Raw genomic sequence first — 53,373 nt, forward strand, 5'->3', positions numbered from 1 at the left:
ACAATTTTCACGGGGTGTCCTGCTGAAGGTGGGCACTTCAATGATCAAAGTGAAGCTGCCTGGCCATGAACTCAACACCATCGTCTCCCCCTTTGCCTCTTTGGCATTCATCCCACCTGCTGGCCGAGTCACCGAGTTACAGTCCTTCCATCCCCCTACTGGATAGAGCCCCTCTGACCCAGGGATTATAAATACATTTGAAACAGTGACATCCTCAGTGTTACCTGTGAAAATGACACCGCCCCCTTGACACCATGCTTCTTTACATCACACCAATTAAAATTAGTCCTTTTTACAAGGTATTTGGATTTATTTCTACTATCTAGACTATTTCCAAGTTTAGATTTTTATTTCTGACTTTTCCTCCTCCTTTTCTCTATATCTCCTGTTAACCTCAAAAATAGAAGAGGCAGTTATTTTACCAGCAAAATGGGTTTATTCAGGAATGGCAGAGAATTTCAACTTGGGACAGGCAAGCTGTGGTGAATCGCAGGTAAGCTGGGAGAGCGCAGAGGGACGTGCTTTCACCAGGTTTAGGAGGAGCTTGGGGACATGTGTTCTGAACAGGACACAGGGGAAGAACAGGGGTCCAAGGTTGTGAGGCTTCTCATTGGCTGCCAGGGGTGGTCAGAGTGGGACCACCACTGGGCAGGGAGGGATTTTCCTTCCCTTTTTTTTTAAGCAGGAGATAAACTGCCTATGTGAAAAATGCCCTCCCTTGTACCAGAGGGAAAAAAGCAACATCTTATCTTCCCTCTTCCTGCTGGTGATGCAGGCACGGGCGTGAAAGGCCCCCCTTCTGGCCTCCCCACTCCATGTAAGATGAGGTTCCTTGATTTCTTCTCACCTCCCCCGCCCACACACACTCATCTCAGCTCCAGGAATTTAAAATACTCCCAAGGTTGGAGGGGAAGGCCCACGGTCAACTCTAGTTTTCAAGCCATCTGAAGAATCCTGACAAGTCTGCATCCTTTTCTTCTCGGCACCCCTTCCCCATGCTCCCCCATCATGTAGCAACAAAATGACATGTAACTGAAGTGACAAACACGGTGAGCCTGGGCAGGGGAGGGGCAAAGGAAGAGGGAGAGTCTTTGTGGGAACAAGATTATCCTCTTGGTGAACAATCAAGGTACCAGGGAGACACCAGGGCCATGCCCAGGCTCATCATTCTTGAGCCAGTGACAAGGCTGTGCAGGTGGTTCCTGCTTTCAAACGACTGAATTGCTTACAAAAGTGGGCTCTGTATAGGACCATTAGTTACTTTCTTTTAAAAACTTTTTTATTATGAAAACATAACGTGTTCAGAAAAGCGCATAAAAGACGTACAGCTTAATTTATGACATAACCACTATGCAGATATTTAAAAACTAGAACGTTACCAACCTTGCAGAAGCCCTCCTGACCCTGCCCTTCCAGATCACGACCCCCACCTTTGTCATAAATCAAGTATCCATAGGCATGGTGCTGTTTCTGGGAGATTTTGTTTTACCCTTGTGACAAACTGTGGTGTCTCTCCAAAGGAGAAACTCTCCCATCTGGTTGTCTCTCCAAAGGAGAAACTCTCCCGTCTGGTTGTCTCTCCAAAGGAGAAACTCTCCCGTCTGGTTGTCTCTCCAAAGGAGAAACTTTCCCGTCTGGTTGTCTCTCCAAAGGAGAAACTCTCCCGTCTGGTTGTCTCTCCAAAGGAGAAACTCTCGCATCTGCTTTTTCTCCTTGACCGTCTTGGCTAGTCTTAGTCCTCTGCACTTACATATAACTTTTATTTTATATTATTACTTTATTTTTAAAAATATTTATCTATTTATTTGGCTGTGCCAGGTCTTAGTTGCAGCACTCGGGATCTCCATTGCTGAGTGCGGGATCTTTAGTTGTGGCATGCATGTGGGATCTATTTCCCTGACCCGGGATCAAACCTGGGTCCCCTGCATTGGGAGCTCGAGGTCTTAGCCACTGGATCATCAGGGAAGTCCCCTTACATATAACTTTTAGAATCAGTTTGTTGAATTTCACACACACAAAACCTGTTGGGTTTTTGATTGGGATTTTATTAAATTTATATACATCAGTTTGGGGAAAAGTCAACATCTTTACAATTAGTCATGAGTTGGCAAAATTTTTCTTTAAGGACCAGATAAATATTTTAGGCTTTGTGGGCTAAGAGGCAAAACTGAGAATTTTATGTAGGCCAAAACCATCCTTAATTCACAGGCTCCTGAATCTCAATAAATCAGATGTCAGCTTGAATGGATCTGGGCTGTGGTTTTCTGGCCCTGTGAATTTGCTTGCTTTCCTTCAACTTCTCTGGGTAACGCCGTATGAGGTCTTGCGTTGTGGGCTTGCAAATCTACTGGCAGCTCCCAGTTTCCTAGTTCTCTCTCCAGCTGTGTCTCTTCTATTAAAACCTTCCAGTGAATTCTCACTTTTGGTTTTGGATTTTTTTAGATTCTAGAATTCACTTTTTTTTTTTTTCTCACATGTCTGGTATCTCCTTTGCAGAGTAAGCAGTTACTTTACCGTCTACCTCTGAAAGCTCCTGTTTCCCCAGCCTCAGTGGGCCCGTTCCCATGGCCTTTTGTTTTACTGGTTTTATCATCTTGTCTCATATGCTTGGTTACATTTTATTATATTCAGTATATTGTATTAGCAAAATTGTTTGCAGAAAGAATTTGAAGTTTAGGATGGTGACATCTTCCTCTAGAGAGGGTTTTTGTTTGCTCATGCCAAAGGCCTGGGGCAACGACCACTTGGGATCACCTTAATCCAATTTCAAGGGCTGAGATTTTGAAGCTGAGCTGCAATCCATCTTAGAAACTTTCTACTCCCCACCCTGCCTCGCCCTGCTTCCGGGGGGGTAAAGGACCGAGGGCACCAACCCGAAGTGAGGGCAGGCCGCCTGGTCCACACCCCGTGACAGGCCCTGTCCCTGCCTTCTGCAAGGCCGTCAGGACCACCCATCACCCTCCGAACTGCCTCCTCTAAGCTGGGAAACACCCCCAGGAGGAGAGCGTCCATCACACTAAGCCCACTGCCCGGGGCCTCCATCTTCTCCGTGGTCCAGATCCAGTAATTCTCCAAACTTGTGTTAGCGCCCCGATGCCTCCGGACTTTTAAAGTACGTATCCAGCCTTTCGAGCTGCCCTCACTGGGATGGTCAGTCCACCAGTACTGGGAGCAGAGGTCCTCATAGCCACATGGCGGAGTTCTGAGGAGCCTCATACAGTGCGCTAACAGCAGTAAAGTGTCAGTACACCGCCGTCCACCTTTAATTCTGTGTCAAAACAGGAAGGCCCTGGAAAAATCAACTGCTCCCCCACTGCAGCTGCAGCGTCGAGACTCACAGCCGCGGTCGTGGGCTCCCCCTTGTGCCCCGGCGCACACAGCGACCTGACTCACAAGGCTTTCCCCAGAGCCCACCATGTGTGGGGGGCAGGGAGACGACTTTCATTCCACGACAGACACCGAAGGGCTGATTCCTCAGCCGACAGACCCCAGGGTAAATCCTAAGGCGCAGGTCTCAGCCCTCATCTTTTTTCCAATTATACATTCTTCCCAAGGACGCGCAAGAATCTAATCGCCACTGCTTAAATGCCTTTATTTCTTTCAAATCAAGCTGAAAAGGCAGAATAACAACTTGATTTTTTGGCTACTGGAGGAACAAAGTTTGGGGATTCTCAAGAAACGAAACGCAAGTGACCAGTAAATATATAAAAATTTCATGAGAAATAAAATAAATGCAAATTAAAGCAATGAGACGCTATTTTTCCTACTAATAAAGTATCAACATATTCATTTAAGATAATAAATACCCAGTGTTAGGAACTGCTGGGGAGGAGGGTAAAGCTGCACAGCCGTTCCGAGCTTTGCGCGTCGGTCAGCAGAGCCGCGCAGACGCACACACCCTGCAAGCCCGCTGCTGCTGACGCAGCCGGGGAAACAGTAGAAAAGCCTGGACAGATTCAGCCACAAGGTTGCACCTTATATCACATGGTTTAGGAGAGGCTGGAGACAATCTAACAGTGGACTGTGAAATAAATTACAGTACAGAAATACAACGGCGGAGATGGACGTCACCTACGCGGCAAGTCAGTATTTTGTTAAATGGAAAAAGCAAGTTATGAGAGTACCACGTGATCTCATATTTGTTTTACAAACCCTACGTTTATTTATACAGTATATACTGAAAAACACTGAGTAGAACATAACACCACACTACCGTCGGCAATCTCTGCATGGTGAAAATATGAATGATTAGAAACATTTTTATACCCACTTTTTTTTTTAACATCTTTGTTGGGGTATAATTGCTTTACAATGGTGTGTTAGTTTCTGCCCTACAACAAAGTGAATCAGCTATACGTATACACATATCCCCGTGTACCTACTTTTGTATTTACCTGCTATTTCTGTGATTAAAAAAGGAAAGAAAAGTCAAAGTCTAATTTAAAAAACGCCTTGCCCAGGTTTTGGCTCATGACATGAGGGGCCACATGTCCCCAGAGGCATCTACGTGGTTTTGTTCCTTCTGACCTGAGTGGATATTCTCACAGTTTTTCTGCAAATGCCATAATCATGGACATCTGACCATCCAGCTAGAAAACAGTTCTCTCATTTTCTACCAGAGCTTGTGAGGCTACGGCCGGGGACGGAAACCACCTTTCTAGGGGAGGAGGTTGGTGGCAAAACTGTGCCCAAGGCCCACACTTTAGTTGGGGGGCCCTTAGACCAAGTTCTGGGGAGAAGGAGGGAGGAAGCAACTGGAAAACAGGTCCGAAGGAATGCCTGTAAGGTCTCCACTTAGCCCTCATTTGCATTCTAGGTCTCCTGAGCCTTAGAGGCATGGAAGATGGGAGGATACCTGGAACCTGGTTTCACAGATTCCTTCTGAGATGGTGAGTCGTTTCAGAAGAGAAATGACAGAACTGAGAATCGTACTGAACATCAAACTGTCAGAGCAACCCCACAGCTACAAAGAGAGGCATGTGGATGCAAAGTCTGTATTCTGGGTTAGTCTAGAGATTCCAACTGAATCAGAAATCTGTGAGGACCACGCCCAGCGCATAGAGTAATGATGCCACCATCCACTTAAGAAGTCTGTCCTAGGAGCAAAGAGAGAGTTATATGAGAGTTATATGAGTCTGCGTAAGACAAACCAATGAAGTCATGTATGATGTGGCAAAGGCCCGCCCCCTACGTCCTGCCCTCTCCGCTGACTCCAGGAGATCTTGGGAACACAGCCAGGGCTGAGTTTTCCTCAGGGTAGCTGACAGATGGGGTTGGAAATCTGACTTTCAGCTTACAGGCTATATATAGCAGTGCGGAGCTAATACAAAGAAAAACTACATCAAGATTTGAAGGGAAGAGTGGCTACACCCACCTTGACAATAAAGTCGCTGTCAGCCTAGAGGAGAGGCCCCTAAATGTGGTCTTAGAGGCATGTCCAAAGGAATGTATTTCTGATTAGTGGTTTAAATACTGCAGTTGGGAAATGTTTTTACTTTTAGAAAGAATAAATTACTGTAAATAAAGTTAGCCACACAACAGACGTCCATGCACTTTCCTGAATGAGAAAAAGGCGGGTTTCAACCGTCAGCACCTCATGAGCACCATCCGTCACGTGTCATCACGGCTAAAAGGTTGCATAACTGCTCGGAGGGTGAGAGCCCCAGAGTACAGGACAGCAGGAGGCCGGGAGGGGAGCAGATCTGTGGAAGCGCCCCGTGTCCTAAACCCGGGGGGAAAGGGGGCTGAGCAAAGGCGGTAACGCCTGTGAACTAAGCAGGAGGCCGGCGCTGAGGCCGTGAGGAAGCACGTGGACGCGTGCTGGACGGGGCGGGCTGACGCCCATGACTGACGTTAGTGCAGAGAAGGCGACACGGCCGTCCTTGTGGGGAGTAGCTTTTATAGTGGGGGTGGAGCTGAGTCCCCTCCCCTCAGTCACTCATGGGAAACCCGTTCCAAGGCCACATAGAAACTGTTCTTGTCGTCCAGGCAGTGCCAGCCGATGGGGCCGATCTCGCAGTCTGCGCAGACCAGGAACTTGATGTTGCCCACGTCCTTGGTGAAGCCCACGTTCTCGAAAGTGAACATGTCCTCCACCAGCCAGTGGTCCTGCAGAAGGTCGCCCTCAGGGCTGCCGCCGTCGGCCAGCGCCGGCTTCTTCCTCATGGGCGGGAGGCAGAGCTGCGTGGACAGAACACAGCAGAGCCCTGCTCACTCCGCACGGCCGGCCCCCGAAGCTCCCCCAGCCCAGGAGCCCAGCAGTAAGCCCCAGGCTGCCCCGGTCCTCGCCCGCCTTTCAGGAGAAGGGGGAGAGGCGCTGCCCGGTTGCCGTGGTAACCGGGACGCCTGGGTCCTCAGGACCAGCCGGTTCCTCCCCGCCCCCGCCCCCGGACCCTCCAGGGCCAGCTCCTCCCGGACACTCGTCTCCCACGTGGCCCCCTCAGGGTTTCCCCCAACCGGACAACCTGCACGAGCTTCCCATGCTGCCCACTGCATGTGTATTCTTTAAAGTGGCTCGGCTGAGGCATAACTGACGCACACGGCACAGATCCAAAGTGGACAGTCTGACACATTCTGGCACACGTATACCGCACACCAACAAAACTTTACCACGATCAAGAGAACGAGCATATTCGTCACCCCCAAATTTCCTCATGCTGCTCCATTTCCTACTTGTCGTTTCTCAAATCATCTTATCAGTTTACTGGCTCAGTTACTTACCAGGGGGCTCCCTCCACCATCTCACTTTTCCTGTTCATTACCACATCCCCACTGCCTGGAACAGCAAGAGACACAGAGCAGAACGCAAATATCTGGGACAAGGGTAAACACAGGATGTCTGGCTTCACGCTATTCCACCACTGTTGTTACGAAGATACTGGGTTCATCTTATAAAAGGAATATTAAAAAGGAAAATCTAGTTCGAGAATTTGGAATATTATCTCTAGGACCCTTGCATCTCCCATTCACGAGGAGAAAGCATGCGCACACACGCACGCAATCCCTTTGACTTCTTCCACGTGGTTAGCGGACGCCTCAGCTGCCCCGCCCACTGCAGGACACGTCAGCCAAGCTCCTTCCCTGCTCCTCACTATGGCTGCCGCCAATGCGCGGAGTATTTCCCACCCCATGTTTCACTTCCAACGCACCCCCAAACTCTAATAAAATAGGACGGCCTTAATGTGCTAGCCTGGCATTGGCAATGAGGACAAAAGCAAACAATTTAAAAAGTTTTTTAAAAATTTGACTGACATCGATGCTCTGGTGGGGATGAGAACGTCAGGAAGGCCACAAGAGCCGCCAGTGTGTGAAACACCCTGGAGCCCGCACTTCTGAACTCCAGGCCTGCAGACGCTGGTAGGGTATCCCTGGCAGGGAGGAGGGAGCTCTGATCCAGAACGTTCCCCCGCCCTGTCCTCCGAGCACTCGGCTTGTTAAAACACATCTGTGCATTTCCCTTTGCTGTGTCACCTGAGGCTTCATCTGAGGACATCATAAAATACGATAGTCCCTCTTCCTGTTATATTGTCATTCCAGCCACTCTTTTTGCCTCATCTGATGGTTAAATGAGTCCCTAATGCTTTGTTTTACCCTGAGTGAAAATGGGAACAGGCAGAGGCAAAGAGAGGTAGGAATCAAAATCCAGGAACCAGAAAACCTGAATTCCAGTCCTATGAGTAATTTTCTGTGGGCCTAAACGTCCCTAGGTACATTTCCAGCCTACCTCCTATACTGTCGGTGTGAAATCACATCTTAACTAAATGCAAGAGGAGTGAAATGTGAGGGGAGAAAATCGAAGACTATATAAGCGTTAGCCCTCAGGACATGTCTAGCAAAGGAGCACAAAGCCCCCACATTGTCCCCGTTCGCAGTGCATAAGGCCACCTCTGCTGTCTCCCATTTGATTAGTGACTAAAGGGCAGTACTATTACTAGCCATTCATTCAAGGGGTGAGTCACACTGGGTCCTGTTCCCGCTCTTCCTCAACATGCCCATTTTTACTGAAATCCTGTTAAGTCAGACCCATGTATTCGCACTTGTCTGTGTATCTGTGCCTGGATCTCAACAAAGTAGAGGACAACGCTAGGGTCACGCTGTGGGATGTATCACGTGGGACACAATGATGCTTTCTGGACAGACTACTGGGGTGGAAATCTAGAAATTAATACCTAATTTGAGGTGGCCAACTCGGCTGTCTGGGGGCCAAAGTCGCCAGACCCCTGACGAGGTGGGTTAGCTGTGCGGCCAGTGCCCCGGCCAGCACCCGATCCCGGCCAGCTCTCTGAGACGCATCGAACACCACGACGCTGAGATTCTGCTGATGTCTCACTGAAACTTCTTTTGCTTTCTTCAAGAACTATTAACAGTACCCGTTAAAAAATAAAATACTTTCTTTCTCTTTGTAAAAATACATTCTCATTATAGAGAACTTGGCAAGCATGCTGTACTATAGATGAGAATAAAAACTGTCACAGTACAAAGTAAGCTTCTGTTAACCTTTTTTGTAATTTTACCCCCTTCAGTGAGTACATGTGGTGGTTTTATTATTTTTTATTATTATTTTCTAAAGATACTGACATGGGGAAAGAACCCGTCATATATATATATATATATATATATATATATATATATATATATATATATATATTTATTTATTTATCGCTGCATTGGGTCTTCGCTGCCGTGCGTGGTTTTCTCTAGTTGCAGTGAGTGGGGGCTACTCTTCGTTGGGGTGCGCGGGCTTCTCATTGCAGTGGCTTCTCTTGTTGTGGAGCACGGGCTCTACGTGCACGGGCTTTGGTAGTTGCAGTGTGCGGGCTCAGTACTTGTGGCTCACGGGCTCTAGAGAGCAAGCTCAGTAGTTGAGGTGCACGGGCTTAGTTGCTCCACGGCATGTGGGATCTTCCAGGACCAGGGCTCAAACCCGTGTCTCCTGCACTGACAGGCGGATTCTTAACCACTGCGCCACTAGGGGAGTCCTTTGTAGTGGTTTTAAAACCACACAAATGTCCACAAATTCTCTGACAACCTTTCCAAGATGTGGAGACTGTGCCTCTCCCCTTGAGCCTGGGCAGGCCAAGGTGGGTGGGACAGGCTAGGTTAGGGAAGGCTGGGCCACTTTTGCAGGTTGCTCTTGGAACAGTTGCCCTGGGAGCCCTGGTGACCCTGGAAGAACCATGGCTACCCTGAGGCCTCCTGGCGGATACCGGGAGGGGCGGCCCATCACAGCCTGTCCCAGGTGCCCGAATCCTCTCAGTCCACAGGCAGACACGGGAGTGGGCAAGCTTCTGAGATGACCCCTCTAACCGCTGCCCCGTGAAACACCATGAATGAGAGAACTGCCGAGCTGGGCCCTGCCAACCCCCTAATTTGTGAGCAAAATAAACGTTAATGTTTTAAGTCACTGTCTGGGGTGATTTTTTTACGCAGCAATAACTAGAACAACACTGCCCAACACACCTGAGGCATGTTCCATTTTAATTCCTGATTTTTCACTGTGATAAACTACACATAACATAAACTGTACCATTTAAATAATTTTTAAGCGGGCAGTTTGGTGCCATTAAGTACGTTCACATTATTGTGCAACCATCGCCACCATCCGTCTACCCTTTTATAACCACACTTGCCAACACCCCTGACCCGCCCCCGCTTCCTAAACCCTGGCAATCACTAATCTGTCGACCATTTCTAAAACTCAAAAATGTCATATAAATGGAATGATACAATAGTAATCTTTCGGGACCAGCTTTCTTCACTCAGCATAATTCCCTGGAGATTCATCCTCATCCAAGTTGTGGTGCCCGTGGTGTGGCATCATTCACCAGCAGAATGCCTGCTGGGCTGTTTCTGGTTTTCGGCTCTTAGGAATAAAGGTGCAGTGAACATTTGTGCACAGGTTTTGTGTGAACATGTTTTCATCCCGCCAGGGATAAAGGCCCGGAGAACACTTGCTGGGTCCTATGTTAGGTGCACGCTTAGTTTGAGAATAATGTCTCGGTTTGCTCTCATTCTCACCCAAACAGTGCTCTATCCTTTCTCTCCCACAATCTCATCTTCCACCCCCCTCTCCTGCCCCAACTGCCCTCTCCCTCAAAAGGTAAGAAAGCAACTATTCCCTTCTCTAACTCATCACCCTTTCCCTACATTATCAAGCTCTTTGGTGTTTCTTTCCTCTGTGACTGTAATTTTCTCTGCCCCAGACTGCACGTGAGACTTCACAAAGGACCGAGTCGGGGGTCTGAACATTTTCTAAAGAAACCGTTCACAGGACTTAAAAAAAAGGACACGTCGGGTGATCGATGGCGCCTGCGACACACGGATTCGCTCCGCCTGCTCTAACCTTTAGTCTCACGGACTGAGAACTTCACTCCCTCATTTACTTAAATCCGAAAGTCTGTGTCCTCCCTCACGCGCGCGCAGTCTCGGGGTGGCGGGCGCGGGACACGGCATCTGTGCAGCGGTGTGAACGACACTCCTAGTGATTCACGACGTCGGCGGGGATCACAGACCCGGGAGCGAGCGAGCGGTCTGAGGGTTCGGGCCTCGCCCCCAGAACGGCCCCCGCGTCCCGTCCCTCCCGCCCCCCCGTGCCCACCCGCCCAGTCCCTGCGAACCGCCCCCCAGTTTCCCCGCCCACTCCCCCCCCCCCGGGACCCCGCGCCCACTCCCGGGGCGGGGCGTGGCGGCGCAGTGGGAAGGAGGCTGCGGAACGCGACAGCTGGATGAAGGGCACCGACACCTGAGCCTGAGGAAGTAACGCTCAGGCTCCCTAGACGGTCGGTCTGCAGCGCCCCGGCGTCAGGACCCCGCGGTCGGCAGGCGCGGCCCCGGGGCGCCAGTGTCCGGTCGTGTGTCCGGGTCCAAGCCGAACTGGACCCGGTGTCGCCGCCCCACCCCCCACCCCCGCGTCCCCTCACCTGCCGGCGGGAGAAGAGCGCCGTGCCCGGCTGCAGCACGCGGGAGCCGCAGCGCTGGCACAGCACCGCCTTCCGGTTCCGGCCCTCCGCCGACACCAGGTCGCTCGGCGGCGCCGCGGGCTCCATGGCCTCTACCCGGGCCCTCGGCGGCGACGCGCAGGCGCGGTCTCAGGGCGACTTCTTCGCACCGCGCAGGCGCGGTCGCGGCGGCTCTCCTTCAGCGCAGGCGCCGCTTCCCGGGTCCCCCCCCCGGACGCCAGTGCGCAGGCGCGGCCGTTCGCCGCCGCCCAGGCGGCCGGGTGTCGGCGTGGTTTTGTGACAGATGCCTCCTGGGATGTGACAGAGCTTCTGCCCAGGCTCACCTGGGCGTTGGACTTCCCTTACACTGAGTGAAACCTGAGCCAGTCCAGGTGTGCGTTTAGTCCCGTGAACGACGGCGACGTCCTGGGGTCAGACCCCCATCAGCAAATCTCAGCCGCAGTGGCTCACACGGGACGCGACCTACAGGGACACCTGCCTTGTGGGCGGAGGCAGGCGCCTGGAAGCTTCAGTTGCTGCTCTCTGTTCTCATCATACTGACCACTAACTACGTGGCAAGACCTGGTGTTGACGCGCTTCCAGAAACGTCTCGAGTCCCAGTTTCCCTATGGGTCGGTCGTAGCGCAGTGAAGCGGCAGAAGTCGGAAAGGCTGCCTTCCAGGGCCCACGGGTGCAGGCACAGCCGTAGAGCCACTGCTGGGTCGTTACACTGCGTCTCACTCTCTCCGGTTCGTCTTCAGATGTCTAGCTTACTAGTTGTAGTACGGCAGGCGTGGCCTTCCTGAGATGGCAGGGGAGGCAGATAGAAGGGGAGCCAAGCCGCCTGAGAAACGTCTCATCTACCCACCACCCCCTGTCGGCGGCACGTTTTTCTTCTTCCTCTTTGTCCTTCATTAATTCAACATTTGCTGAGCAATTACAGAATATGCTACACCCTGAGGATACTACGACGATAGGCACTTTGTACTGGAGAACACAGTTTAAACAGGAAGACAGACCCAAACCCAAGGACATGTGATAAAGACAATCCAGGGAACAAAGTAAATGGAAGCACAGATCAGGGGTAATTCCATATGGGGAGTCAGAAAAGGCTTTACCTAGGTGACACGTGAATTGGGCATTAAAAGGTGACTAGGATTTTGCCGGGACAGCAAGATTATTTCATATAGAAGGAACGGTGTAATATATCCACAAGGGTGAGAACAGATTTAGGAATGGTTAAGACCACTGTGGATGAAGCACGTGATACCTGGGGGAAGTGAGGGTGGTAGAGGAGGCAAGTTCAGAAAGGTGCCGCGAGTCCAGATCACCTTGGGTCTAATGTCATGCTAAGGAATTCAAACCTTATAACATGGACAACGGGAATCTATGGACTTTTAGGCCAGAAATATCTGTTTGATATTTACTGAAAATGTGCTGTATGTTCGGTATTGTAATGGCCCTGTCCGTGCTTTAGAAAGATAACTGATGACAAAATGGAGGGGCTAGACTGGAAAGCAAGAGAAGAGTAGAGGTAAGGGTATCAGGAGACGATGCTCCATGAGTCTGGGCAAAAGATAGGGGAAAAAAATACAGGAATGGATTTGGAACAATTAAACTCATGTACAACCTAAAAACGAATCGGATGTCTGTATTGTGGTGGAGGTGACAGGTGACACAAGATGAAGGTGGCTTTAGCTTTCAGAGGTTGCATAACTTAGTGGCTGCCTGCCAGTTAACGGGAGCTAGAAAAACAGGAGGAACCACCAAATAAGGGGTAGCTGTGTGTAGGTCCATGAGCGGGGGAAAGCCCAGAAGATTGGGGAAAGAGTGGAAAGGGATGGAGGGGGCTATTCAGCTGTGGCTGCCATCGAAGAACTATTTGGGAATTTGGTCTGAAACTCAGAAGTCAGCCGTGAAGACAGCCCAGAGCCCAGAGCCATGGGTTCTTCACCCCCTCCCCTCCTCTGCCTCCCCTGGGCTCTTCCTGAGAGAACAAGTCACATGTCTCACAGTTCGATTTAATCGGCAGGCACAATCCCTCTGCTAGAGAAAGGCCGGCCGGCCTCTTTGCTGAACCTCTCTGGCTCCCCCTTGCCTTTGCTCTGGGAGTGTCAAGATTTTTGCATTTCTGCAAGCCTTCCGCATAGCTGTTTGCATCACAAACAGCTGTTTGTGGCACAAATCGAGGCAAACGGAAAAAGGACTGGGGTGACTAAAACCCTAAAATTCAAGTGGTTACAAAACGAGCCCAAGATTGCCTCTTCTTTATCCCCTGTGGTTTCTAAGTAAAGTCCAACTGTGAGAGTCCGTGAATATGCAAAATTCAGATAACCTTGTATTGATGGGAGTCTCCGGAGATCTCTTACCTGTCTAACAGAGACACAGCAGAGCTAGTTGGCAAACACACAGGTGAACGGGCTGAAGAGACAGGACCTGCAGCTGATCCCTATGCCTGGTCCCCCCAAATGTCTGCAAGACAGGCACTGGAGACCACTGATTTTCAATATTTTCTTAAAAAAAAATACAAACAAATGAACTTGAGGTCAGTACAACTCAGGGAAAGAGGAAAAAAAGGAATTTCAGAGCAAAGGGAAAATGCATCCTTCCTTAGGTGATCACGTCCCCACACTCCCAATACCCACAGAGCAAGAATGTCACTGCACAGCACAGGGGAGCCTTGGAGGGACAGCGGGTACCGAAACTAACAAAAGGATTTTAGTTGTCGTTGATTATTCTGTCCTGGGATGAATAAAATCCACTTTAAAGACAGGGAAGGGGGGTTCTAATAGCAAAGAACTACACGTACAAAACACAGCAGTAAAAACCACACCTTAGCAGAAGTATGTCCTTAAAAGAATGAGGGAGTAATGAGGCAGCTGAACTTCGAGGCAGCTGCCCCCCCCCCCCGCCCCCGCCCCCTCTAAACAGTATGGATGCATAACAGTGGAGTGAGTAGCATTTGCTTCAACAGAGGAAGACCTTCCCTGTATAGATGAGTCACGGAAGGGAGGACTACTGTGAAATCACAAGAACTTCGGGTTTATCCCTGGCCCACTGAGGGCCCATTCTCCTCCACCTCTGCTCACCTAACATGTGCTGGCTCTGTCACTCTCTCAGTCCCCAGGGCCCACAAATACCAGGGGGCCATGGAAAGACCCTCAAATAACACTCCCTCCTCAGCCTTCCGGCTGTCGCAGGTTCACTCACATCCCACCACGTCCAGCTCCCTTCCCACACTCTCCACCCAGCTCTGATGCCAACCCTGGCCCCCTGTCCCCAGGCCCCCAAAGTTTTGACAGGGCTCTTCCCTCTGTTTCCCTCCAGATCGGAACTGTGTTGCCCCTGCTACCTGTAGACTAGGAAAGATATTTATTGTTGTGAAACAAGAGTTGGTACCCTTCCAATGATCGAGGCTGGATACCGCCCACACCCCGGCGCTGCGCTCATACCTTAATTCCCTGCAACACGCGAGGCACAACTTAAATGTATGTTCTCCCAAGCGCACGCTGAGTCAGAAACGAGGAGAGAGTGCCCCCGCGGCCGGGAGGAGAGGTGGTCTGGCCTCCCACACCCACTCAGTGTGCAGCCTCCTCCTCTGAGGGTCTGCCGCCCACCCTCCTCGGGGAAAACCACCAGTGCCAGTGCGAGGGGCGTCAAATAAGCACAATCATCGCGGCACCGGTGCCTGTAATCACCCTGTGCACACAGTGAGAAGCAGACATTCTGGAAAGGATCCTCGGTTCCCTGCAAACTGTGTCGGACTGGTCACTTCTCGCGGAGAACACACACGCCAGCGTCGCAGCGCTGGGTTCCCATGGAGGTCACGACCTCCCAGCTGTCGATGATGGGGTCGTAGCACTCGATGCTGCTCAGCAGGGAATTCCCGTCGTAGCTGAGGGGGAAGAGGCGGGACTGAGCTCTGCAGCCGCACGGCCCCCTCCCGCACAAGGCGTCTCCCTCCCGAACCAAACCCCATCTCCACCCCAGACGCGGCTGGGATCACACCGCTCTGGATGCCTGGTTTAACCCTCACCCTGCAATTGCATAAAGTCTCCCCCGAAGCACCGTGGCCCCGACATAGCATCGCGGGGTGGTCATGCTCGTGACCGTTGTCCAGGAATCGGTGCGAATGTTGTACGCTTCGACAGAAGAAAGGTGGGCTGTACCATCGAATCCCCCAACCACATAAATACGGTCATTCAGCAGGGCTACTCCCGCACCTGGGGAAGAAAAGGTACAGCAAACGAATACCGCTAAGCTCAGGATCTGAATTCTAGAAACAAAACACTGTCACTGACGGCTGGCTGAATTCCAGAGTGGCCGAGGGACGGGGACGGGGCCAGACAGGCCTGGAAGAATCTAGTCCTCACAGGTTACCCGCCTGTAAACCCTCTTGAACTGGCTGTCATCTTCACCTTCGTTAATTCACAGCCCAACCCTTATCCGCAGAAAAGAAGGAAATGGAAAAAAGAAGGCAATAAAGGGAGGAGAGGGGTTGTGACTGGCTCTGGAGCACGTCTTGCCCAGAGGAGGGGTGCTCTCCTTACCTTACCCCAGCCTGGGGGCTCAGGAAGCCCCTTCGCTGCACACGCACATCCCTCAGGCAGTGTGCACCACGTGCACAGAGCTGGACTGGCTGCTAGGATGCAGGGAGGGGCCCAGACGCAAAAAACCAGTAAGACAGGAAGCCTTCACCCTCAAACTGTACCCTAGTCAAAGTTTCGACTGCCTTTAGTCTCACTGTATTTAGAGACAACAGGCTGGAGGAGAATGGACCTGACTCGTGTTCCCCTCTGTCTCCAGTGAAGACGGGGCTGCAGCCCTGGTCCGATGCCTGGCCTGTGGCTGCACCCTCACTGCACATACAAGGTTTGGACAGCTCCGTCTGTTGCCCGCCCCCCGCCCCCAGATCTGACTGGTCTTACCAGAGCGCTTGGTGGCCATCGGTGTGACATTAGTCCAGTGTCCTGTATGGGGATCATACTTCTCAACTGAATTTAAGATATTCAAGCCATCGTATCCTCCTGAAAGACAAAGCAGAGACCACTCCAGAAAGAATGGTAAGTCCCGATGCCCATTCCCATTCTGCCTTTCTCGAGTGTTTCAACTAAGTCTTTTAGTTCCAGTTCTCCCTCAAGGGTTCCAATAATCCAAAAATAAATCTGGCAGTACCCTGTTTTCTGCTTCCATGAAAAGGAGAATCCCGGTTAATGAAAAATATACTGCGACAGACCGGGGTTCTAGTGGAAGGAAGTCTACGAACTTCATTCTGGTAAAAAGGATCCCACCCCGAGGCTGCCGCCCATCAGTTCTCCCCGCGTCCCAGCCCGCACACCTAGGCAGTAGATGACCCCGCTGGCCACCACGAGGCCTGCGCCTTCCCGGGCCGTCTGCATGTCTCCCAGCATGCTCCACTGGTCGATGTTTGGGTCATACCGCTCCATACTGGTGTGACGCCTGCTTCCGTCAAAGCCCCCAGAGACATAGATCATATCTGCTCAGAATGAACAAGTCACGGCTATTAGAGAACGAGAGCCTTCTAGTAACTCTTTTCTCTACAAATCTCCCACAACTCTTTCCAATGTTTGGGGGCAAAAACAAGTGTTTTTTTAAGGGATAAGTCAAGTAAGTCCTTTTTAAAGAGGACAGCACAATCGAGACATGTAAAAAGAATGGGGTAAGACGGAATCTTCAGAAACATTCCAAGACTAGATGGGAATTTGCAAAAATACAACTAGTGCCAATTCCCCACTCAGCACACTGGAACTTGATTTACCAACTCTGTTGTCAGCGTTGAAACACCCATGAGTATTTCTGAAAGCGGAAAGGCGTATCTGATCTTACCAGTAGCCTCCACGTTTCATAGAGAGGTATGAACCCCGATCCAGCCACCCCAAAATGCAAACACTGCCCTGTGCACCAGCCTACCTCCTAAGGTGGTGGCTCCAGCCAGGCCTCGTCGGACATTCATAGGGGCCACAGAATACCAGACCCCATCTTCGTCTGCTGTGTAGTCTAGACACTCCACTGAGCTGAGGCGGGAACGGCCATCATAGCCGCCAATCACGTAGATCCGGTCGTGGAGGGACACTGAGGCTACGTAGCGTCTCTTCCGAGTGATGCTCTAGGATTCAGGAGGGAAGAGGTGCCTCTTGTCATTTCAGTCATGCCAGTCTTAGGCCTCACCTTTTGCTGTCCTTCCTGTTTATCTGTGCACCTCTGCTTCTTCACCTGTCACTGTGAAGCCTCCTGAGCAGAGGTTCATCTGCTGTCTGGATGAAAACCTCTCGCTCGTTGTGGCGCTCTTACAGCTTAAAGCCTTCGGTACACTTGCCTCCTTCCAAGGCTTCCAAAGGACCTAATGTCCTTCTGTTATCCAGTATCCGATTCCTCTCTGTTCCATAAGGCACTGGGCTAAAGACCGGTATCCTTCCATAAAGTAGAAAGCGATTACCACAGTGCTATCTAAGGGCCAGGACCCGAAGACCCGAAAAGTTACGAGAAATGATCAAAAGATTTCCAAGTTTTCTCAGAATTACTATTGTTCATCCAGCACGGAAACAGAGACACACCAAAGGAGAGAGATACAAACTTCCAAGTTCCACTGGATGCCAGTTCAGCTTAGCACAGTTTAACACAGTGTTCAGGTTAACAGGGCGCGAGGGGAGCACCCTGCGAGTTGCACAGGCAGCTTGGGAAGGCGCGGGAATGGTGGCGGCCAGCTGAGTGTAACTTGGCACAGGGTCATTAATATTTATGTCTAATTAGTCAATAACTAACTACTGAAACTAACTGCTGTAAGGAACACGATGCTGCTACTAGGCTTTTCTACTCTAAGGGCTGGATTAGTTATGATCTGGAGCCAGGGACTGCATTTAAGCTCTTTCCCCAGGCTTGGTTCCACCACTACTTACTGGCAAAAAGCTCCACTCCTGAGTCTTGGGGTCGTACTTCTCTACCACGTCGATGGGAGACTGCTGGCTTCCGAAGCCCCCAACCACCAGAAGCACTTCGTTGGCTCCTGAGGACAAGGGAGAAGGAGAGAGGTCACTTCCCCATCGCTGCTGGGTAACTCCTCCAGGGAAGGAGGAGGAGAAACAGGGCTAGGATACCTTGTTCTCTGCAGCCCAGAGAAGCCATCTGAAATAGGAGATTCATCGTAAGGCTGCCTAATAGGAAACTATTTCTTCCTGAGAACCTGAATCTCTGAAATTTAAATTTCTGGACAACATTAAAACTCCGGAAGGCAAGCGTGAACACACCCTACACCATTTCAACCCATCTAGACAACTCTGGCTGATTTCACAACAGGCTCCAAGTGCAGGCTGGAGGCTGGAGGAGCTCTCTCTGCCCTTCTCACCCCGTAAAACTCAAAAGGGGAGTTTTTCTTTTTTTTTTTTTTTTTTTTTTTTTCGGTACGCGGGCCTCTCACTGTTGTGGCCTCTCCCGCTGCGGAGCACAGGCTCCGGACGCACAGGCTCAGCGGCCATGGCTCACGGGTCCAGCCGCTCCGCGGCATGTGGGATCTTCCCGGACCGGGGCACGAACCTGTGTCCCCTGCATCGGCAGGCGGACTCTCAACCACTGCGCCACCAGGGAAGCCCAAAAGGGGAGTTTTTTTGCCATGGCAAAGAATGCTCTCCTAACCTTGTCCCCAAAAAGTTGAGAGTTGTGGCTTAGGAACCAAATGATAGATTAAAAAAATCTTTTCCATGACTTTTATTTTTCCAAATTAGCCGACTATACGACCATATTCCCTGCTAATTCGTCAAAACTGCCAGGTAATCATAAGACTAGGCTTTTAAAGGGAGTCTTTTTCTCTACTATCTTCCCAAACAAGACATTTTGATAGCTTTTGTATCGTCCCCTTTCCCCTAAGGACTTAATTTGGATAATCTTATTCTGATAATATTTCTTTTGAGGAAATCCCCCGTGTATTGTGCTACTGGAGAGAACACTTAGCTGGAGCATTTAGGGAAATTCAGTCCCCAGGAGGGCATTTTGTTGACCTGGACTTGAAAGAGCAAATGCAGTACCTTTAAACTGACAAGGAATACAGACAAGCCCCTAATGAAGTCACGGCTCTGACAGTCATCCACAGCTGCTATGACCATCAGGGGAAAGCTCACATACCGCTTCAGAACACTCAGCAGGAAGCACGCCACCATCACTTACGAAGTATTCTCACCAAAAAGTTGAGGCTGAATCTTGAATCTTATCAAGCGTCTAGTCTAACCACCAGTTTACAGGAAATATAGGGGACAGAAGAATGTGTTAAATGAGACTACCTGGATGCAGTCAACAAAATCTAGACTGTGGGAAATTCTACAGGTTTCTTTAACAGATAAATTGCAAAGGGAAACCAAAGCAGGAGGGAAAAAACTATGGATTAAAAGAGACTAAAGAGGACTTCCCTGGTGGCGCAGTGGTTAAGAATCTGCCTACCAATGCAGGGGACACAGGTTCAAACCCTGGCCCAGGAAGATCCCACATGCCACGGAGCAACTAAGCCCGTGCGCCACAACTACTGAGCCTGTGCTCTACAGCCTGCGAGCCACAACTACTGAGCCCACGTGCCACAACTACTGAAGCCTGTGCACCTAGAGCACGGGCTCCGCAACGAGAGAAGCCATTGCAATGAGAAGCCCACGCACTGCAACAAGAAGCCCACGCACCACAACGAAGACTAGCCCCAGCTCGCTGCAACCAGAGAAAGCTCACGCGCAGCAACGAAGACTCAACGCAGCCAAAAATAAATAAATGAAGCCCAACAAAAAATATGTGGAAAAAAATAGTTTCAAAATAAAATAAAAGAGACGAAAGAGTGCTATGAACTCAGTGCAATGTGTGGGCCTTGTCTGGATCCTGATTGGAGCAACTGAAGTATAAAAAACTAAGAAAAATCAATTACAGGAAAACTGAGGAAGTGTGTATGTGTACTTGATATCTGATGAAGATAAATACTTGGCTGTGTGTTTCTTATCTTTTAGAGATACATACAAAAGCATAATATATATGGATGGAAGTTTATCCTGTCTGGGATTTGCTTCAAAATACGTAGGCTACGAGTTGATAATTGTTGAAACTGGACAATAGGTATGGGGGAAATCCTTATATTATTCTGTTTTTATACATGTTTGAAATTTTTCTTAAACCCACACATAAAGCACGGACTTTAACCTCCCCCTCTGAGAGGGCACCTGTCTGTGAACTTGCCAAATAAAGTACGTGGCCCCTTCTCCAACGTGAGCAGCCATCTTCTTTTAGAAAACAAAGCATTTGAACAAAGGGCCCTTTTGTATGATGCAGATTTTATTTCTGAAATCCCTCCAAGCTGGGGCAGGCCAGGGCCTGCGTTGGCAGCACTTCCCCGCCATCTGCCCCTTTCTCCCCCTCTGACTTGAGCAGAGGAGGTGAGACAGTGATGAGTCCCGAAAGCACCCACAACAACCGAGGGGATTTTCTATGCTTCGCACATTAAAAAAAATACCATTGATTTTCAGCTTTAATTTCAAACTCTGGAGGACCAATAGCACTCCCGTTGGCTCCAGGCTTCTCAGTAAACGTCCTGGTAACCTGCATCCACAGAGGAACGTGGGCAGGGTGTCAGCGTGAGTCGCTCAGCGACTTATGGCTCTGAACCCTGGGGCTCCTAGACCACTAGAGGCTGGGGTGTCTGAACCTCTCTGCAAGGAAGGCCTATTTTCATTACTTTCCCTGAAAGATCCTGTGTTTTGAAAGACTGCCTGCCACGTGAGTTTAAGTGGTTAACTTCCCTACTGCGGCCGGAGTTCATGTCAGTGCCAACAGAGCTTTTGATAAGGACGAGAGGGCCAGTGTTTTAACACTGAAAACGTGTAATTTTAGTCAATTCTGATGTCTGTTTAGCCTGTGTAGCTTTTTCTAGCACAAAAATGATTTTCTTTTAAAAAGTTTAAAAAATAACTCAAGGGCTAGTATGACTGTCATCCTCACTCACATGTTACCCACCCTTTGGTTAAAAAGATTTAAGAATATTATGTCTTGTGATTATAAAACATATAATATATAAAATACATTTTCACTGTTAAAAAGCTTAAAAAGAAAGTGTTATGAAAAAATTTATAATTCCACAATACAAAGACACAGCAAAACATAAGATTATTTCCTTCCAGCTTTGTTTCTAAATGTTTATAAAACATAAATGGGACCATATTGTAGTGCATCCTGTTTTTATTTCATTTTCAAAAAATATTAACAAAATCCTTTAATATATGATTTTAATATCCTTAGGCATTTCAGGAGTTCATGATTTGGGGTTACAAATAATCACATATAATCCTATGATAAACATCCTTGAATATGAAACTTTTCCCATTTTCTTAACACAGTAATGGGAGGGCTGTCTAGTGAAGAACATGAACCTTAAAGAAGTCTTTGGATCTATATTATAAGATACTGAGGTTGAAACAAATTCCATTCCCACCAACACTCTAAAGGCGCCAATCCATTCTACTCTCTGTAGCACCGGTATTGTCTTTTTATTCTTTGATACTTTGGTAGGCAAAAAATTGTATTTATTGTTTTAACTCTTGTCTTAGCACTGCTAAGACTTTATAACTACTTCGGCTGAATCTTGCCCCTTTTATTTAGCAGGACTCCGCTTCTATGAGCCGTACACTCAAGTCTCTAGTGTTTCTTTCTTGCGTGCACTTTTATGAGCTGTTTGCATGCAAACGACTTTAACCTTTTGCTGTGGCTGCAGCAGATTTATTTTCCTGATTTGTCTTACAATGTCGTACATGATTTTTATTTAGTCAAGTACACTAGCCTTTTCTTTTGCAACTTCTTCTATTGCTTTGTGCCTAGAAAGTCTTCCTCCCTCAGAGGAACTCCTAGGGTTTCACTGTCTTTAGACCCTCAGCTGGGACCACTACTCCAGCAGACTTACTAATGTGAGAAAGAGCCAGGGGAAGGGCTGACCAGAAGGAAGCCTGTTTGTTCTCTGCCAAGGAATGGGGCACTTGCCAAGTTAGATTTTTATCTTTACAATGAGGAAAATGTGTCTAAAACACCTGGTAAGAGCAGTGTGAAAAGGCACATTACTCACACGGAGGCCTCCCGACAGTGCCAGTCACTGTTTTTTTTGGGGGGAGGGGAGGAGAACGTGTGTGCGCTGGGGTGTTTTGTTGGAGGAAAGTGCAGACAGCCTGCAGGACTGCTAAGAACAGGTTCAGGGACCGACATTTCCACGTGCTCAGAAAAGAAGCCAGTGACAAAGTAGGAACTACAATTTCTATTACATCTTTTATGAGAGAGTAATGGGTAAGATTAACAATTAAAACAAAATCCCCACACATTATTTGGCATGCTATTTTTCCTCAGCTGTATATTTAATTTCCTTATGCTGTATGCAAAGAGCCATCATCCTGGTAACTGACTTAGCAACCTCTAAGAATAGAGACAGGCGGAGGACAGGATGGCTGGAACAATTTACTTCTAAGGTACTAACGTGGAGATGCTACATTAAGCATCTCGTAGGGAACAGTTTCATTATTTCCTTCCTAGAACTTTTGAAAAAATGACCTCAAAACTATGAGGGCATGTAGAATCATATTCTAATCCCTCAAGGTCAGGACAATAAGCAAGTTCTCTGAGCAAGTAGGCGCTTTCTGCTGCCTGTTCAAAGAAAAGCGGGAAATGCACTCTAAAGAACCTTCTGGGTTTGGTGGTTCACACAAATTTTTATTGGACTTAGTTTGATTTAACAAGCAATTATGTACTGGTTGGGACACTTCTGGCTCTACAAGAAAGAAACACATCTTCTGTATTGGAAAGAACTCTAGTGGCTGAATTTAACTCCTTTCATATGCCGAAGAAGAAATGGTAATCCAGAGAAGCTGAAGGACTTGTCCAAGTTCAAACGGCAAGTTCGCAGACTAACAGAACCGGGAGGAAAACATCAAAGTAAGCGAAATGTCTTACCTCCTAGTGCCAGATTCTTTCCTCTACATCACCGGCTCACCTGCTACTTACAGAATATATATTTGTTATCTTCTCTGTCAGCTTATGGTAATAACACGGAGGTATAGAAACAAAACACTAGTAGTTAATATTCCCCCGCGATCTCACTTTATTAAAGGTTTAGTGTTTATCCTGTATACATATCGTTTGTTTATGCTCAGGCAAACACACATATGTAGGAGGTTTTGCTTCCTTCTTTTCCCCCACTCAGCGTACACAATTAATCTTACGTGTATCTGACTCAATGCTTTTAACAGTTTCGTGACATTCCATGGTACAGCTGTGCTATAATTCAGTCAACCATTAATCCCCCTTTACTTGGCATTCAGGTTGTATTCATTTTTTTCTGGATATTAGCAATTTATAGTAAACGTTCTTAGGCATATGTCTTTCCTCATATGTGCTTATTTCTGTACTGACACGCTGTTTCTACAGTACAGATTCCCGGAGGTGGGACACACAGGGTGTGCCCGTTTTAAACTCCAGTGACTACCTTGTTCTAATCTGTGGTTCCAGACCTCCTAGTGGAGCATCTTTTAAGCACACGGTGTTCCCTCACGCGTCCTCCTCTGTGTGCTACCTGTGCGCCTCCCGTGCCGCCTTCTGTGGGGTCACTGCTCTTTTTCTTGTTGATACATATGGGTTCTTTTTACAGCAGAAATGTTAATCTTTTGTCATACATATTGAGTATATTTTCTCCCAGTCCCCGTCTTTTGACTTTATGTCTTTTGCCATCAATTAAAAAAAAAAAAACTGATGCAGTCAAGTAACCTTGAAGAGTTCTAGGTTTCTCTGTTTTAGTTAAAAAAGGGGAGTAGAGAGAAGGGAGGTTGCTCTCTCATGGATACAGAATCTCAGTTTTGTAAGATGAGAAGAGTTTTGGATACGGGTTGTACAACCGTGTGAATGTATTTAACACCGCTGATCTGTACACTTAAAATGGAGAAGATGGTAAATTTTATGTTATGTATATTTTACCACAATTAAAAATAGAAAAAAAAGGCTCCCACCCAGAAGTTAATCAAATAATTTTCGTATAATTTCTTCTAATATTTTCATGATTTTTCACTTAGCCCTTCAATCTTTTAAAAAAAATTTCCTTTTGTATTTTTTCCATTTATCTTGTGTTGATTACATATCTCTGTATATAACAAGCGATACAGATCACATTTTGTCATCTCCCAGGAATTAACAAAACAGTATCCCTTTAAAAACAACAATAACAAAAAGTAGTATCTCTGGGTGGTGGAATTATGGATGACTCATTTGTTTATTTTTTGCTTCTCTGTATTTCCAAAACTTCTACAGATATGTACTACTTATGCGATTAAAAAATGAGATAAATCATCATTCTACTTAAATCTATCAATGAAAGGCTTAATTATCAATTAACACCTTAGCACACATGAGTCCACAGTCAGATAAGAGCAAAAATAGGAAGATACCACCCCATATACACAGAGTAATTTATAACCTATGAAATGCTATTACATACAGTTATCTAGGATCCTGGGACAGTGAAATGGAAGTGACGTAACATTTGAGCACAGATTACATGCCAGCTGCAATGTCAGGCATCTTACATGCGTGATGTCATTGGGCCTCCACAACAACCAGTGTGATAAGACATTAGCGTCCTCATTTCAGAGGCGGAAGCATTGGCTCAGACAAGTGGATACCCTGCCCAGGCTCACAACCAGCCAGTCACTGGCTGGGCTGGGATCTGAACCCAGGTCTGTCTGCTGACACGACAGCCTCCGCGCACAGCACTCACGTGTGCCGAGAACCGTTCTCAGCCTTTCACTTGCTCTTCACGACAACCTTCAAGGGAGGAGCTATGATGGCCCCCATTTTACAGATGAGGCAACTGACACAGAGAGGCTGAGTTTCCTGCCGAACACCTGGCAAGTGGTAAATGGGGACCTGCACCCAACCCACAGTCTGGCTTGAGTCCAGGCCCTTGACCACTGCATGCCATTGCCTCTGACCACCCTGGACTCCTCTGCAGTTCACCACGCTGCTGCTTCCCCTTCCTCTTCACGTGGAGAAGGGCAGGGGCGGGGGAAGCGGACCACTTACTCACTACATGGCATTTGAGATATTTCTAATTCACAGGCTCCAAATATACTGAAATAATAGTGATAACGTATGTTGCATAATACTTGACAATTTATGAAGTGCTTTCACACACTTTATCTCATGTAATCCTCCAAAGAGTTATGTGAAATAGAAGGGAAGATATCCTTGGTTTACAGGAAAGCAAGCCCCGGGTGGTAAAGGGACTTGTACAAATTGACACAATTAATACAAGAGGCCAGCTTACCTAGACGCGCCCTTGTCCTGGGTCCCTGCATCTGACTGCGCAGCTCAGGCCTCAGGTGAAACTTCTTTGCTTCGTCGACGAGGTCCCTGCACTGTAAACTACAGCGGATGAAAGGCTGCAATACAGCAGGTAGGAGAGTGAGCTGCAGGACCACCTCTAATAAAAGCATAAATGGCACATATAAAGAATTAAATTCTTAACACAGAAAACCAGTTTCCAAAGCCCTGTGGTTCCAGGAGGGCTGCTGGTAATAATTATGCTATGGGCTTCCGGAATGATTAAAAAAAGATCTTCTGAATAGACGTTACACGATTCAAAGGTATGTGTGGGGTATGTGAGTGGACTATTGAGGAAGAAATTACAAACAGGAGGCAAAGAATTTGAGATGTGACACTAAGCACCGGCATCTTTTCTAATGCAAACGACTGCAAAGCTGTGTCTGTAATTAACTTCCAAAGAGACCAGGGTTGGCCAGAAGCAGGAGCACATGCGCCGCCCGCCCATCTGGGCCTCACCTACACATTACAAATCAGCGGCCCCCAGGGTAGCGTCCAGGTAATGCGCATGGTGAAGGTCAGAAAACGCACCACCGAGATCTCAGGCTGGAGAAACACTTATAAACAAACACGATATGATCCAAGTTGATATTATTGGGTTGACCAAAGAGTTCGTTCGGTTTTCTCCTAAGCTGGCTCTAGTAGCACTTAGCTGACTTTAACTTCATTCAAAACAATATTTTTAGATTGTATTGTGACAGCTGTCATAGCGTGCATTAAAAAACACTTATCAAAATCGGTGAATTTTTCTGTAGCCATTTTAATACTGAAGATGGAAGAAAAAAAGCAACATTCTTGGCATATTATGCTTTATTATTTCAAGAAAGGTTAAAAACGCAACTGAAACGCAGAAAAAGATTTGTGTAGTGTATGGAGAAGGTGCTGTGACTAATCAAATGTGTCAAAAGTGGCCTGCGAAGTTTCGTGCTGGAGATTTCTCACTGGACGGTGCTCCACGGTCTGGGAGACCAGTTGATAGTGATCAAATCGAGACATTCATTGAGAAAATCAACGTTATACCACGCGGGAGGCAGCCGACATACTGAAAATATCCAAGTCAAGCACTGAAAATCATTTGCACCAGCCTGGTTACATGAACTGCTTTGATGTCTGGGCTCAGTATTAAGTGGAAAAAAACCTTCTTGACCGGATTACCGCAAGCGATTCTCTACTGAAAGGTAACAAAAATGTTCCGTTTTTAAATTGTGACGGATGATGAAAAGTGGATAGTGTACAACAACGTGGAACAGAAGAGACGGTGGGGCAAGCGAAATGAAGCACCAGCCAACCACACCAAAGGCCGGTCTTCATCCAAAGAAGGTGATGTTGTGTATATGGTGGGATTGGAAGGGAGTCCTCTATGATGAGCTCCTTCCGGAAAGCGAAATGATTAATTTCAACAAGTACTGCTCCCAATTAGACCTACTGAAAGCAGCACTCGATGAAAAGCATCCAGAATTAGTCAACAGAAAACACGTAATCTTTCATCAGGATAACGCAAGACTGCATTTTTCTTTGATGACCAGGCAAAAACTGTTACAGCTTGGCTGGGAAGTTCTGATTCACCTGCCAGACATTGTACCTTCGGATCTCCACTTATTTTGGTCTTTACAAAATTCTCTTAATGGAAAAAATTCCAATTCCCTGGAATACTGTAAAATGCACCTGGAACAGTTCTTTGCTCAAAAATATAAAAAGTTTTGGGAAGACGGAATTATGAAGTTGCCTGAAAAACGTTAGAAGGTAGTGGAACAAAACGGTGAATACGTCTTTCAATAAAGTTCTTGGTGAAAATGAAAAATGTGTCTTTTATTTTTACTTAAAAACTGAAGGGAACTTTTGGCCAACCCAATAAATGCATCAAACTCCTTTCATGCTGGCCTCACCAGAAGTCAAAAATAGACTAGATAAGCAAAGCAACTTTTCCAAGGCAATTTGGAACAATTTCTGTTTAACAGAGAAGGGGACAAAATTTATCATCCGACGTTGCTTATGCAAAACACCGAGGAGCACGTAAAATGAAAAGACAACAAAGCACAAAATTAAATTAAGCCATAGACTTTCATTTCTGCCAGGAGACTCCCCGCCCCAGGCCCCCCGGGACATGCTTCCCAGGACGCTCGTGCCTCCTCTGAGGTGACCAGTTCTGAGTTCAGGACACGAAGCTACAGGAGACGCCCACAGCCCTGGGTCCTGTGTGGCTCACCTCGGCATCTATGACATCCGTGATGTACCTGGGCGTCAGCAGGGGCATACGGACGTACTGCAGCAGGTCCGGCAGAGACTCTTCCCGCCCCTCCCTGGCGTGCTTCACCCAGTTGATGACGGCCTCGAAAACCGGCTCTTCAGAATCCACCTGTGAGTGCGTGACCACATGGTGGGGCTGCTCTGTAAGCTCGCTTCCCTTCCCTTCCCGCCCCATTCCCGCCACCGTTATTTCCCATCTCCCAGAAATAAGTAGGCTCTTGGGAAAACAATCGTTTCAGACACAACTTGCTGATATCATGAAGAGAGTTATAGTCAGATTCGGTGGAAAAAACCTAAGAGAGAGAGTACCTAATAGACCATCAGTCACAAATCGGCTTTAAATTCAGAATTTTCCCCATTCCTGAATTTTTTTCTGGTCATTTCTGAAACTTCAGCAGGGGAAGGGGGAATCTGCTGCCCTATTTGAAACTGGCTCTTTTTTTTTTTTTTTAAATTTTATTTTTATTTTTGGCTGTGTTGGGTCTTTGCTGCTGCACGCGGGCTTTCTCTAGTTGTGGCGAGTGGGGGGCTAGGCTTCGTTGCGGTGCATGGGCTTCTCATCGCGGTGGCTTCTCTTGTTGCGGAGCACGGGCTCTAGGCACACGGGCTTCGGTTGTTGTGGCACGCAGGCTCAGCAGTTGTGGCTTGCGGGATCTAAAGCACAGGCTCAGTAGTTGTGGCACATGGGATTAGCTGCTCCGCGGCATGTGGGACCTTCCCGGACCAGGGGTCGAACCTGTGACCCCTGCATCGGCAACCTGATTCTTAACCACTGTGCCACCAGGGAAGCCCCCGAAACTGGCTCCTAAAATAACTTATATTCATAGGTGTTGTCTAAGGACCTCCATGCTCACTCTCGGACCCCTCAGCCAAGGCTGTGAGCAGGAACTTCCCTTACGGCATCGTAAAGAGTGCAGGGTCTTCAAAGCACCGTCAATTAGTATTTGAGCAACTACTCTGTATCAGGCACCGTGCTATTTGAGATGACACATATAATTAATCATTTGGTGAACTTAGGTCTAAGCTACACATGACAGACTGGATAAGGCACATCCTAGAAAACCTACATTACACATGTCCCTGGATAAGCACAAGGTACAGTAACACCTAGTACCTCCCCGAGACTGACACCTGAGGACTAGGCCTGTGTCCCTCCATCAGCCTCTGGAGTGTGTCTGTTCTGAGATAACTTTCAGAGTGTGACAGTGCCCAAAGACATCACTCTGTGGACTTCTCTCAAGAACTGAAAATACAGAAAATGTTTCAGAATGTTCATTCATTTGATGGATTTACCAAACACCTACTAGTGCCAGGATACAACGGTGAACAAATCAGACGTGAATCTTCCTCTTAAGTGGGGAGATAACTGTTAAATCAGAAAAACGAACAATCCCATTCTGTCATTATGTACCACATAGGAAAAGTACAGGGGCTATGAGACAGAATAACACGAGATTTCTTCATTTAGGCTGACGGGACAGGGAATGCCTCCCTGCAGGAGCAACAGGTTTAAACCTGATGGAAGAGTAGCAGTTAGCCTCGGGGCAGACAGAAAGCACTTGGAAAAGCCCTACAACTGCACAGTCCAACACAGTAGCCATGAGCCACATGTGCTACTTATATCTACGTTAATTAAAATGAAGTTAAATTAAAAATTCAGCTTCGGGAATTCCCTGGCGGTCCAGTGGTTAGGACTCCACGCTTCCATTGCAGGGAGCACAGGTTCGATCCCTGGTCGGGGAACTAAGATCCCGAAAGCTGTGAGGTGCGGCTAAAATACCCCCCAAAACCCCCAAAGTCTGTCCTTAATAGCAATGAACGTGGCCAAAAAAAAAAAAAAAAAAAAAAAATCAGCTTCTTAGCCACACTGGCCGCATTTCAAGCTAGTGGCCAGTGAACTGGACAGCACAGACACAGGACCTTTCCACCTTCACAGAACTCTCTATTGGACAGCTTGGGAAACGACAGAGGCTGGTGTGGCAGAATGAATGAGGGAGGGGATGAGAAAGGTCAAGCTGGAGAAGTAAACAGAGCATCAGGAGACTGGATTTCACTCTAAACCGTTAACAGGCTTCAAGTAGGCCAGTGTTGGGCCACACTGATGTCTGGTAAAGATTACTCCGAGAGCCACGGGAGGGTGGTTTAGAAGGGCTGAGAGCTGGGAGGCCAGTTAGAGGCTACTCTGGTCCATCAGGCAAAAGGCGATGATGCTTAGACTACGACAGTGATGACAGAATCTGTGTAAGCAAACTTATGGGAGGTCAAACTAACCCAGCCTACTCACGGATTACATGCAGGTGAGGGTGCAGAAGGGTGGTCATGATTTTTTAGATAAACTTTGGTTAAAGGCAAGGATGACAGGCTAATAGTCCTGAACAGCTGCGTGCTAGACTCTGACATACTCTAGGTTTAAATTAGATACATCCATTTAAAATGGGTTTTTCAATAATGAGCAGAGATCCTCAATCTTACTGAGGACAGAATAAACTAGAATTGCAGAGAAACAGCTAAACTGGGAAGAAAAAACCCCCAATACTAATGCTTCACTATGGAGAAAATAGTCTCCATAATAAATTTTCCCAGAGACTTCGTTTATGTATCAGGCACTGACATTCTTATTTAATGCTCAGAACAGCCCTACGTAGTAAGTACGACTATTATCTACATTTTAGGGGAGAGGGATCTGAAGGTCAGCGGTTAGGGGACACGCGTCACACAGCCAAGCCCAAACACCAGCGTGACCCTGAAGCCCGTGCTGTTTTAAACAACGTGACACGCTGCCTCCATTATTTCAAGTACTATTGTTTTACATGGTCCAGAGGAAGCGTTAGCCCGGGGGCCAGACATCTGGTTCCTGCTTCTGGCTGGTATATGAAAGAGAAAAAATGTCATTTGCTGAAAAAAAGCAAAAGCCAGTCTCACTGGACACTTAAGGAAGACCGTACGAAAGAGCTCAAACCGGCTTCTGCAGAGGTCAGTTGTTTGCCTTCCCTGTTCCATCCGGTTTTATCCCCCAGTCTCCACTGTTCTAAAATAAATGGTTGCTGTGACTACTTCCAGATCTGGTCAAATAGAAACAGAGCTCACAGCTCCGTGGTGAAGAGAACAGACTGGATGCAGATGGGCGGCACAAGTCCTGCCCCTCCCAGCTGTGTGAGGGTGGTGACTAATCACAGTGCCAGTTTCCTCCTCTGAAAAATGGACACAGTTCTGAGAATTGAACAAGATTTACAAATGCCGGACTTCCCCGGCAGTCCAGCGGTTAAGACTCTGTGCTCCCAACGTAGGGGCCCGGGTTCGATCCCTCGTCAGGGAACTAGATAGAGCCTGCATGCCGCAACTAAGCCCCGGCGCAGCCAAATAAATAAATAAATAAGTAAACGTTTAAAGTCGTTTCTCATTATTATCTCAGGAGAATGAGAGAGGAAAAAAAAATAACTCTTCGCCTCCTTAGAGAATCGAATGTCTCCTCACTGGGGAAAACAAACCCAACAGGTGGACTCCTCCCCAGCACTTGGCTCTGCTAGGTGTCTTCCAGAAGCTTCTAACCAGAGGGCTGGAGCCCTGGAGAGGAATGCCTGGCTGCGGCGACACGCACAGCGCCCGCCGCACTCACTGCAGCTCCCAGCCTAACGACAGATCCACACGCAGCACCCCCCCCACCCCCGCTCTGCTCAGCGGAGGACGAAGGCTCGCTCCCTGCTGGGCCGCGTCCCTGGGCGCTCGGCACACGGAGGCGGGACCCTACCGCTTCAACGCCCGGTCCGCAGGGCCCTCTCCTCCCATGGGCGCTGATGAGCTGCCTCTGGCTCACCACCTCCAACCTGCTGCCCCGTCCTTTCTGACCCGCTCCCTTTACGATCCCGTTTAAATCCAGAAGGCTTTCTTCTTTCCTCTATGGAACTTCCTCCCCTTGAACAGGCTCATTCTCCTGACACTCAGTCATCATTTTTGTCTTCCTGTTTGTCGCCACTACTACACTGGGAATTCTCTGGAAACAAGACTGTCTCTTACGCGCTCTTGGCTCCCCAGCACCTGGCGTGGCGACGGCTATACAGTAAGACATTCTTGGTAAATGTTTTAAAATGCTTATTCCATACTGTTTAATAGTGATTCTTAACCGCTGGGATCACAAATTTCATTGAGGGAGGTAGCGAACTCCCTTCCGTAAATAGGCAAATACGTTTGGCATGCAATTTCAGGGACATTTAATGAAACCTCAGAGTTTAATATGGGCCCTGCTACAGAAGTACAACTCCGCCTTGCTTTCTGGTCTTCTGGCCCAGTCCCGAAGAGAGCTAATGCCAAGCCAAGTCTGTACCTGGATCTCATCACACTTGATGAGCTTTTCCACCTCTCCTTGACTGAGAAGAATGAATTCTTCATGCTGCACCACTTCAGGAAAATGCTTCTGGCTAAAAACCTCAGCTGCTTGCATCAGATCAACACAGTTGTGAGTTTCCGCAAAGTCCCTGATACCCAGGCAGTTAGAAGGGTCCAGCTGGCTTTCCAAGAACTCACAGCAGGCTTGCTTCACGCCTAGGACAGACAGAAACAGTGAGTCCTTGAGGACGCTTGGCCAGGTGGATGGGCCTATATTCTTGGATCACAACATCACGTTGTATCAGAGGAACCCTGGCTCAACACCTAAGAATCAGGTTAGAAATTTTATGCTTTGGAAATTCAAATCCTATTTTTGTCTTATGTGCTGTGTGGCCTTCTGCAAGGACTTTCCAAACGTCTGCTGCTGCATTAGAACAAGTACGGCAGGACGAATTGCTTCTATGGACACCACCACAATTAAACAAGCATGCCTACAGAACTCCTGGGAAGCAAGCTATAAAATCAACTTAATTTAGCACAGTGTACCTAATTTCTACTCCACATGAAAACTTACTAAGAGACTCCGGTGAAGGAAAAATAGGAGATACGGATAACAATCTCATATTTGTCTAACTGAAAAGCTCAGAGTATAAAATTAATGTTGGAGCTGTGCACTAATGCAAAAACTTCACACTGTTTCAATCATGTATCAAAAACTGAAAATAACAGAAACAGAACTGGAGGTTAGGACAGACAGGTTGGGAACTGGAAGGGGGATCATCTCCAATCCTGTGAAAACTTTACACTTTCATTTTTGTGTGTCAATTTAAATTTTTAATAGATAATTGAAATGATTCAACAAACTAAAGGTACAGAAGGGTTTATATGAATAGTCCCCCTAGCCTCCCTACCCACCTGGCCATCTAGTTCCCTTCCACGGAGGCAACGACGCGTATCAGTTTTCTGTGTCTCCCTGCAGGACTGTTGTGTACATGGAAGGAAAGGCATCTATTATCCCCTCCTCCACTTTTTTAAAAACAAAAAGTAAATGCTCTCTCCCAAAGAGCCAAAGACTCACATTTGGAGGCTACTCTATACCGCAATTGAAATCTCAACTTCTGTGCCATGGGCAGTAAACATGAGGCCCACAGTCTGTCTCCTTAATTTTCATGATTAAGTTTACATCACGAATTTTAAACATCTCCAGGGTCACTGTGGCACGAACAACTTTAGCATCTGTACCTTTCAGCTGAAGCAGGCAGGCTGCAGGGAGCAGTTCCTGGACATTCTCCACCGTCACGTGCACGGTCTCTGTGTACACAAAGTCCAACAGGATTTCCATGGTCGAGGCAGTTAAACCCTGGATATCTACATACGGCTTCCCCTTCTCTGAAAGCTGAAAGTTCAAAGGGTATGAAATCATGGTGGTTATAATTCCACAAGATTAAGGCAGAGTCTCATATACAAGAGCCTGAAGGGACATTAACAATATTAACTGAATATAGGAGGAACCCTGGCTCAACGCCTAAGAATCAGATTAGAAATTTTATGCTTTGGGAATTCAAATCCTATTTTTGTCTATGTGCTGAAAGAGCTAAAAAAAAAGCTCGACTATTTTGTTTGATTTGTACAAAGCAAACACGGCATATATTTGTAGCTTTTCAAATGGGGGGAGCTATGTGTAACCCAAGAAGATACAGAGGTGACACCTTCCTGGAATATTAATTTTACTTGTGAATAATTTTAAATGCGGCTTTCATATTAAAACAAATACAGACGTAACACCAGATAGAACCAAAAGTTGCCATGAGCATGCCACTAGTGTCCATGAGCTTCTGAGATGAAATACAAACTTCGCTGAGATTTCATGCTTGTAGATGCCCCAGGAGTTGCAGCTCCAGACCCTCCAGGATGAGCCAGCACTGTCCTATCTGTCCCTAGACAGCACACAGGTCATCTTGAGAGGGCTTCTGTTGTACCACTGAAGACAACAGGATTGTCTGATGCTTTTTCAAATACTGGGTTGACTCTCTTTTAGGATTACCGAATTACTGGTGGTACATTTAGTCTAGACTATATCCTTGGAGTTATGAGTATAGTTGAGGCCAGATAATCATAGAAAATGGTTTAGCTGAGGGTAGAAATGTTCAGTTTTACAGGATAGTAAACTATCTGAAAACTGATTACCTTACAAAAATTTTATTAGATTGTAATCTTAGTTTAGAGATTCCAATTACTTACAAAATTCCAGTGCACGTCCATTATGAACTAAATGTCTTTATCATCAGCCCAGAATAATAATCAGAAAGTATTCTCTACCAAAGCCAAGAACAAAATAAATCCCTAACAACACAAAAAGTCACCAGTACGTTATTTTGGAAAAACATTTTACTAACATTTAACACAGTATAAGTATTTACAAACAGAAACATGAGTACATTTATGTCAGGAATTTCTTAGTCAATAAACTATATTCCCATTAGCCAAATAGCTTAAATACATAAATGAGATCACTATGTACTAACTTAGAGTAACTGTAGTATTTTGCATTAATATTTGCTTTACAACTTTTCAGGGTGCCTCTCATTTACTCTTATTTCATCTGATTCTCACAGCAACCTGGTAAGGCAGTTAGGTCCGATATTACTGCCCTTTAAGACATAAAGGATCTAAGGTTCAGAGAAGTTATGTGACTTAACCAAGGCCTCAACTAATCGACAGATCAGAGCCAGGCCTCCTGCCTCACACTGTGCTCTTTCAGTTGCACCACATTTAAGGAACAATTTAGGGATGGAAGAGAACGAAGAAGCCATCAAGTTCAATCACCCTGTTCTACAGACAACCTAGTGAGGTTAGATGGTCACCAGGGTTCACACAGAATTACTAAGAGAACTGAACCTAAAATCCAGGTCTCTCCCACCTCCTAGAGAAATGAAAATAAAACCAAAAATAAACAAATGGGACCTAATGAAACTTAAAAGCTTTTGCACAGCAAAGGAAACTACAAACAAGACAAAAAGACAACCCTCAGAATGGGAGAAAATATTTGCAAATGAAGCAACTGACAGAGGATTAACCTCCAAAATTTACAAGCAGCTCATGCAGCTCAATATCAAAAACAACAAACAACACAATCCAAAAATGGGCAGAAGACCTAAATAGACATTTCTCCAAAGAAGATATACAGATTGCCAACAAACACATGAAAGGATGCTCAACATCACTAATCATTAGAGAAATGCAAATCAAAGCTACAATGAGGGGCTTCCCTGGTGGCGCAGTGGTTGAGAGTCTGCCTGCTGATGCAGGGGACGCGGGTTCGTGCCCCGGTCTGGGAGGATCCCACATGCTGCAGAGCGGCTGGGCCCGTGAGCCATGGCCACGGGGCCTGCGCGTCCGGAGCCTGTGCTCCGCAACGGGAGAGGCCACAACAGTGAGAGGCCTGCGTACCGCAAAAAAAAAACAAAAAAAACAAGAAAAAGCTACAATGAGGTATCACCTCACACCAGTCAGAATGGCCATCATCAAAAAATCTACAAACAATAAATGCTGGAGAGGGTGTGGAGAAAAGTGAACCCTCTTGCACTGTCGGTGGGAATGTAAATTGATACAGTCACTATGGAGAACAGTATGGAGGTTCCTTAAAAAACTACAAACAGAACTACCATAAGACCCAGCAATCCCACTACTGGGCATATACCCTGAGAAAACCATAATTCTAAAAGAGTCATGTACCACAATGTTCATTGCAGCTCTGTTTACAATAGCCAGAACATGGAAGCAACCTAAGTGTCCATCAACAGATGAATGGATAAAGAAGATGTGGCACATATATACAATGGAATATTACTCAGCCATAAAAAGAAACGAAATTGAGTTATTTGTAGTGAGGTGGATGGACCTAGAGTCTGTCATACAGAGTGAAGTAAGTCAGAAAGATGAAAACAAATACTGTATGCTAACACATATATATGGAATCTAAAAAAAAAAAAAAAAAAAGATTCTGAAGAACCTAGGGGCAGGATAGGAATAAAGACTCAGATGTAGAGAATGGACTTGAGGACACGGGGAGGGGGAAGGGTAAGCTGGGACGAAGTGAGAGAGTGCCATGGACATATATACACTACCAAATGTAAAATAGATAGCTAGTGGGAAGCAGCTGCATAGCACAGGGAGATCAGCTCTGTGCTTTGTGACCTCCTAGAGGGGTGGGAGGGAGACGCAGGAGGGAGGGGATATGGGGATATATGTATATGTATAGCTGTTATTCAGCTATACATACGTATAGCTGTGATTCACTTTGTTATACAGCAGAAACTAACACACCATTGTAAAGCAATTATACTCCAATAAAGATGTTAAAAAAAAAAAATCCAGGTCTCTGGAACCACTCCTTTAAACAACTTAAATGCAAGGGTATGCAGAACAGTATGGAGGTTCTTAAAAAACTAAACATAGAGTTATTGCACTCCTGGGCATGTATCCGGAAAAGATGGAAACTTTAATTTGAAAAGACACATGCACCCCAATGTTCATAGCAGCACTATTTACTATAACCAAGACATGTAAGAAACCTAAGTGTCCATCAACAGATGAAAGGATAAAGAAGATGTGGTGTGTATACATATATTGTGTGTGTGTATATATGTATACACACACACACACAATGGAATATCACTCAGCCATAAAATAGTAATAAAAACAATTGTGCCATTTGCAGCAACATGGATGGGCCTAAAGATTATCATAGTAAGTGAGGTAAATCAGACAGAGAAAGACAAATACCATATGACATTACTTCTGTACGGAGTCTTAAAAAGTGATACAAATGAACTTATTTACAAAACAGAAATAGACTCACAGACACAGGAAACAAATTTATGGTTACCAAAGTTGGGGGGAGGGAAAATTAGCAGTTTGGGATTCACAGATACACACTACTATATATAAAATAGGTAAACAACAAGGACCTACTCTATAGCACAGGGAACTATATTCAATATCTTGCAATAACTATAATGCAACAGAATCTGAAAAAGAATATACAACACACATGTGTAATTGAATTACTTTGCCGTACACGTGAAACTAACACAATGTTGTAAATCAACTATACTTCAATTAAAAAAAAAAACAAACCTCAAAGGGATAGGAGGATGAGTGAAACAGATGAGGGAGATTAAGAGGTACAAACTTCCAATTACAAAATAAATGAGTCACAGAGATGACATGTACAGCATGAGGAATAAAGTGAATAATACTGTAATACCTTTGAACAGTGACAGATGGTAACTAGATTTGTTGCGGTGATTATTTTATATTGTATAGAAATAATGAATTACTATGTCGTGCACCTCAAACACAGTGTTGTAGGTTAATTATACTTCAGATGAAAAAGACAAGACCATTTGACACTTTCTTGCCTGATGTCAGTTTTTAAAGAAAGACTATAAAATAATCACTGGTGAGAAAAAAAATAAAAGAGAGTTCTTTTACAGAACTCCACACTAATTCCTGAACGTGCAGAGAAAGAGTGAAGACAGGATGCACAACATGTAGTGAGCAGCCAGCAGTCCGAGTCCTCAGTGCTTCCTGCTGGCAGCCATGACATTCGCCCAGTTAAATAAATACCACCACTTCTGGTGCTCCTTGGGGTACTGTACAGGACAGGGTCTGTAATGTCGCCCTGCACAGGGTCACTTTAAAATTAGCCTGGGGCTTCCCTGGTGGCGCAGTGGTTAAGAATCCGCCTGCCAATGCAGGGGACATGGGTTCGAACCCTGGTCTGGGAAGATCCCACATGCCGCGGAGCAACTAAGCCCGTGCGCCACAGCTACTGAGCCTGTGCTCTAGAGCCCACGCGCCACAGCTACTGAGCCTGTGCTCTAGAGCCCACGAGCCACAACTACTGAGTCTGCGCTCTAGAGCCCGCAAGCCACAACTATTGAGCCCAAGTGCTGCAACTACTGAAGCTCACGCACCTAGAGCCCGTGCTCCGTGACAAGAGAAGTCACTGCAATGAGAAGCCCGCATACCGCAACGAAGAGTAGCCCCCCGCTCGCTGCAACTAGAGAAAGCCCGCGTGCAGCAACTAAGACCCAACTCAGTCAAAAATAAATAAATAAATATTAAAAGAAAAAAATCAGCCTGGGTCTGCTGGGGCGACGTGTCAGGCTTCCGCATTCTCCCTACCAGCCATGTGACTGAGCGCTGGTTCAGCAGCACACACGACTCTGGCTTTACAATTAGAACAGCGAAATCAGAATCAAGGTAATTTAGGATTAAATCCCCTCTACCATTTACAAGCTGTAAGGCATTTAGCACCTGAGATCTTATTTCTTCATTTGCAAAATGAGATGGTTACAACCACCCCTGGGGTGGGTGGGAGGCGACAATCACCTAACACAGCATCTGCCCATAAAAGGCAGTTACTGACATTCTCATGACGCGATCTCTCCCACTCAGGTCAGCAGCAACACCCGCACTGATAAAACCCTGGTGGTTGAGAGGATTTTTTAAAAAGTGTTAACTGTGATGAAATATGTCAGCCATACATATAAGTAGAGATAAACGATGTAATCAAGTGGTGTACTCACCATTCAAGCTTAAAAAGAAATGAAAACAATTTATTTAAAATTTAAAAATCAGACTTGAGATATTGGGAGCTGAGGTCTGCAGTGGTCCCCTCTGCTCAGCTGAGTCCCTCACGATTCACCCAGCAGCCTCCTTCACATCTTGACTGTCTGGCCAGGCAATTACTAAGGCAGTCTTTTTCCTAGTACTCTGAGAGCACTACCTCTCTTCTTGCCAAGCCAACCTGTTTCTAATTCCCTTGTTGAAGGCTTGTGCTCCAGAGCCAGCATATTTTTCTAGGTGATACTTCAAACACCCACAGAGTCAGGCACTAAGCCCTCTCCCTCTCATTTGCAATTACTCTAAAGCCTTCACTGGTAGAATGAAGACTGATTTTCTCCACATATTGTTAGAAGGAATGGGATGAGGACTGAGGCTCACTCCTCCTTCCTTCCCCCCTCCCTCTTCCCCAGTATTCACTTTAAAATATTAAACTTTAGAAGAAGGAAAACAAATTTAAAAAACAGTAAGTAGCGCTTCCCTGGTGGCGCAGCGGTTGAGAATCTGCCTGCCGATGCAGGGGACGCGGGTTCGAGCCCTGGTCTGGGAGGATCCCACATGCCGCGGAGCAACTAGGCCCGTGAGCCACAACTACTGAGCCTGCGCATCTGGATCCTGTGCTCCACAACAAGAGAGGCCGCGATAGTGAGAGGCCCGCGCACCGCGATGAAGAGTGGCCCCCGCTTGCCACAACTGGAGAGAGCCCTCGCACAGAAACGAAGACCCAACACAGCCAAAAATAAATAAATAAATAAATTTAAATTAAAAAGGCAGTAAGTAAAATCCAATAGCTGGTATTTGTTTTACTACATGCTAGACATTGTTCTAAGCACGTCATATGTAATTTTCTCAAGTAACTATAACAGTAACCGTATGCTATTGTGTATTACTATTATCCCTCATTCAGAGATGAGAAAACTAAGTGGCAGATCTCATCCAGAGTTGGCCCACTTAACACCATACTACAGAAATTCACTATTACATCAAACTTCTACTATTTTATTCGGTGAAATGAGACAACTGTGAAGTGACGTGTGAGGTTCCACTTGTGAGGAGATGACTCACCACTTACCTCACTGGTGAACATGGCACAGAAGTAATCGCTGCAGGCAGCCAACACAATCCGATGGGCAGGGAAGTCTTTCTGTTCCACTCTCAGTGTCACATCACAGAGGGTATTGCTCTTCCTGAGGGAGTTCATGGAATTGAGGATGGATTTAGCATGAGTATTTGTCATTATGTCTTTGGGGGCCATAATGCCTCCCATCAGGCAATATGGAGAGAGAATGAAAGGGATCCTTGGATTCTGCAGGTACAAGAGAGAGAGAAAAAAAAAAAAACAATGAGCATATTTGAAGGACTGGAGAAACTAAATATATTCAATTAGCTTTACAAATTAAGGAGGCTCCATCAGACTCAAACATCCACAAGTAGGAAGCATTCCTATTCCTGGTATTACCAACACAATCTAGCCACTAATTATCCCGAGTAAAAATGATCTCTTCTTCCTCTGAATTCCATTATCATCGAGTGCCCAAACCACTTGACATTTATTGTAATCAGTATGCAACAGTACTGTAAGTAGAAAGAGACTATACATTTCCTGCCTATCTTCACAAGGCTGCTGTCTCACATGATAAAGTGAGAAGATAAAATTTCTTAACGGTGTGACATCGCTATTTTTAATATAACCCTAACCCTTGAGTAGATTAAGTAGGTAAATATTTAGAGGGTGGGGACCCTGTTTTATATATTTTTTTTCTCTCCTAGCAAGTGTATAATAAATGGTTAGTAACAGAACACAAGAAAAGAAAAACTGCATATTCAACCTAGGGCAATAAAGGCCAGTATCAGTAAAAATAAACTTTTTTTCTAAAGAAGCACACAAATAATTATTTATGATGACTTCCAACTATATCTAGATTTCTTCTTAAAGTGAAACTTCAAATGAGGACCCAATACTTATACTGAATAATGGAAACCATGCAAGCTTATTTATGAACTTTCTCTTAAGCTACTGAAGCTCTTCTATAGAAGGGTCTCCCTACTCTATTTGTAAACATCAATCAGCATTAACAAATCAATATTTTCAGTAATTCTTCTATACTGAGAGAGAGAGACTTACTAGGATAGAAACCTATCAAAACTCTACTACTAATTATACGGCCATAGCCAGTCACTTGTAAAGTTCACCTGTATGCGTCAATTAAATGAACTCAGTAATATCAACAGGTTACATATAAAAAAGAATCAATGTAAGAAGTACTTTCGTGGTTGTTGACAGGTTTTAGTCACACTATTTTTTGTTGTTGTTGTTTATTTGCTTCCAGGACAATTTCTGGGGAATGAAATGGGGTGGTTATTAAGAGAGTCTGTCTTATGTGGAATCCAAAACTTTCTGAAAGGATCCAAGAAAATAAAATCAGTCTATAGTTTTCAAGAGTCCACAACTCACAACCATAATTTCATATGAATAGGAAAAACGAGATCCTAAATTCTCATCTACTCCTGTTTATACTTAGCGTATTATTCTGTGAGAGCTCCAACCACTCCGCAAGACCCATTTTACAGAAAAGGTGATTCATCAAAGCATAAGATGATTTTCAAAAAGATTTTCCTTAAGTCAACTTAGTTTCAACTCTGGAGATGTGAGAAAGGTCTGCACAGACACCCCCCCCCCCTTTACGGTGAAGACCTTCTCGGGGGGTTACGACCTGGCTCGGCCTGTCAAACCAACGCTACCCCAACGCGGCTCGGTCTCCCTCCCGGGGTTCTCGACCTCCGCCCCGAGGTGACCTGGCCCAGGGCTCCCGAGAGCCTCCTGGTGGAGCGGCTGCGCCGCGGAAGCCTTGGGCGGCGTCGAATTGCGGAGGGGCCGCCTTCCCGGCGGGCGAGGAGCGATGCTGTCCTACCCGACAGCCTGCAGGCGGAGGTCGGGGCGCTGCACGCCAGTAGACTCCTCCTCGCCCGGAGGGGACGACGGTGGGAGAGGCGGGAGGGAAGGGCGTCGGCCGCCGCCCCCGGGACACTCACCTGCGCTCCGGCCCGTGGGCTGGGCGCGGGGCGAGCAGGCGGCCCGGGAAGAACCCAAGCGCCGCCGCCCCGACCCGGAGGCTCCGGCGCGGTCCCGGCGGCCGCGCGCGGTGATGACGTCACGCCAGCACTGTCACGTGAGTGGCCACGTCACGTGACCCGCGGTTGTGCATTGCCGGCTTCTGCGAGCCTGGAGAAAGCAGCGAGGAGGGTTTGGGTGACTGGGGGCGGGGAACTGGGGGCGGAGGGGGGTTCGGGCGCGAGGGCCTGGGTGCCAGCCAGGTGACCGGCTGAGACGATGTTCCCCAGGGCCGCGAGGCGCGGCGGACTGAGAGGATTCCAGAGATTTCTAAGCTAAGGGGCTGACTGCAGGGCGTGTTTCACATGACAGGTATTCAGGAGCCCTCTTACATCGAGAAAACCCACGGAGGCTTCCAATTTCTTCACTTCCATTGTCCACAATGGCCTTTTCGGGCCGACCATCGCTGTGGTGAGAATCCTCTGAGTCCTTCGACCATGGACTTCAGCGTTCTCTGCATCACAGTCGGGCCTGTCATCACCACTGGGTGGTTCTCCTCTGCTTCTGCACTCCGAGATAGTTAAGTGGAAGGAACTTGCGGTCTGTAGAAGCTGCACCCTGCGAGGGAGATTGCGAAGGATCTTCTTCGAAGTCCCAGGAGTCCTCATCTCCCTATTCCGCTTCTGCTGCCTTTCACAGCTCTTGGATGCGGAGCTTCTCACTGATTTCGGCACACTTATCTCAGTAGCTCAGAAGGGAATGAGGTTCCTTGATTCAGTTCATGTGAAGGTCGAAACCAGTTGTGTTTGTACTGTTTTCCTCTGTGGGGCCTTTGATTCTTTAGGGATAATAAAACTATAGCCAAGTGGGTAGCAGTCTAATTTTACGTAGTGTTTCCATCTCTCATATCGTATCTCTGATCTAAAATTCTCTGATTTACATATTGTGAGTGCAGGATTGGTACAAGTTTTATGGGGGGCATTTTGGAAAAGTTCACCAAAATGATGAATGCAGATATCCTTTAACAGCGATTTTAATAAATCTATCCTGTGTATACATTCACACACATGTAAAATGATGTGTGTGCAAGGTTGTTTGTAGATTGTATTGAAAACAAGTTTAACGCCCATCAGTAGGGGACTGGTTCAGTAACGTATAGTACATCGATACAGTTCAATACCATGAAGTTGAGAAAAGTGTGCATACTTTGCTATTAGTTGTGTAGAAGGGTTGGGGAAATATAAATAGTCGTACTTGCCTGTATATGTATAAAAATTGCATTTTGAATAATACAAAATAGAGTAGTAACATTAGTTTCTTTGGAGAGAGGAACTGGTTGGTTGGGAGACAGGGCGGGAGGGAGATTTTTTCCTCTGTATATTTTTATGCCTTTTGAATTTTGCATCATGTGAACTAAAAATATGTATAATTTAAATAAAAATAATCTCTTGTTTTCTGGTTGCAGAATAGCACCCAGATGCTTTAATGATATTGCCTAATTCCTGGCTGCTAAACTGAGTTTTTCCAAATATGAGAAGGAACTTAATAAAAGAGGCTTTGTTTAGAATATGCGCACTCCTTGTCCTGAGAGTAAAAGATGGAGAAACTGCTAGCAAGAAAGCCAGCACACTGTGGGAACTAGTTCAGGCTTCTGTTTTCTTCAAGGGTACAGTACAGCCCTAGCATGTTCTGAGTGCTTAAGTTGTGGGAACACGGTCCTCAAATGAGAATATTTCTAGTCGTTTGGACATCTGACTCAGTACGCTACAGCCCAGAGTGATTCTGAGTTTCTTAAGTCCGTTGTTGGAGGGCTGTGTCTGCATGAGGTGAGTCAAATCACCCAGGTTCCACACATTGCCCTGCCTTTTTATTTGGACTCCAGGGATGACTCTGGGTGTTTACAGCTACTGAAGGGTTTCAGTAAGGGAAAACGGGGATGTGCTGTGGAACTCTAGATCAAGTACGTAGAATATAGCTCAAATCTCTAAACCAGCTAGGCAGAGTGCATTGCATTTTTGTGCCACCAGAGTATGGCAGAAATGGGAATGCACCTCTTAATTACTGAATGTAATCACAGCAGGGACCCAGCTGCTGCTTTGAAATTCATCGTGAATTTGCACCCAGGCCTACCTCATGCCTCCCAAGGGCTGGTTCCTGCCCCTGACCAGTGATAACACAGATACTAAGGAAGGCACTTTCTGGGGGAGATGGGACTCCTCTGTGAGCCGCTTTTACATCAAGGACTTCTCCGAAGGTGCTGAACCTTTCTTAGATTGCAAGACAATAGATGTTCTATAGCTACAGATTAGTCTCTTCCCTGATTGTTTACTTATTGATAGGAAGAGGATAGAGTCAGATTCTTAGCTTTTATTCTTGGCCTCTCTTTAATCAAAACTTATCAATGTTTCTGTCATCACTTACTTTTCTCCTCTATTGCCTAGCACACCGCAGGTCCTCAACAAGTATTTAGGAAGTGCATGAACCATAGCATGCAGTTAGAGAAAGAAGGTAATATTCACCTGATGCTAGTTAGCAGTTTTGGTAAATGTAAGGGATAGTGAAATCAGGATTTTTAAATGATCTGAGGCTTTAGAATCTGGGGTTTAAGTCAGAATGATCTGGATTCAGATACTGCAATCCTGTCATCTTGTGAAAAAGTTTTGGTCTTTTGGGGCCTTAATTTCTTCATCTGTGGAATGGGATAATACCACCTACTTAACAGGGTTAAAAATAAAGACATAAAATAACATGAAAAGTACAAAGAAGATGCTCAAGACATCAAAGAAGATGTCTCGCTCAGACTGTTTCCCTGGTCCTGTCTACTGGAAGATGATGAAGCACATACACATGGGGTCTCACCAATTGCTGGGGGTCTCGTATTTCCTCAAGTACAACATGGATGGAGTTGGACCAGATGTGGTCCGTTTCCTTCCAGTTCTTTCTATACTGGTGGTTGCAAACTCAGATGCCTCTGGGGGCCAAGCAGGTGACCACACCGCTGGGCGGGGCCGAGGATGAACCTGAGAGTGCAGCCCTCTGTAAAGACACAGCCGCTATCGGTCCGAGGTTGACTGTTTCCAAACAGGTCACGTTTGTGAATGTTTGCGGCCTGCAGGCCAGCAGTTTGAGACTTCTGCTATCAGCCCCCTAAGTACTTTTTCAAACTTAAAAATGTTCTGTATTAAACAGATATACTTATTATATATGCAAGAAAAAGTGATCACAGTATAAAGAATACCCAGGTATGCACCTCCACTTTAATAAATATAAGCTTTACTTTAGAAATATCCAGTATGTTACCCTGTCCTTTCCCCTTCAGAGGTAACCATTTTTCTGAATTAACATTTCCTTTTTTAAAGTATTTACCATGTTTATACCCTTAAGCTATCATTAACTTTGCACATTTCTGAACAGTACATCAGTGCAATCACACCAGATATATTACTCCAAGCAGCCCCACTCCCTGCTCCGAATCTTGAGATTCAGCCATGTTGTCATCACTGTAACTAGCTCTCACTGCTAAATAGTGTTTCATCATAAGAATAAACCAAGATTTATTTTTCCACTCAAAGTTCTGGACGGTTGGCTTGTCTGCAGTATGTTGCTACAAGGCAAAGCTACAATGAATCTGTTAGTACAAGCTAAGTTTCTCAAGGGTAATGTTTTTCAGAATGTGAGTTGTGACCCATTAATGAGTTATGAAACTTAGTGCGTCAGAACCAGCATTTAAAAAAAATTTATTTTTGGCTGTGTCGCTGTGCACGGGCTTTCTTCAGTTGCGGCGAGCGGGGGCCACTCTTCATTGTGGTGCACAGGCTTCTCACTGCGGTGGCCTCTCTTGTTGCGGAGCACGGGCTCTAGGTGCGCGGGCTTCAGTAGTTGTGGCTCTCGGGCTCAGTAGTTGTGGCTCTCGGGCTCAGTAGTTGTGGCTCGTGGGCTCTAGAGCGCAGGCTCAGTAGTTGTGGCACACAGGCTTAGTTGCTCTGCGGCACCTGGGATCTTCCCAGACCAGGGCTCGAACCCGTGTACCCTGCGTTGGCAGGCGGATTCTCAACCACTGTGCCACCAGGGAAACCCCAGAATCACCATTTTTTAAATGAAGTAACCCAGGATAGATATCAGATGCATCTCACATTGTATTGTTTCATGTAATATTTGAATGTTGTAACATGTATACTCCACCATGTCCAAAGTGGTCCTACGGTTCCACCAGCAGCATCTGGTCAGCTTCACATCCATACCAACACTCAGTCTTAGAACTTTTAATTTGTGCCAATCTGGTAGGAGTAAAATAGTGTATCAGTTTGGTTTTAATTTACATTTCCCTGATTACCACCGGAGGTAGAGATTTGTTGGCCTAGTTGGATTAGTTTTAAAAGGATCACTTGTTCTCCTAGTTGTACAGACTTGACCCTTAAAGTGAACCCAACTCTAACTCAAGAAGATTCCCATCTGGGGACTTCCCTGGTGGTCCAGTGGGTAAGACTCCGCGCTCTCAATGCAAGGGGCCCGGGTTCGATCCCTAGTCAGGGAACTAGATCCCGCATACATGATGCAACTAAGAGTCCACATGCTGCAACTAAGAAGTCTGCATGCTGCAATGAAGATCCCTCGTGCTGCAACTAAGACCGGCGTAGCCAGAAATTAAATTAAAAAAAAAAAAAAAAAGATTCCCGTCCAATGCCTACACTAGCTCAGAAGTGACTACTGCAGGCCTTTTGCATCCAATGAACAGAACTCGTTGTCAGGCTGGGGAAAATTTGCAAAGGCACAAAAAGGCATGGAATAACCTCTTGAAGAGACCTTAATCAGGGCAGTTTTAAAAGAACTAAAGTCTAGAGTATAAATATCATGTAGTAGACCTTTGATGTTCACAAGGCAGGTATCTTCCTTTTTTTTTTTAAATTTTATTTATTTATTTATGGCTGTGTTGGGTCTTTGTTTCTGTGCGAGGGCTTTCTCTAGTTGTGGTGAGCGGGGGCCACTCTTCATGGCGGTGCGCGGGCCTCTCACTATCGCGGCCTCTCTTGTTGTGGAGCATAGGCTCCAGACGCGCAGGCTCAGTAGTTGCGGCTCACAGGCCTAGTTGCTCCACAGCATGCGGGATCTTCCCAGACCAGGGCTCGAACCTGTGTCCCCTGCATTAGCAGGCAGATTCTCAACCACTGCGCCACCAGGGAAGCCCGGCATCTTCTAATTACTGAACTCTACTGCAGCATGACACCAACTTCTCCAGGAAATGTCTGTGCGCTAAGTGGAGACACGTAAAGTGGCCTGGAGCAGCACGTGCTAGGAGTTCAGTTAGGCTCATTCGCTGGCCCGCACACGCCAGCCTGTCAATACCTATGATTCAGATTCGTGCCTCAGCAGAATCTGCAATGATTTTACTGGTTTTAATCCTTTGGACTTAATCCTTTGCAAATAGCTGAGACCACACATGTTAAATCTTTGAATGCCAAGTGTCTTCTGTACTCTTTTATTATCACCATAGTCTTTGCATCAAGATACATAGCAATGATAGCAGGTTTCTTTTTAAAGCTTAGTATTAAATATTAAATATCTTTCCCCACTTTAATTTTACATTACTCTGCCAAGAAAACATGAAAACTCAAGTTATTTGAAGCCTGGACACACTTCCATGATTAGCCGGCTGTGTAAAAGTTGGTGGCTTTGCTCTTCCTGCTGTGTGAGCAAGTCCAGGCCCTAGAAAGATGGACGAGGTTGTAACTGTTTCTCAAAAGTGTGCTACAAAAACGGATGGCCTGTTATAAGCCAGGTTACAAAGTCAAGACAGGGGTGAGGGAGGGACAGTTTCTTCCAGAAACAGAATTTCTGAAGAGTCCCAGTCCATCATTTTTCCCCAGAACGGTTGGAGGAGGGGTAAACTCTCAACGTGAGCTTCAAAGCCCCGTCTCTGTGAGGGGACAGTAGTCGCCTTACCGAGGGGCGTGCGGCCATGTCTGCCCATCCCCACTGCTCTCAGCGAGGGAATGGAGAGTTTATTGCCCAGTGAGTGTGAAGTGGGCTGAAGCTCGGTTGGTTCTGAATTCTCTAAGAGGTTTCTTCTAGAAACAAGACAACTCAGACTCTTCCTCTCACTTCAGCAAAGAAGTTATTTTAAAAGCACTTGGGAAGTTCCTGCTGTGCCTTTGCGGGGCGGCTCAGAGGAGGGAGTCGTCAGTACAGCCCCCTTCCAGGCCGTATCGGAACTCCTGAAGGTTGGAGACCCCGTAGAAGTGGACGAAGGCAGCTGCCACCACCAGGACGTGGAAGATCTGATGAGACTGGAACTGCAGGGACACAAGAGAGGGGCCTCAGGGTGACGGCACGGAAGGCTGGAGGCAGTGGAGAAGGCACTCGCCTCTCCTCGTTCCTCCCTAAAGTTTTTTACATCATAAAAGTGATAGATTTGTTGGAGAAAAAAATTTTTAAGCCCTGTCAGGGATACGCCAAAATGTTACTATCGGTCACTCCCCTCCCCGCCATTCTCCCACCTACATGCATGGACATGCATGTAGGAACTCGTGTGCACCCCCAGACACTACCTGACCCATGTCTCTCACTGCCTCTGACTCCGAGCTCTACCTGTGGGCCGGTCTCACCACCACAGGCCCCACTGAAGTGTCGTTTCTTACCCATATGTCGAATTTTCCAGGGAAGAAGCGCTCAGGAATCCGCGCGGCATAAAGGCCGGCTCCGGTGATGTACATCACAGCCATGAGGAAGAACCAGCCCATCTGGCCCACCGTGGTGGCCTTGACAAAGCCCTCCGCGATTGTAAAGTGCATGGTGGGCACGACGCCGCTCAAGCCAAGCCCCAGGAACACCCCTGAACAAAGCAGACACAAGAGCGTCAGGCATGGAAACAGTACCGCTTGGAAGGCACTGCTGTCTCACTCTGATGGCTACTTTCTGGTGAACAGTACATGTTTATTGGAAATTTAGCGCAAGAAGGAGAACACTCAGCAGACACTTCTTTAACATTCAGAATGGGAAGAAGGCTGTGTAGATGCTGATACAGCTATTCCCTCCTAAGGAGCGCCAAGAACAAACGTCTCACATTCTTCACTACCCGTGAAGCAGCCGAGGAGACCATGTAGGTCAGAACTTCCTGATGGCTGCCTTGGGTACAGAACCGACATGGTGAGGCCTCAGGTAGTTTGCCAGCCAGGGAGGAGCAAGACAGGTTTCCCATTAAGGTCAGGACCCTGACCTCCTGAGGAGACAGAGAGACCCAGACTGGAAGTCGTCAGTGGCCACTGGACACAAAGTAAGTAAACGGACGGACAGAACGGGCGCCGGCTCAACACCACGGCCGTACACGCAACTACAGGGCAGGGACTGCCTCTCCGTTTCTGCAGACGGCCTCGGTAAAGCATCAGTCTGGCACGTGGTCGGCACTTGATGAATACTTAATTATTTTAATTGAAGGTTAAAACACAGCAGATGTTAAGTCTAAAGGGACCGAAGACTAGTGCTAATCGATGTGTTGCTGCGAGTAATAAAGCTTGAGTCTGGATGAGACAACAGGGAGATGTTTATGCTCACAGCCATCATGTTACTTGGTGACAGTGTTTACGCCCAAAGTATTTTACTTACCAAGCCAAGCCTTCCATTCCTTAGTAAAATAACTTTGGGTGGTTTAATTTTAGCCCCTTGGTTGGAGCTCAGCGACCCTCAGGTTACTAAAATGACTGCTCTGTACATTTTTTAACTTCCTCAAACCAAATATAAGAGCAGCCATTTCTATACTTGTAGCTCATTGACCAGGTTGGTAATTATCTGTCCTATTAACATTTTACTGAAATAGTGTGAAATCTGGGGGAGAACTGAGCTTTGAAAATGCACGCTGTTTTGAAAGTTCTAAACAAACACAGGTCGGGGCCCAGGGCTGACCCCCTTGGGCTCAAGGTCCAAACACCTATGAGGTTTCTGCTCTGTCTCCCGACCCACCTGCTCTCGTCTGCCGGTGCTTAGGAGTGGCAAACCGGTCCCACTGGGCCACAATGATGGCAGAGATGCCCAGGACACAGACGCTGGAGAGGTAGATGAGCCGCGGCTGCGGGGAGCAGTAGAAGGAGTAGTAGAGCCAGGGCACGAAGCTTCCCATGATGAGCAGGGCGATCCCTGAGTAGTCCAGCCTGAAAACAGCCACAGAATGAGCGGAGCGGTGGGAGGAGTGAAGAGCTCCCAGGGCTTTCTGTTCGCCAGCGGCTCTCAGACGTGACCGCCCCCAGCCCCTCACTGCCCATACGATCTGTCCTGTATCCCGAATCAAAACCCCATGAGGTCAAGCACTTCTATTTTGCAGTGGAAAAGTCTGAACTGTATCCCTTTCCCCTGGCTGTGAACAGCTACATCCCCCTCACGGATACTTAAATTCAGGAATTCCACCATATTCCAGCCAGTCTCCAGCTTCCACGCAGGAAGGGCTCTGAGTACTCCCCAGTTCTGAGAGGTTGAGCTCTAAAAACAAAACCCTTAAATTGGGAGTATTATTAAGGTGTACTGTTCTGTTTTAGTCGACTTCTTAAAGATAAAAATGTATTCTTGTTACTGGTGTTACTGAGAAAAACAAAATAACTCACCATCACCTCCAAAACCACCACCACCAACAACAAAAAAAGCAAACAAACAGAACTCCAGGCTCAGAACTGGGGAATAAGGAGAGCCTTAGAGGATGGACATCTGGGGCTTCCAGCAGTATGTGGGCAGCAAAGATAAGCTTCACTGGACCAGTGGGTTGGAGCTTCAGCAGGACGGAGCACAGAAACTTTGCCACGCCCTGAACGGCTTGGGCCACCAGGAAGGTAGGACAGGACTGGGTACTCGGTCCGAGAGAGCAGCCCACTGGTACCCCAAGTTTCACAAAGGGCAGCACTGCACAGGGAGAAAATATACCCACAACTGGGCTCCATCTGTTGAGGAGGCTGCAGTGAAACTTCTCATGAAGGACTTGAGAAAAGTTTCCTGATCCTCTTATACCCGCAAAACAGAAAGGCCTTCCTCTGGCACATCAGGGAATCTTTAGGAGTTGCTGGAGTTTCCAGGACCCTGCCAGCACCTGGATCACAAGGTGTCCCTACCGACGTTCTTCTCACTCACTTGGAAAAGGTCCGAGAGACCTTCTCTGAGTGACAATAGACGGTGTGAAAGAGCCAGGAGAAGCTGAGGCAGAGCACCGCGCCCAGGAAGAACATCCCGAACACCACCTTCTCCTGAAGGGGGGCCATGAAGTACATGTTTGGTCTCAGCATGGTCAGGATTCCCAGAAAGAGAAACAGCACAAAACCTACAGGACGGAGAGAAAAGAGGCCTGAGGAAAAAGGGAACGTGTGATGATTTAAGCCAGCACTCAAGCTACAGGCTGAGCTGTGGGCACCGCAGTCGACAGCTTCCGGAGAAAACGGCACCCGTCACGCAAACCCAGACAGAAAGAGCATCCTCTGAAATGCTGGCGTTTTGTTTCTACCGCGGGGACTGTGAAGTGGGAGGAGCTGCCTGCACCGGGGATGGTTCTGACCACAGAGGACGTCATCTCCTCCGCTTCTAGGCCCCCCCACCCCCGCCTTACAGACCAGCGACAAAGGGCCCAGCAAGCTCACTGGTAGTTTAAAGGCACGATGCCAGCTGTCAAACTGTCGCAACAACGTTGCTTTTCCTTCCCATGGACAAAGGCTGTACAAGTGCTGGCGTTTAAGGAGACAAAACGTCCGATCCTCCACCCACACCACTCACCAAGCAGGTGGGTCCAGATGTTGCCGGTCTCCGTGTGGATGCGGAAGATGCTCTGGAAGCAGGCGCGGAAGGAGGGCATGGGCGGCCTGTGGCCGTGCAACAGGTAGTCGTTGTCCTGCAGCCAGTCGGGGAGCACGTCGTACGGGATGACCCTCCAGCGCCCCTCCCAAACCTGCAACCACACACTCTCTGAGCGGGGCCCCGAGGACGCGAGCCAACCCAAGGACAAGGGGTGAAGGAGAGCGTCAGCCTGGCTCCAGAGGGGCCCAGGGAACGGTGGGGCCGGCCTGAGGCCAGAGAAGCCAAGACACAGCACGAGCGAGGCCGCCCCAGGACCGACGGCTCGTGAATGGCTTTGTTCCGTGTCACGATAGTTCACCTGGATACGCTTAGGTAAGTAGATAAGTGTTTCTCAGTCTTTAAAGAGAATATGGCAGGACCTCCCTTCAGCTACTTGAGTTTTAAAATTCAGTAGATGTAGTGAATGAAAACAAGGAAATAGAAATTATATATATGGTTTTAAAAATATACATTTACCCCTCTGCCCTCTGCCCCCGGAGACTCTGGTGGCCGCCTGTCCATCCTTTCCCCCCTTTAGATACTACGTTCTCACTGGGTTGAGCCTATGACTTTTCAAAGCAGGGCTTCTTAACCTGGGACGTATGGACAATGGACAGTGTTGGAAATTTGAATGGAAAAAAATTTTTATTTTCAATCACTTCTAACTAAATTTAACATTTCCCTCAGTTGTAAGTGTGAGCAAGTCTAGTATTAGAATTTGTGACTCTGTCACCAATAGAAATCACAGATATTTTCATACACTAGTTTTGCAGATATCAAAATATTGTTTCTACTGATTACCACTTAGAAATGATAAATTCTAATAAAATACATTATAGCTTGTCATGCATAGCTAATGTATCAATAAAGGTGCCGTGTTACTATATCACATTCTAACATTTTGATGACTGCCAAAGGGACTGATAGCAAAAACAGGTAAGAACTCCTGTTTTAGAATATATTCTGAGCAACGCCAACAGAGTAGGCGGTAAAAATTTAGCCAGATTCCCCTTGCTTTACTTCACCGTAAAGGAAAGCAAGCCCACGCACAGGAGCGAAAGCTCTTCCCCCCAGAGCGTGCCCGCCAGGTGCGGGGAGCCCAGGTGAGCCTGCCCTCCCCCTTCCAGGACAGGACCTTGTACACAAACTCCTCCATCTTCTCCATGGCATGGTGGGCTTGCAGGGGCAGCGTCAGCACCCGCACCTCCTCCTCCTCTTCCTGAGGCACTGCGCGTGCCCGCTCTTCTTCGGCCTGCAGGAACGAAGGAAACACACACACACCCCAGGAGTTCCCTAGTCCAGAGTGAGCGATCCAGAGAAACCCCAACTCACTGCTCTCTGCCCAGCCTCTCTCCCACACACCGGCCTTGTGGCCTTTTCTCCTACGGCATGAGAGTGCACAAGTTTACAACTCTGTAAATGCTGCAGCGAAAGCCCAACGCAGCACATGGGGTACAGACAGATGGAGACTGGCACCCGAGGCACACGGGACTAGTGCACCAGGCCTACATGCTCTGCAAGTCCCAAGATCCCACCCTTATCGCTAACACAGCGGTTCCGAACTTGCCCCATTTTCCCGAATATTTCTCTCTTCCAGATCACTGAATGCTCAAAAGAATGAAAAAGACGGAATTTCAGAGATTCCCCTAACAATTTAAATCTGTGCAGTTCTCTGTTCACTGGCTCTGGGGATGCCACGGCGACTGAAACTCTGCATCCACAGCAGCTCCCAGGAGAAGCAGGGCCTCAGAACTGGTTCCGCGAAAGAAGCTGCAGGCCCTCCCGAGCTGCACAGAAGCCTGACACACAGTGTGCAGCCCGACAGCCCTCGCCTCCCAAGGAGAGGCTCCGGGCCGTGTGCGGACAGCAGCTCCTCCTCCCGGCTGTTCTTTCCCCTGCGATGCTTCCTCTTAGATTTCGCGACACAGACTGATGCAGACCCCTCTCCCCCTCCGTAACGGAGTCCTTGGTTTCACTCAGGGTGGCAATGCTACTGCA

General features: G+C 47.1%; 3 protein-coding genes across 8 annotated transcripts; all 3 read right to left on the minus strand.

Moving 5' to 3' along the window:
• Positions 1-3,573: 3,573 nt before the first annotated feature.
• Positions 3,574-13,340, minus strand: RABIF (RAB interacting factor). The gene is made up of 2 exons (XM_032632481.1): positions 10,920-13,340; positions 3,574-6,180 (listed from the first exon to the last, which is right to left on the minus strand). The coding sequence occupies exons 1-2, from the start codon at positions 11,043-11,045 to the stop codon at positions 5,935-5,937; spliced, it is 372 nt and encodes a 123-aa protein (XP_032488372.1). The 5' UTR covers positions 11,046-13,340; the 3' UTR covers positions 3,574-5,934.
• A 94-nt stretch (positions 13,341-13,434) lies between these two features.
• On the minus strand, positions 13,435-42,885 carry KLHL12 (kelch like family member 12). Of its 6 annotated transcripts, none has more exons than XM_032632468.1 (12): positions 41,947-42,885; positions 39,598-39,841; positions 33,135-33,288; positions 31,891-32,108; positions 27,529-27,678; positions 25,267-25,381; positions 17,855-17,961; positions 16,869-17,064; positions 16,276-16,434; positions 15,866-15,964; positions 14,974-15,160; positions 13,435-14,832 (listed from the first exon to the last, which is right to left on the minus strand). In XM_032632468.1, exons 1-12 carry the CDS (start codon positions 42,243-42,245, stop codon positions 14,706-14,708), a joined length of 2,055 nt encoding a protein of 684 aa, XP_032488359.1. In that variant the 5' UTR covers positions 42,246-42,885; the 3' UTR covers positions 13,435-14,705. The 6 variants fall into 6 exon arrangements, with proteins under 6 accessions (XP_032488359.1, XP_032488313.1, XP_032488321.1 ...); XM_032632422.1 differs by lacking the exon at positions 41,947-42,885 and adding an exon at positions 41,559-41,668 and having other exon boundaries at positions 39,598-39,831; XM_032632430.1 differs by lacking the exon at positions 41,947-42,885 and adding an exon at positions 41,438-41,495 and having other exon boundaries at positions 39,598-39,831.
• Positions 42,886-47,022: 4,137 nt separating this feature from the next.
• Positions 47,023-53,373, minus strand: ADIPOR1 (adiponectin receptor 1). Its single transcript, XM_032650446.1, has 6 exons — positions 52,511-53,373; positions 51,316-51,487; positions 50,683-50,869; positions 49,531-49,718; positions 48,213-48,406; positions 47,023-47,867 (listed from the first exon to the last, which is right to left on the minus strand). Exons 1-6 carry the CDS (start codon positions 52,538-52,540, stop codon positions 47,739-47,741), a joined length of 900 nt encoding a protein of 299 aa, XP_032506337.1. The 5' UTR covers positions 52,541-53,373; the 3' UTR covers positions 47,023-47,738.

The sequence above is a fragment of the Phocoena sinus genome, chromosome 1, assembly GCF_008692025.1.
Source record: "Phocoena sinus isolate mPhoSin1 chromosome 1, mPhoSin1.pri, whole genome shotgun sequence".
NCBI lineage: Eukaryota > Metazoa > Chordata > Mammalia > Artiodactyla > Phocoenidae > Phocoena > Phocoena sinus.

What these genes read in the sequence shown, in the direction of transcription:
- ADIPOR1 (XM_032650446.1), bottom strand. Translation starts at nt 52,540, where the DNA reads ATGGAGAAGATGGAGGAGTTTGTGTACAAG. An exon ending in CATCTGGACCCACCTGCTTG is followed by an intron (nt 50,870 to 51,315) that starts GTGAGTGGTGTG and finishes TCCGTCCTGTAG; the next exon opens with GTTTTGTGCTGTTTCTCTTT. An exon ending in GTCTCTCGGACCTTTTCCAA is followed by an intron (nt 49,719 to 50,682) that starts GTGAGTGAGAAG and finishes GGCTGTTTTCAG; the next exon opens with GCTGGACTACTCAGGGATCG.
- KLHL12 (XM_032632468.1), bottom strand. Translation starts at nt 42,245, where the DNA reads ATGAGGACTCCTGGGACTTCGAAGAAGATCCTTCGCAATCTCCCTCGC. An exon ending in AGAGGGCTCCTGAATACCTG is followed by an intron (nt 39,842 to 41,946) that starts TCATGTGAAACA and finishes TCTCTCTCTCTT; the next exon opens with GTACCTGCAGAATCCAAGGA. An exon ending in GTGCCATGTTCACCAGTGAG is followed by an intron (nt 33,289 to 39,597) that starts GTAAGTGGTGAG and finishes TTGAACTTTCAG; the next exon opens with CTTTCAGAGAAGGGGAAGCC.
- RABIF (XM_032632481.1), bottom strand. Translation starts at nt 11,045, where the DNA reads ATGGAGCCCGCGGCGCCGCCGAGCGACCTGGTGTCGGCGGAGGGCCGG. An exon ending in CGCTCTTCTCCCGCCGGCAG is followed by an intron (nt 6,181 to 10,919) that starts GTGAGGGGACGC and finishes CTGTCCACGCAG; the next exon opens with CTCTGCCTCCCGCCCATGAG.